Source organism: Zingiber officinale, chromosome 7A, assembly GCF_018446385.1.
Source record: "Zingiber officinale cultivar Zhangliang chromosome 7A, Zo_v1.1, whole genome shotgun sequence".
Classification (NCBI taxonomy): Eukaryota; Viridiplantae; Streptophyta; class Magnoliopsida; order Zingiberales; family Zingiberaceae; genus Zingiber; species Zingiber officinale.
In genome coordinates, this window is record NC_055998.1 from 128803835 (window position 1) to 128875923 (window position 72089).

General features: G+C 39.8%; 4 protein-coding genes across 4 annotated transcripts; 3 read left to right on the top strand and 1 right to left on the bottom strand.

Annotated features, from left to right (window-relative positions):
* Positions 1 to 12474: 12474 nt before the first annotated feature.
* LOC122002506 (laccase-7-like) lies at positions 12475 to 14795 on the top strand. The gene is made up of 5 exons (XM_042557703.1): positions 12475 to 12649; positions 12744 to 12895; positions 12990 to 13366; positions 13437 to 14387; positions 14478 to 14795. The coding sequence occupies exons 1-5, from the start codon at positions 12560 to 12562 to the stop codon at positions 14615 to 14617; spliced, it is 1710 nt and encodes a 569-aa protein (XP_042413637.1). The 5' UTR covers positions 12475 to 12559; the 3' UTR covers positions 14618 to 14795.
* Positions 14796 to 14893: 98 nt separating this feature from the next.
* LOC122002507 (18.1 kDa class I heat shock protein-like) lies at positions 14894 to 15639 on the top strand. Its single transcript, XM_042557704.1, has one exon. It carries the CDS (start codon positions 14978 to 14980, stop codon positions 15443 to 15445), a length of 468 nt encoding a protein of 155 aa, XP_042413638.1. The 5' UTR covers positions 14894 to 14977; the 3' UTR covers positions 15446 to 15639.
* Positions 15640 to 19028: 3389 nt separating this feature from the next.
* Positions 19029 to 20288, bottom strand: LOC121999718. Its single transcript, XM_042554361.1, has 4 exons — positions 19919 to 20288; positions 19567 to 19792; positions 19210 to 19487; positions 19029 to 19126 (listed from the first exon to the last, which is right to left on the bottom strand). Exons 1-4 carry the CDS (start codon positions 20286 to 20288, stop codon positions 19029 to 19031), a joined length of 972 nt encoding a protein of 323 aa, XP_042410295.1.
* An 11148-nt stretch (positions 20289 to 31436) lies between these two features.
* LOC122002508 (18.1 kDa class I heat shock protein-like) lies at positions 31437 to 32211 on the top strand. Its single transcript, XM_042557705.1, has one exon. The coding sequence runs from the start codon at positions 31508 to 31510 to the stop codon at positions 31988 to 31990; it is 483 nt and encodes a 160-aa protein (XP_042413639.1). The 5' UTR covers positions 31437 to 31507; the 3' UTR covers positions 31991 to 32211.
* The last annotated feature ends 39878 nt before the right edge of the window (positions 32212 to 72089 follow it).

The window sequence follows — 72089 nt, forward strand, 5'->3', positions numbered from 1 at the left end:
GGCTCTCCGAGGGCAAGCTATGAGGTGCCGCCGTCCAGCCCTTCAAGAACTCTGCGCCGTATCAGGCTTCCCTCCTCGTCCACCGATGGGCCATCCGGTAAGGCCGATGCTTCTCAGAGCGAGCCGAGCGGCCAAAATTTAATTAAAACCGTCTTGCGCCTCCCCTCAGAGGAATACATGGCTACTGCTGATCGGCCAGTGGTCCCCGAGCAGCAGATCACCTTGACGGGCCCTCTTGCAAAAGCTTGGGAGGACGCTCGGCGCCGAATAAAAGCGATGACTCCCGGGCAGCTCGGCGACAGCAACCTTCAACAGGCCACCGGGGTATGCTCTTTTTCTTTGTTCGTGTATTTGAATTAAGTTTTTAACCTGTTCACTTTTGCTCGTAGAACTGGGTGGAGCAGATTGCTGTTAGCAATCGGTTGGCCGAGCTGGAGGATGAATTGAAAAAACTTAAAGCCGCAGGGGACAACCGATAGTCGACGGCCGCTCTGGAGAAGGCCAAAAAATTACTGGAAGCCGAACGGAAACGAGCTTCCGATCTGGCGAGCGAGGTCGCTCGGCTTGAAGCGGTGGTCAAACAACGAGATAAGGAGATCAAGACAGCGACCACCCGGAAGCGCCAGGCCATCGAGGACATGGACCGAATGAAGGTGGAGATCAGAGGGCTAGAGCAACGCATCAAGGATCTGGATGCCCTTCTGGCCACCGAGAAGGAGGGCCGCTCGGCCGATTTACTCAAATTTGAAGGGGATTTAAAGGATCTCCAGGCCGCCAACGATGCTTCCCAAGCCGCGCTTAAAGAGTATCAGGATGGGGAGTCGGCTCGTTCTGACGAAGTGAGGCAGGCGTTTGTCCGCTCGGACGACTTCTGGGAGAAGTTCACCGACAAGATTTCCCTCACCTTCGAAGAAGTGATTAAGGCGGCGGTAGATTATTTGAAGACTAAAGGCCACCTTCCCGCCGAGCTGACCATCCCCCCAGAGGATCTGGCTAATGTGATGGGCGCCATTCCTGATGCCCTTTTTTATTTTGACGCATGAGGAGTGTATTTTATCCACTTTTTTGTATCTTCGCCGTTCGGCAAGACTGATTTTCGCTGTAACCTCTTTTGTTTGCCTAGTATTTGGCGTAAATAGACCATCTTTCTGTTCTTGTCACCTTTGTTTTGGGAAGAAAATTTTCTTTCGTCATGTGTGAAGTGTTCTTTAAAACTCCTCCGCTCAGCTGGACGCTCTAACATGGACCCAAGCCGGCTGCCTTCAATAACGTCTTTCGCCACGCAATTAAGCAGCCGCTCGGCGCGCGAACATCACTCGTTCACTTGCTCGCATTTTTAATTCCGATTAACCATCTTTTGCTTCGCGCCTTACCTCAAAGGGGTTTTCGCTAGATTTTCGCAATGCGAGCCGCTCGGACGTTTATAGACGTCGGCTCGTCTCTCGATATTTAACGTCGGAGCTCGACGGTCTTCCGCTCGGACGTTTATAGACGCCGGCTCGTCTCTCGATATTTAACGTCGGAGCTCGACGGTCTTCCGCTCGGACGTTTATAGACGCCGGCTCGTCTCTCGATATTTAACGTCGGAGCTCGACGGTCTTCCGCTCGGACGTTTATAGACGTCGGCTCGTCTCTCGATATTTAACGTCGGAGCTCAGCGGTCTTCCGCTCGGACGTTTATAAACGTCGGCCCGTCTCTCGATATTTAACGTCGGAACTCGACGGTCTTCCTCTCGAACGTTTATAGACGCCGGCTCGTCTCTCGATATTTAACGTCGGAGCTCGACGGTCTTCTGCTCGGACGTTTATAGACGCCGGCTCGTCTCTCGATATTTAACGTCGGAGCTCGACGGTCTTCCGCTCGGACGTTTATAGACGCCGGCTCGTCTCTCGATATTTAACGTCGGAGCTCGACGGTCTTCCGCTCGGACGTTTATAGACGCCGGCTCGTCTCTCGATATTTAACGTCGGAGCTCGACGATCTTCCGCTCGGACGTTTATAGACGCCGGCTCGTCTCTCGATATTTAACGTCGGAGCTCGACGGTCTTCCGCTCGGACGTTTATAGACGCCGGCTCGTCTCTCGATATTTAACATCAGAGCTCGACGGTCTTCCGCTCGGACGTTTATAGACGCCGGCTCGTCTCTCGATATTTAACGTCGGAGCTCGACGGTCTTCCGCTCGGACGTTTATAGACGCCGGCTCGTCTCTCGATATTTAACGTCGGAGCTCGACGGTCTTCCGCTCGGACGTTTATAGACGCTGGCTCGTCTCTCGATATTTAACGTCGGAGCTCGACGGTCTTCCGCTCGGACGTTTATAGACGCCGGCTCATCTCTCGATATTTAACGTCAGAACTCGACGGCCTTTACGGCTAACTTCGACACTGTCGATCGGCGGAACCCTTGGCCATCCTTTGAATTAATTTTGCTTCCTGCATTACAAGGACATAGGCGACCGAAATGTATATAAATTTACATTTAGCGCACCTTTCACCCAACTCGGATAACGTACTCCCGGCCGAACGGCTCGGGGTCTTCTTCGTCGAGCGCTTGGCTCGAATATTATACCTCCGGCTGAACGGCTCGGGGCCTTCATCGTCGAGCGCTTGGCTCGAATAACATACTCCCGACCGAACGGCGCGGGATCTTTGACCTCGATCGTGCTTCGAATAATATACACCACGCCCGAACGGTACGGGGTCTTATCGAGCCTTCGACTCGTGTAATTTATATCCCCGGCCGAACGGCACGGGGTCTTTGCCTTCGAGCATTTGGCTCGTATAATTATATGCCCGGCCGATCGGCACGGGGTCTTCACCATTGAGTCGGTGGCTCGGATCTTATATATTATGGAGCTAGGCCGCTCGGCCGATAATGTCAATTGCGTTTTTTAACATTTTGCTTCCTGCATTTCGAATATACAGCCAAACGGAAAATACACAGCATACATTACATTGGCGCACCTTTCACCCTGCCTCGGAAAGGCTGGAGATAATTTGCGCTTCATGGTTATCCAAGTCCCAATCCATCTTTATCCGATCGGCAGCTCGTCCACCCAGCTTCCTCCTACGTGGTCGATCCATCGCCTGACATCAAACTCCCGCTCTTGAGGTTCCAGAAGGAGGGGCTTGCTATAAGTTGAATTCAGGAGATGAAGTATCTGCTTTTGAGGGAAATGGGACTGTGGCAGTCGGTGCTTCCACTCGGCCCCCTAATGCTGTTGTCGCTTGTTGCTCAGCTGCTCGGCTTGCGCATTCTCTCTCTGTTGCTCCATGAGCTTAGTTGCTCTTGCCTTGATTAGAGCGTCGGGCTCCTTCTTCGAGAGCATCACCGTGTGCGGTCGTCCAGCCTCGTCCATTGCTTCCGTTCGGATGCAGGAGCGTTCCCACAGACGGCGCCAATTTGATCCTGTCCGAACGCTGACTCAACGGACGCTGGGCACGTGACGCTCTCCGATTTGCTGATATAGATCTCCGGCTAGTCGTCCGAAGCTCCGGCGAACCTGCACAGAAGTCGGGCCGGGAAGGGGTTCCTGGCGGCGACCCTCCGACGCTCAAGTCAGGCAAGCAAGTGGTGGAAAAAGTAGCTCCAAAGGTTGTATATCGCCTACCTCCGGCGAAGTATGAGGCTCGTTATATAGGATGGTGAAAAGGTCCCTGTGCGTCCACCGAGGCACATACATGTCCGTAGCCCATACTTCGGTATGTGTCTGTCAGAACGCTTACCTGACTCCATACTGCTACAGTCCAATCACGTCTTCGATGAGACAGCAGAACACCTCGTTGTCAGATTTGGAGTATGGCCTAGCCATAGGACTTGACGGCTTCAGAAGATGTTCCTGTTCTCCTTTACCCACCGCCGGTCGGGACGTCTGTCCGTCCGGCTGAACGGGGAGTTCACGCGCCGGCCGGACAGATCTCATCTCATGCGCAGTCCGGGCGGCACTCTCCTCACGTCCGGACTGCCGTTTGCAGCGATATGCTGGGGAGAATTTCGGTAGGGTGCTATGTAAGAACTGTTAGCAGTACACCACCTTCTCTTAGGCCTTCCGCTTGGCTCTTTGCTACTGTTCCATTGAGCGTCGAACCCCAACTTTAGTCGGGGCGCCTATTGCCTCAGCTATTCACTAGTCGGTCTGCCTAGGTCGGTCGGTCTGCCTATCCGGTCGGCCACTTGGCCTTTTGACTCCAGCGTGGCATGGACCCCTCAGAATGGGGGGCCCCCGTTCTAACCGCCGGATCAACTCCCAAGAGCCTTCAAGAACTAGCGGTGAAGATTGGAGAAAGGCGCTGAAGATTTCTGTAAGCTCGCAGGAAAGACATCACAAAGATCTAGAGAAGAAAACGCTCCGCCCAGGCGTTAAACAGTGCTCTCAATCAATCGAATTCATCCCCAATTGATTGCCACGTCATCACCGCTCCATCGCAGCTAGACCCGACCCCGGGCCGGGTCTGGCCCGGACCCGGCCTGGGCCCGTAACTGGGTCAACGGGCCGGTTGCCCGTTGACCCGGTTCACCGGGTCGAACCGGAACCGGCCCGGCAAGTTGCCGGGCCGGTTCCGGTTCATTGGGTGTAAAAATCGGCGAACCGCCGGTTAACTGGCGGGTTGAACCGGCGGTTCAGCCGCAAAATTTTTTTTTTTTTAAACGGCTTGAACCGCCGGTTAACCGGCGGTTCATAGCCGTTGGAACCACCGGTTAACCGGCGGTTCGTAGCCGTTGGGAGGGTTTTTTAGATATTTTTTTTCAACGGTTAGGATCATTTGACCGTTTTTTGATCAATGGCTATGATTTAGTGTCTGTGACTATCAAAACTTTATAAATAGAGAGCTCATTCATCATTTTTCACACACATCTTCTCTACTCTTAATCTCATTTTCGTATTCTCTAATCTCTACGCGCTTTCGTTTTCAATTTTCAATTACAATGAAAGGAGGCCGCGGAGGTGCATCATCTTGAGCTCGGAAGGGAAAGCAAATAATGAATTCGCGGGAGGAGGACCCCAACATTCAATCCACCGATGATGAGATCGAGCATCTTCCGAATCCGACACCCGAAACACAAGGAAGTACCGATGCAATTACTTCTAAGGTTCGGGAACTTCCTCCTCTAAAGTCTTCTATTTTTACTAAACATTTTGAGAAGGTCACTCTTCCGTCGGGAGAAATGCGTGCAAAATGTAAGCACTGCAATGCTTCCTACAAATTCCAAGTCGGCGGCGGCTATGGGTCGTTGAAACGACATGTAGAAACGAAGCACCCGACGGAATATGGACTCGACCGTTCTCAAACACAATTATCAAGATTTTCTTCAACTAGCGATAGTACCGATTCCGGTTTATTTTTATATTCGGATAATAAATTAAGAGAATCATTAGCTAAATTTGTTTCCGTAGAATATCTTTCTTTTAGTTTTGGATCTAAATGCACATTTGAAGATTTTTGTAAAGAATCTCTTAATCCATGTGCTAAACGTGTTCCTAGGACTACACTTACTCGTACAATTAAAAAATTAGTAAAACAAGGAAAAAAGAATTTAATTGATGAATTTAGTAAATTAGATAATAAAGTTTCTTTATGTTCCGATATTTGGAGTGATCATTAGCAAACACATTCCTATATGGGTGTGACTTGCCATTGGATCGATAACTCTTGGAACCTCCAAAAAAGATTATTAGCTTATAGAGTTTTTGATGAATCACATAATGCTCATAATATCGCACAATTATTATGTTTAATTTTAGAAGAATATGGTTTAACTCATAAAATATTTTCAATATCATTAGATAATGCTAGTTCTAATACCGCTTGTATAGATGATCTAAAATTTGTTTGTCAACCTATTATTGGAGGTTTATTTTTTAATATTCGTTGTGTATGCCATGTTTTAAATTTATGTGTTCAAGATGGTTTAAAAATTTTAGAAAGTTATATTAAACCAATTAGAATTGCAATTTCTTATTTATGGTCTCATCCATCTATAATGAAACAATGGGGTAGGTTTTGTAAAATTAATGGAATGAGACCTAAAAAATTTCCACGTGATGTACCAACACGTTGGAATTCAACATACCAATTATTATAAGATTCATTTCAATATAAAGAATTATTATGTTCATTTTTTGCACAAAACACTAATACTAATATATATTTATTTTCACAACAATGGAATATTTGTAGTAGTATTTGTGAAATTTTAAAAGTATTTAATGATGCAACCGAACAACTTTCCGGTGTTTATTATCCCACTGCTCAATTAGTTTTAGAAAATTTTTCTAATATAGTATTAGTTTTAAATGAACATATTAATAATGAATCTTTATCTCCTTGCATCTTAGCTATGAAAACTAAATGGGAAAAATATTTTTATTTAATTCCTGAAATTTATTTAATTGCATTTGCTTTAGATCCTAGATTTAAATTAGAAGTTTTACAAGAAATGTTAACTTTATATTATGATGCTTTAATTCCAATTAAAGATTCTTCTTCCCGATCCAGATAATATTATATATAATGTTAGAATTTATTTATATGATATTTATAATCAATATTATGCAAAATATGGAACACAAATTAATATTTCTGAAATTCAACAAACTACTAGTAGTAATTTAAAACTTACAAAAGCACAACTCTTATTAAAAGAATGGACAAAACGTCCACGGGGATCCTCAAGTTCAACACAGGAACTTGAGAATTATTTTACGACTTCTTTTGATTTTAATGAAGCAGATAGCGAAAACTTTGATATCTTAAAGTGGTGGTCACAGAAGGCTCAAAGCTTTCCCGTTCTCTCCGTGATCGCAAAAGAAATTTTAGCTTGTCCAGTGTCAACTGTTGCTGTGGAGCAGACGTTCAGTGCCGGCGGCAACATATTAGATGAACGACGATCAACTTTGTCTCCCGACTCCTTGGAAGCCCAAGCATTACTGGACGATTGGACCAGAGCGGAGAAAAGAATCCAAGGAATGCAACTTTCAGATGACGAAGTTGAAGATTTTGATACTGAAGGAACAAATACGACAAGAACAGGAAATGGAAGTGAATGAAAATGTAAAAGGATAAAAAATGTAAAAGAACTACGTGGGCTTTGATTCCCCTAAAAGGATATGTAGGCAACTTAAATAAGTGCAAGCCCTTTGTTTAATAAATTTTAATTTCTAATTTTTAATGTTTAATGTTTAATGTTTAATTTTTAATTTTTAATTTTTAATTTTTTTAACATATTAATCTTGAACCGTGACGAACCGTGACGAACCGTGAACCGAACCGTGAACCGGCGGTTCTGAACCGTGAACCGTAACCGTCTTGGGCGGTTAAGATTAAGGGTCGACCTGCCTGGAACCGTCGAACCGGCGGTTCCGAACCGTCGAACCGTCGGTTCCGAATCGTGGTCAGGTCTAATCGCAACCGTCCATGACCTGCATCCTGCGCAACGGTCACTTCCCAATCGATCGACCGATCGATTGGGACTTCTCGAATCGATCGCACGATCGATTCAGAACCTTTTTGTGCTCTCGCATCCGCGTGAGAGCTTCTGCTGCCCAATCGATTGGCAGCTCCCAATCGATCGCCCGATCAATTGAGAAAGTCTCTGTGCTCACGATTTCATATCTCAATCGATCGACCTATCGATTGGGCCTTCCCACAATCACATCACAGTCCAAATCGATCGACCGATCGATTTGGACCCTGTTCAATCGATCCCCCGATCGATTGAATACTCTGAACTTGACTCAAACTCAAGTCTAAAGTCCCAAACCCAACTTCCGGTCAACCGTGGCCTGTTGGGCCTCCATGCCTAGCATTTGGCCACCCCCGACCAACCTCGAACTAGCCTTCTAGTCTCCTCCATCAGCCTTGCGTCCCTCGGATATCACCTCATCCTTCACGCCTTGCCTTCAGGAGCTTCCTTCGGCCTCATCCTAGTTGTCGGGTCTTCCTTGCCAAGTCATACCAGGACTTACCTTGCCAGGACCACATGCTTGGACTTTCCAATTGCCTGGCTCCTCACCAGGACTTTCTCCTTTGCCAAGATCACACTTGGACTTTCCAACTGCCTAGCTCCTCACAAGGACTTTCTCCTGCTTAGCTCCTCACTAGGACTTTCCCGTTGCCTGATTTCTCACCAGGACTTTCTCCTTTGCCAAGATTACATTTGGACTTTCCAATTACCTGGTTCCTCACCAGGACTTTCTCCTGCCTATCTCCTCACTAGGACTTTCCCGTTGTCTGGCTCCTCACCAGGACTTTCTCAAATGTCTAACATCCAGTTAGGGCTTTCCCAGTCAAGTCTCCTATCAACCTTGATCTACTTGACTTGTATTATCATCAACCTGGTCAATCCTTTGACCATCTCCATAACCAGACGATTGCTCCAGCAATCTCCTTATATTGTCAAACATCAGAACTCAAATCCCGACTCAAGCTTGACTCAACTCAAGCTTAGTCAAACTGGTCAACCTTGACCTAGGAAAATTGTCCCAACATTTTTGATACCAAAAAATTAAACTAAAGGAAGGTTAGGAAGATAATTGGCAATCCTAAATTATTAATTTCTAAAATAAGCAAAAACATGATCAACATTAAATGTGAAACATTATTCTCCAGCTTGATATGTTCTTTTAATCCAAGTGAAGCCACCTCAAATAGAGTTAAGATAAAGAAATCTGGATTTAGTTCAACTTCCACCTCGAGCAGTGACTAGACGGACTAGCAGTGACCGGCCATGGCGTGCAGTGAGTCTCTACGACCACCCAAGGAGAATCGTAACTAGTCGTAGCCAGCAGTGACCGGCAAAGGCCAGCCATGGCCATCAGCGGTTAGCAGCGACCAACCAGGCCAGCAGCGGCTGGCCTAGGGTAGTCGCGGTCGGCCAAGGGCCAATAGAAGCCAGCCAAGGGTAGCCACGACTGGGCAAGGCTAGTCGTCGCCGTTGAGTAGGGGAAAATAGAGGGGAGAGTGAGCTTACATTCATCGTCATTGCCATCAACGTCGCCGTTGCCAGAAATGGGGAAGTGAAATTAGGGAAACAGGTGTTTGGGAATTTAGGTTTTTTTTTTGCGACAAAACCCTAAAACCCATTTTTGTCACCAATTTGGCAACGAAAATCCTGTTCGTAGCCAAATTTGATGACGAAAGCTATTTTCACCGTCAAAATTGGCTATGAATATAGTTTTCATCGCCAAATCGGCAACAAATATCCTATTCATCGACAAATTTGGTGACAAACTCATCACATTTGGCTAGGAAACCTAGTTGGATCGCCAAATTTGGTGACAAAACCCGTTTTCGTCGTCAAATTGGCGACAAAAATCCCATTCATCACAAAATTTGGCAAGGAAACCCAGTTGGATCGCCAATTTTGACAATGAAACCCAAGTTCATCACCAAATATGGCTAGGAAACTGGGTTGGATTGCCAAATTTGGATATCATCACCAAATTTGGCTAGGAAACCTTGTTGGATTGCCAAATTTGGAGACTAAAACGGTTTTTGTCGCCAATTTGGTGATCTCATTCCCTAAATTTGGCGACGAATTCATATTTCGTTGTCAATCTGCGACAATTTCATAATTCGTCACAAACTTTACAACAAATTCATTATTCATTGTAAATTAACGACGAATTTAGCGACAAATTATTTTTTAGTGACGAATATAGAAACAAATGTGTTTTTGTTGCTAATATTGTGATTAAAATAATTTTATCATAAATTTTGTCGCTAATTTATGATGAAATTTATTTTTGTCGCAAAATTTATTATAGATTTACAACAACAACAACAACAAAAAATTTTTAGCGCTAACTTCGTCGCTAAAATCATGTCTTTTATAATGAAATATCTTTTTAACAAAAAAAAAAAAACAAAAGGAAGAAAGGAAAAGGCTCCGATCCTGGTTACTCGGGCTTCTTTGAGAAAGCCCGTTCCATCATGGCTGCTGCATCCTCCTCTCTCACCCCGAAGCTCCGGCATGTGCGCAGCTTTCGTCCACACCGAATGTGGTCAAAGGAGTCCGTCGGCACCGACGTCTTCATTCCCCGCGCCACTGCCAACAAGCTCGAAGTAAAGAAAATCACAGGCATATGCACCGTCCACATTGATTCTCGCGAGCCCGAACACTAATAAGCGCGCCATCAAAATGTACTTTGATTTTTTTTTTGTCAATTTATGTTGTCACTCTTGTGCTTAATATTCAATACTTGATTAAAAGTCATGTTCCTAATTCTTAAGCACTACTTAAATTCTTATCTTCTAGTTTTAGTTCCCACGTGTATAAAATGAAAATTAACTTAAAATTTGAACAATTTAAACTTTTGGATGGGCGAGTTCGGCTTTATTGATTCCCTTTTGCGCTAGGTTGAAAAATATCAATCTTCCTTCCCAAGAAAAACAAACTTATTAAATAGAATTTAAATTTTTGACAATGTCAGTTGATGATTTTTTTAAACGCTTTGACTATTAATTATCTCATCTGATAATGAACACCCTCTCATAAAATATTATCGTTCCTAAGAATTTGAATTTACGTGGAAGAAGAAAAGAATTGAAGAAAACCAACTTTACTATTTTTCTAATTAACTAGATCATAATTCCTAATCGCTTGTGTCTCAAGATATACAATGAACAAGTGATCTTTCATTTCTTGTCATCCTCCACAGCATGGCGATCTTGGATTGTCAATTCTGAATTTGTCAACGCCCTTGCCAAGTAAACTCTCATGCATGATCACGCCATTTGCACTCATATTTGTGAAGTTTCATATAAAAAATAATATAACAATAAGCTTCCTCGTAATCAACCAAATATTTAAACAAAGCCACAATTAATCTTACAAATTACACTGCCATTTGGATTAATAATAAATTGATCACTTCTCCCTCTCAATTTATTTAAGTTGGCAAACATATGACGGTCACCACGAGCCCATCAATTTATACATTCTTTAGGTAACTAACTAACTCGTTTTACTTTTTTCTTTGGTGCTTAATTCAGTAAGTCAACAATCTTTTATAATGCACAGCTCGTTTATGGATGTCCTAAAACACTCTAGTTATATCTTTAAATTGATACGACGGACAATTATTTAGTCTATAAACGATATAAATTCAAATGTCAATAATCACTGACTTTTGTTTATTAGCTTTCCTTTTATCGTTTGCTAAGAATTCCAGTTTTTTAATCAATAATTGACTTTTTCTCTAGTCAAACTACACCGCATCGGTTATTATTTTTCAAATAATTCACTTTAAAGAATTAAATATAGTTAGTTAGTTAGTTAATTAATTTTATCTCTTGTTGCTTAACTTTCTTTTTCTTATTTGTTAAAAATCCTTAGTCAATTGAAATTAGTTCTACTCTTAAGGACTAATGAATTATCTTAAAAAACTAATTATCTTGCTTTCTAAATATATTGATGAGAATATATAGTTGTTAATTATGATTATCAGTATCATATAATTAAAATTTTTCCAATTCTAAAATTCTGATCCGACTCAGTCTGTTTGGGAATGTTGACTTCGAAAGCCAAGTCAAGTCAAACGCCATGATTTAAAAAAATTTATTGGTCATTTATTTTTTTAAAATATCAGCTGTCAAATATATATTTAATTTTTATTTTTTAAATAAATATACTGATCATTTATTTAGCCAGTAATTATTTTTTAAAAAAATACCCATCATTATTTTAGTCAGGAATAATTTTACCATGTATGAATTATCGGCCAAGTGCTGATCAAATATTTATGACCAATAATTCCATAGAAAAGAGTGCTGGATTGACTGGACTGCCATTTTTATTGGCCGGTAATCCTATTTTTAATTTCAAATAATGAATTTACCTAGAAACTGCCATATACTCATATCTTTCCTAATATTAGACTATTTACAGATTTCCGTTGCAATTTCCCTCTCGTTATAAGAAAATATTTACTTTATTCGGAAGTCATTGCCGCAGCGGTGCTTTGAGAATGACACTCATTTTTTGAAAAGAAATAAATTATGAAAGACATTTATTTTAATATAACGGTTCTTTATATAAAATTAGACATTCAGTAAAATATCTTATATCCGTTAAATTAACTCCGAAACAATTGATAATATCGGTGCATGGAATTGGCAACGCAAAGAGTGAATTAATTATTATTGCACCCATGCACGTGTTGGAACGAATGCATGCATCGTTTAGACTTTAGCGAGTGTTCAAAAGTTAAACTTCTACGCAAATTATTCATCCGTATATGTAAGCATTATATATCATTAATTAATTAATTAAGTTATTTTGAAAAAACTCCTCTGCCGAAATCAAACTCTACGTTTGAAAATTTCAACATAAACAGGAAAACTCGACCGCCATCTGAAATCACATTTTTCTAAAATCAAGATGATGTCTGATCATTACCTACTGCCTCCACACGTTGAAAAACAATATATATATATATATAAGGGCCCCTTCAAGCTCTTCCATTGCCATCCATCTTCGAAGTAAACACAAAGAGATCAAGTAGTTTTGATATCTTCTTTGTCGATTCGATACTCTCTTCCTCCTCTAATACTATCATGGCTTGGCTTAAGGCCTTGGCGTTGGCTTTAAGCCTTGCTTGGTTAGGGTTCGTGGCAGATGCTGCAATTGTGGAGCACACATTTAACGTAATTTTTATGATTTTTTTATTAAGTTTTTTTTTTACTAGCTAAGGCTTCGATTTAATCTTGTTTTTTTTAAAAAAAAAAATTGAATTTATAGGTGGGCAATTTGAGTGTTCGACGATTGTGCCAGAACACAGTCATAACTGCAGTTAACGGCCAGATGCCCGGGCCGACCATTGAAGTGAATGAAGGTGACACGTTGGTCGTTCACGTCATCAATGACTCCCCTTATAATATGACAATTCACTGGTAATTTATTACGAGATTATATGTTTTTATATTCGATATTATTAATTGTTCGTGATTAGACGATCGCTAAAATACTTAATTTTGAGTCTTGTAGGCATGGTGTTCTTCAAATCTTGAGCAGTTGGGCTGATGGCGCGAACATGATATCGCAATGCCCGATCCGTTCGGGAAAGAAATTCACCTATAAATTCAACGTCACAAAACAAGAAGGCACTCTTTGGTGGCACGCCCACACTTCCTTTCTCCGTGCGACTGTCTATGGAGCTCTCATCATCCGCCCTCGACGTGGCCCTGCGGGCTACCCCTTCCCTAAGCCTGATTACGAAGTTCCCATCATAATCGGAGAATGGTGGAACGCCAATGTGGTGGAGTTGGAGAGAATAGCCATCGACGTCGGCGGCATCCCCACCATCTCGGACGCCTTCACCATCAACGGCCAGCCCGGCGACCAGTACAATTGCTCTAGAAAACGTGAGCTAAATCAATTAACTGTGAGCATGAACTCGGCGATGATCGTTAACTTGATGGTTTGGATGTGCAGACATGTACGAGCTCAAGGTGGTGCCCGGGAAGACCTACTTGCTGCGCCTCATCAACTCTGCACTCGTGAACCAGCACTTCTTCATGATCGCTGGCCACTCCTTCACTGTCGTCGCCGCCGACGCCAGCTACACCGCCCCTTACAAAACCGACGTCCTCGTCCTCGCCTCCGGCCAGACCGTCGACGCCCTCATGGTCGCCGACGCTGCACCCGGTGACTACTACATGGCCGCCCGCCCGTACATCAGCACTGGATTCAACTTCCCCGGACTCCGCTTCGACACCTCCACCACTACGGCAGTCCTTCGCTACCACACCCCGCGTCCGGCGACGCCGCTCATGCCGATGCTCCCGAGCCTGTACTCCCTCGAGACCGCGAACCGGTTTTACACGAACATTACCGGGTTGGTCCGGCCGGGCCACCCGACCGTGCCGCTGCATGTGGATGAGCACATGTTTGTCACGTTTGGGTTCGGTCTGGTTCCCTGCGTGCCGAGTCAAATCCGCTGCAACCGTTCCACCGGGTCCTTCGCCGCGAGCATGAACAACGTGTCGTTCCATTTCCCCACCCGGGTGTCCCTCCTGGAGGCGAGCTATCGGCGGATCGATGGCGTCTACACCGCCGACTTCCCCGACGAGCCGCCGGTCTGGTTCGACTTCACCAACGTGACCGACCCCGGGCTGACGATGACAGTGAAGCAGACCCGGGCGAAGCGGGTCCGGTTCGGGGCGACGGTCGAGATGGTCCTGCAGAACACGGCGATCATCGCGACGGAGAACCACCCGATGCACATCCATGGCTACAACTTCTTCATTCTCGCACAAGGTTTCGGCAACTACAACAAGGCTACCGCCCCCGCCCGGTACAATCTGGTGAACCCGCAGGTGAGGAACACCATCGGTGTGCCGGTCGGAGGCTGGGCTGTCATCCGGTTCGTGGCCAATAACCCAGGTTCGAAGTCAAACTGCTCTCATCTCCGTTTCGAGAAACTGGAACTCTGAATCTAACATTTTTGTGAATATGTTGATCGAATCGAACTAGGGATGTGGTTCATGCACTGCCATTTGGATTCGCACTTGCCGTTGGGGTTGTCGATGGCGTTCGAGGTGGAGAATGGACCGGACGCGGACTCGACGCTGCCGCCGCCGCCGCCGGACTACCCGAGTTGCCATGATTATTAAGTTAAGCCGGCTGGCCGGCCGGAGAAGAAGATGAATAAATATAGCAGCTTAATTTATTACATTTACATGTACTATTGGCAGCACATTGTGCACATTTACATGTGCTAGAAAATTATCATTATCTTATCGATTGTCATAATTCTCACTGTTAATTTTTATTTATTACATGTTACACATTCTATATCTCTAGCCCAGCCCAGAACTCTCTAAAAACCCAACTTGAGCCTAAGCTATAGAACTCTCCAGAAGCCTCATCCTCATGTTTCCGTTCCTATTAAAACCCTCCCATTCCGCAGGCGAAAACTGAACTCGCACTTCTTCTCCTCCTCCTTTTTCACGCAATCCGTCTACAAGATCAAGATGTCGATGACTCCCTTCGACTACTGTAGCCGGCTAGGAGGCCTCCTCGATCTCTGGGACCCCTTCGAGGGCTTCCCCTTCGAGTCTCGCCTCGCCTTCCCTCGCTTCGGCGACGACTCCGCCTTCGCCTCTGCCGCTGGCGCCCGCGTCGACTGGAAGGAAACCCAGGAGGCGCACGTCTTCATGGCCGATCTCCCAGGCCTGCGCAAGGAGGACGTCAGGGTGGAGGTGGAGGACGGCTCGGTCCTCCAGATCAGCGGCCAGCGCAGCCGCGAGCGCGAGGAGAAGACCGACACCTGGCACCGAATCGAGCGCAGCAGCGGTAAATTCCAACGCAGATTCCGCCTGCCGGCTAACGCCAAGGCGGATCAGGTCAAGGCAGCCATGGAGAACGGCGTGCTCACTGTTACCGTGGCCAAGGAAGGGGTGAAGAAGCCCGGCATCAGGTCCATCGAGATTTCCGGTTAGTTTCGAGATTCAGACGTGTTTCTGCCTCGCTACTGCATCAGATGCCTATATGCTTGCTTCCTTATGTGCGTTTGTGCTTTTGCTGCTCTTCCTTTCGGGTGAACCATCCAGATCTATCCACCGTAGTCTTCGACGATGCTTTAAATAAATAGTGTACAAATCTTTCTAATTTTTCTTGGAGTATTTCGTTTTAATATCGCAAGCTCTACGGGAATGCGGAGTGCGTGCGTGCGTGAGCTAGGTAAGCAGTCGGACTGAAAATTAGAATGTCAAGAAAGAGAACTGAATCGGTTCTATTAAACTATATTTTTAAATTATTGAATTTTTATAATAGTGTTAGAAATAGAATGGAGAGATTAGAGAAGGAAAGTGCGATGAAAATTATTAAAATATATTTTTAATAATGTATTTTTAAATTATTGAAAATAATTTAGTAAACTTAAAATAAAATTAGTTCTATTAAAATGATACGTAGGAAGCGGATGAGAGAGAATGGGATGAAAGATAATATGATGGAGATTTAAAAAAAAAATGATGAGAGATGAAGTGTAGAGGTCATAGTTTGTAGAATCGTGTGTGATTCTATATAAGATCAATTTTAGGTCAAGATCGGATTGTAGAAACGTATAATCTTATAAAAAATCTTTAATAATTAGAAGGGGTGAATACAAACATAAAAAATAAAAAGTATAATGTGAAACAATATTAAATCTCCACTAAGAGGGTGTTTGGCTGAGCTTATAAGTTGTTTTAGAGAGCTTATAAGCTCTTCAAATTTGTTTGGTAATTTTTTTTCCAAATAGCTTATAAGTTGTTAAAATAAGTTGTTTTGGAGCTTATAAGTTGTTTTTAAAAAAGTATGGAAGACCTTATTTTTTTTAAAAAAAATCTTATTTTAATAATTTATTTCTCTAAAATACCCTTATATAATTTCATAAATCCTTATTTTATCCTCCATAAATTTTTATAAGTCTAATATTTTTTATCTCCGTCGACTTTTCTTCTAACATTGTGTATCTTCTCTGTCAATGCCTCTTTCTAATTTTCTCTCTCCCGGTGCAGGAATTCGTTCAAAACTCTCTATTAATAAAAATCTCAAAATCCTCTATTAATAGTATTATACTCTTTTTGATAATTTTATTAATAAAAAGATCTTATAATACCAAATACATTAATATCTTTAAGTTGATTGTAATAAGTTCACCCAAAATTTTAACAACTTATTTTTAAAATAAGACCTAACAATTTATAAGCTCCAAAAGTAACTTATAAGCTGTACGAATTTATAAACTGTTTTTAATAAGTTTAGACAAACATCCTCTAAATGTATTAACTTAGAATGTCCAATTCACAATTAAAATATCGTAGTATCATATTATTCATTGCTCTTTGTTACACATAAAAATAGGCATCATGCATTCATTTTCGTTGAGATCTTTCAATCCTCAAAGACAAAAACTTTTGGAGTAGAGTTAAATGTGCAATGATCAATTGCTACAAGCTACATAACAACAAAAGAATAATGCAAAATAACCTAGCAATTGTAATTGAGAAAGGGGTGCTTATTTATTTATTTATTTATTTTAATCAAGAGGATCTGTCATTTATTGGAAAAAGAAATCTCATACTAGAAGGGGGCCAAATCTTACCTTCTCGTAAGATTTATTACAAAGACTTTAACTACTTTAGAATAAACTCCAAAGTAATGCTAATCAACTCTATAAATTTTACAAAAGCCAAAATTTAAAGAACTCCTCCTCACCCATATACAAATTAAAACATATCCACATATGAACCATCATAAGAGATCCTTGAAACCCCAAACTTTTCAAAAATTAAAATCAGACTTGGAAGGCTCCACAAAGTGTGAAGAACAATTCGTGTAAACTCAACCGAAATCTCATATGAATCCTATATACAAAATTAAATCTGCACATATCCTCCCTACACCAATGAGATTGCAGAATATTCCACAGAATCCAAACTCCACCTTCAATAAGCCTCATAACTCATAAGTACTAGAACCAACCAAAATGAATAAAGCACACAAACATCTCACTGCAACCACTCACTGCACTGCACACACTCTGCCGAAATCCCAAAACCAACCAACCACCTCAGAAACCTACAAAACGAGAGCATGCCAAGCCTCCAATGCATCCACACTTTCAACTCTGCTTTCTGCATAATAAGCCCCAACATACACCATAATCCAGAAAAACTCATATCAAAATGCTCCACAATTTGCAATGCTCAGCCACTTAGACAACGATTCCCCAAATGTCATAAAAACAAAACAACAACACACAATCCAAAAAAATCACATTTTTAAGCTCTGGTGACATAGCATCCGAAACCCAGCAAAATAACATAAAAATCACAATGCAATCACGCTATCCATTCAACGCAAAAATAATTCATATAAATACACATTCAATCAATAGATCAACATAAACTCTCTTGTATATTATAGCCAAAATAACCTAACATGCTAGCATCCAAAATAACCTAGCGTACATTTAACATTTTACATCTTAATTCTAAACATATATACAATCAGTTTATATAATTAGAAGTCATTCTCAAATCCATAACAATTATCTCCAAATCCATAATCTTCATTGTGGCCAACAGTTTTAACAGATTCATCCACTTTTGACATTTAAATAGCATCTTCATTGATCACATTTAAATCATTTTCATCCTCTTCTTCATTAACCAAGTTGTGCATTTGATTGACTTGTTTTCTCTTTCCACGAGATTCACTAGGTGTTTCATCAACTACATGAAAACCAAAATGAATGTAACAAATTTAACACTAATATGTAAAAGTTAACACCCAATGGAACTTTTCATAATGATTGATGATAAATAAAAATAACTTACTAATCCTCATTATATGTGATGCAACGACTTCAACCTCATCATTTTCCTCCTCATCTGTAGTGTCATGATTTTGATTTTCATCTAAAATTCTTAACCATTCATTGTCTTTTGGTAATACAGGATCTTCTATCTCTGTTATCCATTCATCATCAGAAGGAAAATTTTCAAATTGATCTTTTTCAACATTCATCATCTTTTGTTTTTCTCTTTCCCTCTCTTTCTTTTAATCTCAAGTTATACATCACAAAAGCCCCCACGGGCGGGATCAGCCGGTTATGACATGGTATTCTTGCATCATGAGTCGGGAGGTCGAGGGTCTGCGGCAGCAATTGCGATAACATCAATATCTGTCCATGCTAAACACCTAAGACCGCCATGTCATAGCTGGGCCCGTATTCACCGTGATTTACTCCCTCTCATACTTGTGGGGCCGGGGTGAGGGGGCCGCTGGGTTGGCGGTTCCAACCTTGCATCAAGTTATACATCACAAAAAACAAATCATTCATCCTTTTTTGGGCTAAACGGTTCCTCCTTTTTGAATGCACCTATTTTCCAATGAAAAAGTATTAAGTATCAAGTTATCAACACACACAGAATTTGTTATAAACAAAGTTTTTGAATAGTTTAGATTGTTTAGCTACTTGAAAAATTAAATAGCATACAAAAGAAGTATTATCATTTCAAATGTACTCCAATTCTATTCACATCCTGAAGAACTATATGTCAAACTTAAAACTCTAATAGCAAATCTTTGCAACTCCGGACAATCATCCTCAAAAGAATGCCACCAATCAGCTAGAGTAAAAACAAAACATAAAAAAAAATCATAAATTTTTTTCAATTGAGTCTAACTTTTTTTTAAAATAATAATAAATAACCTGGTGATTTTGTGTTCCTTGATTGAATAGCATTTTCAATGCCAAATAATCCTTTTGTCATTCTGAATCTGTCCAATTGTTGGTCAATTGTATCTCGATCAGTAACGTTAGGAACAATTATGGTCATACATTCATAAAGTCCATGCTTTACATTCACATCTATTAGAAAAGTTTGACTATAATGATATTGAGGATTCCAATAATAGCCTGTAGCATGTAATGATTGACTAAGCATGTTTTTCCATCTCTTATCAATAATAGTATAGACGGGCTCATATCTACAAAATAGTGAGAAATTCATTAATCATATAATTCAATATCAGAATTAAACATATAATAAATTCAATAATATCTTACCTCTTTTTAGAACTCCTTAAATTTGTCTTAATCTCCTCCTTTACATGTTCTATTGCTTTGTAGAGAAAACCCATAGCATGCTTATCATCAAAATCAACCATTCTCAAAACTTTTATAAGTGGTGATACGATCTTTAAGCACAGTTTAACATTTGGCCAAAAATTTTGAGTGTCAAAAATGATGTTGCAGATTTCTTGTCCTTTTTTCTTCTTAGAATGTGAGCTGCCTCCATTTTTCATATGCCAAAAAAAAAAAAAAAAAACAATTAGCTCACCTTTCAATTCAAGAAGGCGTCTTATAGTCAAATATGATATGGCAAAATGAGTAACGTTGGGTCTAACCAACTCCTTACCTTTTGTGAACTCTTTCATCCAATTAACAACTGTACCCCAAGAGTAAATATAGGAGACCACTAATTTAGCCCTTGCTATTGTTTCCTTTTGCATTGGATCATGCTTGTTAAAATCCTCTAGCATCAAATCCAAGCAGTGGGCAGCACAAGGAGTCCAAAACAAATTTTTCCTTTTCTCCATTAATAATTTCCCAACTGCTTTATAATTAGCAGCATTATCTGAAATAATCTGCACAACATTTTCCTCCCCTACCTTTTCAACATCATCCAACATTTCAAATATCTTATCAGCAATTTTTGAAATATTAGTTGTTTCTACTGAACTTAAGAATACAGTTTTAGATGGACTATTGACAAGAAAATTACACATTATTCCCTTTCTTTGATCAATCCAGTCATCTGACATAATAATACAACTAATTTTTTACCATCTGACATAATAATACAACTAATTTTTTACCATTCTTCCTTGTATTTTTGAATAGCATTCAAGGTTTCAACCACTTCTCTCTTCAAAAAGGTGTCTCTGCAATCCCCTCCCAAATTCTCCTATTTGTGCAACCATTTTAGAAAAGAAAGGATTATTCACTACATTAACAGGAATAACACTGCTATAAAATCATTGAGCTATAGTTTGACAAACTTCATCCCTCTCATGTTTTCTCCACTTCTCATTTAGAGTTGTTTGTTTTCCCTTCAATCCTCTTGTTTTTTTAGTAACCAATTCATCCCTGGAACCAAATTGTTCAACTTCGTCTCCATCTATTGATTCGAATGAAGAATTAAACTTTCTTTTAGTTCTTTTTAAAGAATCTTCACTCTTACATCTTTATCAACTCAAGCATTTCTTTCCTAACCTCATTTGAGACTTGAGGACATAGTTCAACATCTTTACGTGTGCAAGCCAAGTGGTGCTTTAACTGATAAATCCCTCCAGCACGAATGATATTACAATACTTACATTGAACCTTCTTTGTTGTAGCATCAATTTCCTTGTCATGTTTCCATGATGGATTCAAACGGGCACCAAGAGCATTTTTATGGTTTTCTTCACGGGAGGAGCGGACGAAGACATTATGTAAGTTGAAAATTAAGAATTTTGAAATCAAAACACTATACAAGTACAACACAGACAAAGAAAATAGAGTTAGAATACAAATAAATAAATATCTATGCAGTAAAAAAAATCAAAAAAGGAAAAAAAGTTCAAAACTTCAAACTAGCAATGAAGTATTAAACCAAAAAAAAAAGTCAGCAGAAATTGTTTTGCAACAAGCCAACAACCACTTTTAGCAACCTTTCGGGAAGTTTTTTGAAATGAAAAAAGCATTTAAAAGAAATCTAATCAGGAAGAAAGCAGTCGATAATGATAAATTGATGATGATGGATAATGATGATGGTATTGGACCGCTTGGGCCGGCTAGAAGGGGGGTTAAATAGTCTGCAAAAAAATAAAGAAAAATCCTTCTTGAACTTTCAACAGAACACTTACATAAATTATAAAAGCAATAAATTAAAACAGAAAAGAAGAGACACATAGGGATTTACTTGGTTACAACCGGGGAGGTTGTTAATCCAAGGAAGATGTCGCATTAGTGTCTCTTTCAGGCGGAGAATCCTCTTACAGCAATGAAGCGTACAAATAAAGAAGCTAAACTCTAAAGAAGGCATACAAGTGTTGGAAAATGAATTGCTTGAGTTGATTTTAAGCTTCTGGACCAAGGTTATATTTATAGTCTTGGTTGGGACGCCTGAAAGGGTTCCGGGCGCCCTGAGGGGATAAAACGTTATCCCCAACGCACTAATCGTGGTTTGACTATGATCTGGATAAAAGTCAATCCCGAGCGCCCGGAATGGATCGGGGCGCCCAGAATGGATCTGGGCGCCCGAACCACTAAAGTCAACCAAGTTGACTTTTGGTTCGGGCCCTCTGCTCCGGTGCTGCTCGCCTCGGTTCGGGTCTTCTGCTCCAGCTCCATTTGCTTGGGTGATTTCAGCCAACCGAAATAAGGCTCACCCTAACCCAATTTCTGTCTTCTCGAGCAACCTTCCGCTCCAGCTTCTCGTCCCTCGGAAACACTGACGCCTCCTTCTCGTTCGCCCGCGTACTCTTCCACAAGGCCTCGTACCTCAGACACATCAAGCCCGTCGGCTCCCTCCTGTGCCGTCCTTCTCACTAGCTGCGTCTTTTGCTCGACTCTCTATGCTCCTAAGCTCCTGCACACTTAGACACAAGGTCAAAAACACGACATGACCTAACTTAACTTGTTGATCACATCAAAATAACCTTGGGGTTCCAACAGATGGTTGACGAATCTTCATTCGGTCACTTCAAGCAGCGTTGAGCCTTTGGATTTTGAAGGGTTTAGGGTAGAGAAGATGAACTGTTGTTGGGAACTTGAGAGTTGGGACTGTGATACTTTTGGTGGAGCTTGCAGCTAGTGGCCATGGCGAGTAAAGTGACACGAGAGTACAGGATAAGGCATGGAGGCGGTGTGGTCGTCACTCATCGATGTGGTCGTCACTCATCGTCTCGTGGGTGGCGGTGTGGTCATCGCTCGTCACTCGTCGCCTCGTGGGTGGCGGAGGGGAAGTAGAAGTTTAGGCGTTTAACTACTAAAAACCTAATATCTATTGAGCAAAAGGAATCTATTTAATAATATTTCGGCTTGGGCTGGTTTTATGGGCCAAAAAAGAGCCAAAGTAAAAAAATGGACCAAAACATGGCTTAATTCTAAAAAAACAGGGTAGAATCATAGAATCGTAGGATTAGTGCAATTCTACCGATCTTATATGATCCTAACGATTCCGTCGCGATTCTGCCACATAAAACGACCTCAAACGACCCTGGATCGATTTTGGATTTCTGGATCGTAGAATCATACGATCCTACGATCTGGATCGCAATTTTACAAACCATGGTAGAGACTAGAGAAGGAAGAAAATAAGGTGAGAGTATAATGGGAGAGTATGAGGAAAGAGAATCACAATGATAAGAGAAAATGTGGAACTGTTATATCAGTGGTCTTTCTAGAACCGGTCTTACGGATATGGAGAGAGGTAAATGCAGGTACATAGCTAAAAACGCATGAACCATGCGCCCTCAAACAGTGTTACGTCCTGGGGACACGTGTGATGAGAGAATATGATGAAAGAGAATGAGGAGAGAGAGAGAATGAAGAGAAAATGCGATGAGAGAAATTGAGGAGAGAGAAAATATAATGAGAGAAAAAGTATGATGGGAGAGAATGAAGATAGAGAAAGTGTGATGAGAGAAAATAAAGAGAGAGAAAGTATGATAAGAGAAAAAATGTTATAAAAGATAATGAATAGAGAGAAAGTGTGATAAGAGAAAATGAGAAGGGAGAATGTGGAACCGCCACATCAGTGACCCCCCTAGAGCCGATCTTATGGACATGGAGGGAGGTAAATGTAGGTACACAGCTGAAAACGCATGACCGAAGTCATAGATAAATAATCACCGAAGTAGATGAGAACAGAGAATGTGATGGAAGAGATTGAGGAGAGAGAAAGAATGATGAGAGAAAGTTTGATTAAAGAGGATGAGGAGAGAGAGTGATGAGAGAGATTGAAAAGAGAAAAAGGACGATAAGAGACACTAGTAGAATTTTCTTGATTGACTTTGTATATTCACCGAAGTCATAGATAGATAATCACTGAAGTAGATGCACGTGAAATAATAGGGTACTGTTTTAGGAAAAAAGCGAAGTCTTTGATCGATTTAAGGAGGTAAAATTGGTTTAAAGTTGGATTGATGATGAAGTAAAAAACACTTTTTACTTTGTTTGTATTGTAAAATGCCGAAGTAATCAATGATATATAATTTTACAATTTAAATTAATTACTGAAGTAAAAAAATATCTTTTACTTTATTAGTTGTGTAACGTGCTAAAGTAATAGATGATATATAACTTTACGATTTATATTGGTTGGCAAAAATATATTTTGTAACTTCACCATAACTTTTATTTATCGAAATATTTAGTATTATGTTACTTCGTAGTTTAGAATTATTGACAAAGTAATTGATTATCAAGACTTCATTGTTTTGTATAATACTAAAATAATTGATAAGAAACAACTTCGCAATTATTAAACTGTGATGAACTAAATATTATCTTTGACTTTGACACAATTTTAATGTGATGAAGTAAAAACATATTTTTCACTTCATCAAAATTAAAACATATATATACAAAACTTAAAATGCATTAATTAGATCCACAAAATGATAAATACCTTAATAATCCACAAATTTATCCACCAATCTACAAGTATATATTCACAAATTCATAAGTATAGCCAAAATTACATCGACAAACCAAAAGTGTATCCACAAGTATGTATATCCAAAAATCCATAATGTAAAATAAAATATTTATCCTAACGTATACGACCCATTTAGGCATCTATATACGAGTAGATGAATTCGCTCCATTTACTTCTGACTTCATCATATTGAGATTGGTTATAATATTGATTCTTGATTGTTCATGCAAACTTTTATGTAAAAAATATAAAAATACATTAGATTTATAAAATCATTTATCTAAAAAATGATGAATATCTAAAACATAAATTTATCCACCAATTTACAAGTATATATCCAAAAATTCATAAGTGTAACCAAAATTACACCCACAAACCAAAAGTGCATCCACAAGTATGTATATCCAAAAATCTATAATGTAAAATAAAATATTTATCCTAACATACACCATCCATTTAGGCATCTATATACGAGTAGATGAATTCGCTCCATTACTTCTGATTTCATCATATTGAGATTGGTTGTGATATTGATTCTTGATTGTTCATGCAAACTTTTATGTAAAACATATAAAAATACATTAGAGTTATAAAATCATTCATCTAAAAAATGACGAATATCCAAAATAAAATAACAAAACTGAGCATATATCATAAAGAAAAAACTCATCATCTTCTCCAACTATGGATTTTCACATTTAACTATCTCTTTAATGTAGCTTATCACATAATATCCATATTCAACAGAACCATTTTATTTTAGATTACCCTATAATGTTATATAAAAAAGTAATGCAACGATTATAATCCAAATAATAAGAACTATACATTCATGTCTTAATACATATGTATAATATATACTATCAATTACTTAAACCCTGGTGCTTTAGCAGTACCTTTCGAGGCATTGTACATCTTGACCCCTACATTTTAAAAAGTAAAAAAGTTATTTTTTCATATTTATAAGTGAATGCATTCAAAATCAACATAATCTACTATCTATTTGGTCATTATAGCTTTCCATGCATTGTCTATAGTCAAGATCCAATAGTACCTGCAAAAATAAAAATATAACATTGACTACTATGTAGTAAGAATTAATAAATAACTAAAATCTTACCCAGTGTTGTATAGGATGAGGCAGATGTTGTCTCTACACACTGCTTCCAACTGGTTAGCAATATGTTGTGATATGTCACGATCATCTTTGCCAAGTTGGCTTGTAGCTATGTTGTCGGGATCCACAAATGAAACATAATCAGTCATGTCTTTATCTCTCAAATATTTATAGAGGTGACTACACTCAAATATTATATAACTCGGTTAAAAATGTTTCAAAGTGTGGACAAGCTCCAAATAAAATATTAAAAATACAAACAAACAGTGTAAGTTAGGCATAACATACCCCATATAAACCAAAATTTGTCTGACACCTATCTCTCTCATCTCCATAAAGCACAAGATATCTTCTCTTAGCAACCATATACTTTTCTGAGTTCTAAACAGTATCCTTAAACTCTATGTATATACTCTCTAATTCATTCATCAATATAATAACATGTGAGTAGATATATTTATATGTCATGGGTAATATCTTTTTGATATCCTTGAACTTAGTCACGCTAACCAAGAGCATCCGATAGAGAAAATGGTTAAAGTTTTCCCTTCTTCTACAATTTAGAATATTCATACAAGTATTATAAACTAACATGAAAAAGTAATATCACTTTCTAATACTAATAAAAGTAATGATTGAAATGTCTTTAAAGTATTGAAATAGCTTTAAAAATATATATGCACACTAAATTAAGATTCAGACACAAAATCTAAAATACAATGAAGGATAAAGAGAAATAGATTGGAGAAATAAAATATCTTTATTATGGACAGGCCAAATATTTAAGGCCAATATTGCCCAACTTGTTTTCTTCCCATCCATTCTAAACGTAAGTACTTGACCAAAGACAGGAATTAAGATTAAATGCACATCCCTCTACTCCCTAGGTCCTAATAAACAATTCCATCACCACTTAATGTGGTTCGATATAGAGCCACTATCAACACTAACCACAAGTGAGAGCAAAATTTCAAATTAGAAAGATAGCAAAAAAACATAATAAAAATGGAAAACAAACTTAATAGCAATGAGACAAATATATCTACCTCTGGTTCAAAGACACTACCTGGTGTGTTTTAAGCAATTCCCTCGATCAAAAAAGAGCACACAGTAGAAGACATTGATTTAGTACCATCTGGGGGAATTATTTTTATTCCACCAACATATGTCTCCACAACAACCATCTAAGAACAACAAAGCTTAATGCGCCAATAATCCATTGAAAAAAAAAACTTAGGTTCATGGAATATTGAACAACATGGATTATGTCAATCAATGTATGCAGCCATTGTTGAAATGACAGGAAAGGACTAATCTTGATAAAATAAGCAAACTTGATTCAAGGTCAAGTTCAGTCTTGTTGCTACAAATAATTGTTGCTGAACCCATAGTTTCACACGCTAAAAGGCTTCTTACTTGTTAAATAACACCTAAGAATTACTTAAAGCACATGTTCATGAATCACTTTTCAATCAAATGTAAGATGTATATTTACCAAAGCTTTGTCTGTTGATGTGAACATATGTTAAGGAGCTAGGAGGAATTAGGGGAAAATGGGAGGGCATTTTGGTCATTGCACTGTAGCATCCTTTTTAGGACACTGTTCACCTATGGAAAGGGGGGCTTTTTCGTTTTTTGCTTCCGTCGCCGGCTCCTTCTCACGCGACCTCTCCTCTTCCTTCTCCTCTTGACACCATGGCCTCCATCGCTTTCCTCTCCATGCTGACGACACCGATGCCACCTATGAGCATTGCAGCTGCCTCCCTCCCTCGCCAGCTACGACACCATCTCCTCCTTCGGGTTCTCTCGGCCACCGCCAAGGAGGTGGCCTCTCCCTCTCCTCACGCCCGTTGGCCAACTACCGCCCCTTCTCTGCTCTCTTTCTCATGATGAGGAGGTCGACATCCCCTCTCGCCGCCTTCGCCCTAAGTCGGATGCCCTCGCATCCTGTGGCCAAGCGCCCTTTCTCCCTTAGCCTCTTCCTCTCTTGACTTGCTGCCAAGGTCGTTTCTGTCCCTCTTCACGTCATTGCCAAGGCCACCACCACCCTAAGCATGGATGCTGCCTTGGAGGTTTTTCGTCGCATCCCCCCACAAACATCGACGCCTCCTCTTCTCCTTGCTCACGCATGTCTCTGACTCCCCCTTGTCATCACCTCCTCTCCACGCTGACACCGCAAAGAGCACTGACGCCGACAATCTTCCCCTCTCCCGAACAGCGCTGACGTTGGTCAAGGAGGCGTCGCCTCCTCCCCTCACACCAACAACCTCGTCGGCTGCCCCAATGATCGGACCTACCACCTTGCTGCCAGCTTCGCTAGAACCTGCATCTCCTGCAGTCGCCCCCAGCATAGATCCTGTTATTGTTGCCGTAGGCCCTATTATCGTCGATCAGACCACGTTCCGTTTCCATTGTGTTCCGACCCTCGCATTGATTTGACTTGCGTGTTGTGTTCTAGCTTTCAAGCCAACATAGTATCTGACTTGTGTGTCGTTATGGTATTTTGGCCTACCTGTCGTTGTCATAGTACGACCTACGTGCCGTTATCATATTTTGGCTTGCATGCCGATATAATATCCCGACCTGCATGCCGCTGTCACATCCCAGCCTGTGTGCCGATGTCCTATCCTGATTTGTGTGTCAGTGTCCTATCTTGGCCTGCGTGCCGAAGTCATATCTCGACCTGCGGGCTGATGTCATATCTCGACCTGCACGTCGTTGTTAGGTCCGGTCTACGTATCGTCTTCCAACTGGATCCGGGTCGTGCTCGGCTAGGTGCTGTCAGATTAAGCTCTTCATCCAGCTTAAAGTCATCTGCTCTTCCGGGCCGTGACAACTCGAGTAGCATCCTGACCAGCTCACCGATCCACCCGAGGGCACCCCCTAGGTCAGGGTACGCTCTTCGTTCATATTCTATACGCATTTCATTATTTTATGTCTTAGTCTGTTACTTATATACTTGTTGGATCTACCTCGAGCATCAGGGTACCAGGGATCGGGGTGATCCGGTCGCTGGCTACAGGTAGCGTTGACCAGAAGACTTCTGAGACTTGGTCAATATAGAAGCCATCTCAGCATACTCTCCCCCCTCCAGGATGTTGCGATTCGGTCAACATTCCATCCATCTCATCCGATGGATTGTTTGACTCAGATTTCGGACAGAATTATCTGTTATCATCTTTTACATAGAATAAGCCAAGCTGATGTATAGAAAATAGCAAATTTAGACATAAGAAAATACAAATGCTTTAGTTTAGTTTGTAAGAAAGACTATATGCACACTTTAAGATAACAACCAATGGAAGCCCTTCAACCACTGCAACTATTGTTACCTATCAAGATTCATAAAAATATATTATATAGCTTTACACATGAAGAGATGAGGAAAGGAGAATAAATGTGTGCTCTAGATGAAATTTGTCATGTACTGAAAAACCACATATTGCAACTGTCACGACATCTGTCACACAAGCAAAGCAAGCTATATTTGTTAAAGCAAAAAATAAGGATACAACTCATTTGTTTATCCAATTCCACATGGTGCATTGCGATCACATTCTATTGAGATAGGTAGCATAGGAAGAGCAAACATGAACAAAAGAAGAGACAAGTGTTTAATTTGGTGATACCAAAAATACTCATAACACACCCCACATGTTTAGGTTTTAGTGAGGTTTATCCAAGCAAACATTTGTACTTTTAAAAATCAAGAGTTTGATAGATCTAGCCTCCTACCATGTTGTGGTCACATAGTTTGTCTACTGCTAAGGGTCACAGAAGAATCCGGCTAGCATAAATTAGATTCAACATAAAGAGCAACTCCATAAAAGAAGTGAATTGTTTTGGTTATGCAATAGTTCAATCTTCGATTCAAAGAATCATAGATGCCTTGCAAGAAATCTACTAAAAACAAACACAAATATGCATTACCTTATTTGAGAAAGGGGAGAGCTGCATCGACACGGCACACGCTATTGAAAATGGTTGTTGTGTGATAGGTCCCCTGATGCACCACTGGTATGCTCCCAAACGGACCCCACCCTATTGCAGCAAAGAGGGCTTTACCTATCTGGAAGGCGAAGGAGAAGTAGAGAATGTACCAGGCCTTTCTTCAATAGTTACGCCGACTCCCTCACTTGGAATTTGCTACGACAATTCTTCTGGAGGGGCGTCGTCTTTGAGGATGGTGCAACAAAGGCAGTGACTCATGTGGAAGGGCTTCGAGAGGGGAGCAAAGCCACTAGGGATGCGGTGGTGCCCAATTATTAGGGGGTCAGAGGCAATGCAGAGGGAAGCAAGAAAACTGCGCATAGGGGTAAAGAAGAAGAAGATCATCCACTTCTTTGCTACTCATCTCCTCCTCTGGCAAAAAAAAAAAAAAATCAACGAGAAGAAAAGAAAAGCATCCGAAGAAAGCAACAAAAAGACAGCAAAAGTGGCAAAGAAACATTGGAGGAATGCAAAGGAATTCAAAAGAGAACGGGGCAAGAGATGGGTGTCCAAGGGAAGAGGAAGGGGTTAAAAGAACCAAGCCGCTAGGGTTAGAGAAAAGAAGAGCTAAGTATTTTTAGGCGCTAAGTATTTTATTACGCTAGGGTGAATTATCTGTTTCATCTTTTTTACTTCAGCATCTATAAATTATAAATTTAAAATTACCTTTTTACTTTATCAAATACATTATGTCGAAATAATATACTAAAAAAACATGGGCTAAGTTGTTTATTATATACTACTTCGATATTACTTGTTACTGAAGTAACTTGTACCGAAGTAAAAAATAATTTTTCTACTAGTGAGAGAAAACATGGTAAGAGAGGATGAGGAAAGAGAAAGTATGATAAGAGAGAATGTGATAGGAGGGAATGAAAAAAGAGAAAATGTGTTGAGAGAGTGTGTGTGAAGAATGTTGATCAGAAATTGAGAAGAGAGAGTATGATGATAGAAAACAAGGAAAGAGAAATTGATATGAAAGAAAAATTAAACAAATATATTAAAGATATTTTCGTCCAAAATAATTTTGATAATATCCAAGTTTTTAGTTATGATGAAACCTAAGGGAAAAGGTAAATTTCATCAATAACTAAGTTTTGAAGTTTCATTCCAAAATCTAATTCCTATTCTCATCAATTAAATATAAGATTTGAAAATGAATCTAATTTTTCATTCCAATATCCATGTACCTAAAGTCACCTTACTCTTCTTGTTGTTATTTTAGTTGGATAAAGGGAAAAAAGAGTTGATTATAAAATGTTGCTCATAAAAAAATAAAAGGAAGATCGTTGCTTTTGAAAAAAATATAAAAGAAAAGATATAGAGAAACAAATAAAAGAGGAGAGTTTTACTTTCTTCTTTAGCAACCTTAATTAATTTTGATGAGTTTGATAACGATATAAAGAGAGTAAGGTAAGATAAAATAAGACTATTCTTATAGTGCCAATAAAATTTTAGAAAATATTAGAAGAAGAAGAAGATGCGAGGACTGCTCTTATTGCTGGAAAAGGATAACAGTTGATGCTTCTTGCTTGCTAGAGGAAAGAAATGAGAAGAACAAAGAGCTCTCATACTTGATAAGAGGAGAAGGAGAAGAAGAAAATAGGGCGCAAGCAAGATGGGGGGTCGATGCTTCTTGCTTACTTAGGAAAGAAATGAAAAGAAAAAATGAGCTCTCAAACTTGAGAATATGAGAAGGAGAAACGGAGAAGAAGAAAATAGGGGAAAAGAGAAGAGGAGAAGAGAAGGCGTAAGCAAGGTGAGGGCTACAATAAGTGTGTAGGTAGAAAAAGAAAAAAAAATGAAAAGAACAGAAATTTTAAAAATATTTTAATTCGTTTTAAATTGTTCTTTTAAATTTTAAATTTAATTAGATTAAATAATTTTACTTTGAGTCAATATAATCTTTTTTTTGGTCTAAATTTAATTTGAACTCAGTTTTAATTTAGTTTTAATTTTTTATTTTATGATTTAATTTATCCATTTATCACTGCTTAAAAGAAAAATGTTACGCATCATGTATCTCTGGCCCAGCCCAGAACTCTCTAGAAGCCCAACTTGAGGAACTCTCCAGAAGCCGCATCCTCATGTTTCCGTTCCTGTTAAAACCATCCCATTCCGAAAGCGAAAACAGAACTCGCACTTTTTTCTTCTTCTTCCTCTTCTTGTTTTCTTCCGTCTACAAGATCAAGATGTCGATCACTCCCTTCGACTTCGGTAGTCGGTTAGGAGGCCTTCTCGATCCCTTCTCCATCGGTCCCTGGGACCCCTTCGAGGACTTCCCCTTCGAGTCTCGCCTCGTCTTCCCTCGCTTCGGCGAGGACTTCCCCTTCACGTCTGCCGCTGGCGCCCGCGTCGACTGGAAGGAAACCCAGGAGGCGCACGTCTTCAAGGCCGATCTCCCCGGCCTGCGCAAGGAGGACGTCAGGGTGGAGGTGGAGGACGGCTCGGTCCTCCACATCAGCGGCGAGCGCAGCCGCGAGCGCGAGGAGAAGACTGACACCTGGCACCGAATCGAGCGCAGCAGCGGTAAATTCCAACGCAGATTCCGCCTGCCGGCTAACGCCAAGGCGGATCAGGTCAAGGCAGCCATGGAAAACGGCGTGCTTACCGTTACCGTGGCCAAGGAAGGGGTGAAGAAGCCCAGCGTCAAGTCCATCGAGATTTCCGGTTAGTTTCGAGATTCAGACGTGTTTCTGCCTCGCTACTGCATCAGATGCCTATACGCTTGCTTCCTTATGTGCGTTTGTGCTTTTGCTGTTCTTCCTTTTGGGTTATCTATCCAGATCTATCCACGGTAGTCTACGATGATGCTTTAAATAAATAGTGTACAAATCTGTCTAATTTGTGTTCTTGGAGTATTTCGGTTTAATGATGCGAGCTGAGCTCTTGATAAGCCATCGGAGTTTAAGTTGGAATGTCAGGGAACTGAATTGGTGGTACGGGTACCTGGACGCTTCAGAGGCACTGAAACGTACAACCTGCTAAATATGATTTTATATATTGAATTGGTGGTACAGGTACCTGGACGCTTCAAAGGTCTCAGAGTACGAATAAATTGACATTGTCTGCCATACGTGTACCTGAATTGAGACGTTAGGTGAATGATATCGGAAAATTCTCTACAATCATCATGATCTCGTCGGATTTCAATGAATCTATAGTCATCATGCTACAGGAGCAAAAGAGCGAAATTTCTTAGGCATTATTTTTGAACACTACGCTAAAATTCCGTGGGCTATCAGTTCGACGGGATCCTTATTCTACATATCCTCGATCAACACAATGGTCCAAGGTACATCAAATTTTATATGTCAAAGCTTGATTTTCTATTAGATTCTTTCCTAATTCCGCATATACTTGAGAGTCGTGAGACTGAATTTGTCGTTTTCTCTTTCTGATTTCGCAAGTATTAAGGAGGCGGGAGATGAATTTTTCCTTTCTCAACGGAATCAAATTTTATTATATTCTTTTCTTGACTCCATGGATATTCGGGGGAATTAAATTTATTATATTCTCTCCTTTAGTCGGTCGACATTTGACATTTGGGAATTGAATGATCGAGTTATTCTCTCAATAGGATCGAGTCTTATTATTATTCTCTTTACGATTCAACGAACACTTAGTCAAAGGATCTAGTTATTTTCTCAATGCCATCAAGTTATTCTCACTCGATGGGATCAAGTCTTATTCTATTTTCTCCTTGACTCCACAAACATTTAAGAGTCGCATGATCGAGTCTTACTCTATTTTCTCTCTAACTCCGTGGATACTTGGAAGTCGACGGATCAAGTTATTATCTCTTTCAACATGATCGATATTTTTATTCTCCTCGACTTTGTAGGCATTTAGGAGTCGTGGGATCGAGTCTTATTCTATTCTCTCCTTGATTCCGTCGACACTTGACAGTTGAAGAATCGAGTTATTATCTCCCTCAGCGGGATCGATATTATTACTCTCTCCAACTTCGTAGATACTTGAGAGTCAAAGGATTAAGCACGATGCTTATATTATCATTGTCTTGGACCAGCGATCTATATTAGCAATTGTCTTTTTCAAAGTTCAACCTTTCTCGACTCGGACATAATCAGATAGAGCACTTATAGCCCCTAGTCTTGAACCAGTGATGTCAGTCGGCAATTGTCCTTTTCAGAACTCAATCTCTCTCGATTGAGACATAGGTGGGGTCTAAGTACTTATATCCCTTAGTCCCATATCAACCGTGCCCATGAGGAATTGCCCTTTTTAGGGCTCAATTTCTCTTGACTCAAATATAGTTGGGATCGAACACTTATATTCCTTGGTCTCAAACCAGCAACGTACATCAACAATTATTCTTCTTAGAGCTTAATCTCTCCCGAGTGGGTCATAGTTGGGGTTGAACACTTATATCCTTTAGTCTCGGACCAACAGTGCCCATCAACAATTGTTTTTTTTAGAACTCAGTTTCTCTCGACTAGGACATAGTCAGGGTCGAGAACTTATATCCCCTGGTGTTAAATTAGCGATGTTCATTAACAATTGTCCTTTTTAGAGTTCAACCTCTCTTGACTCAGATATAGTCAGAATTTAGCACTTATTGTTGATGTAATTTTACTCCAGGCATTATTTACTTTTGATGTTTGGTTAAATGAATTTAAGTTAGACAATGTTAGTGATTTAACGTAAATGTTGAGTAAGCAAGTAAAAAGGAAAGCTCAAGTATGAAGACTTGGCAATGAAAGTCCAAGAAGATAGTCTTGGCAGATAAAGTCTCGGAGCATGACTTTTGGCAATGAAATTTTGGAGGTGCGGCCTCTTGGCAAAAGAAGACTTAGCATGACGAAACCGAAGGAAACACTTGAAGGCAAGCGCAAGGACGATGAGCCATGAGCACGGAACCATTCTAAGGGTGCAAGACTGATGAAAGATGTTTGAAGGTAGAAGTCTATGATTAAGGAACGATTCAATTATGAAAGGTTAATTGTTGTATTATCATATTATGAAGTATCAATCGACTGGTACTTTTATCAGTCTACTGATGCCCTATTCGAAAACGAAGAGAGAGTTGCGTCCAACTACCAATCGACTGACACACTTACCTGTCAACTGATAAGTGACCGTTACATGATGACGGTAGAAAATCTCTCAAAATCTTAAGTGTCGTTGAACTTCATTAGTCGATTGACATATACACTAGTCGATTGATGTCGGGAAAAATATAAAAGCTATTCTTGAAGTTTGGAGAGTAGTCACTTACTGTTTTAATAAAAAAGGGTTCTCCAAGTGATCTCCAAATTGACAGATTCTCAATCTCTTCCTCCTAAGCACATCTTTCATCTTGTAAGAGGGAGAGATCATCGTGTAAAGGTTTCTCCACCTTCGTTCTTGATTCAAAAAGGAGGAGATCATAGTGAAGCTTGATCGTATGTGCGCGTCTTGGATTAGTCACCTGAAGGAGGTGGAAATTAAGTAAATCGAGGAGTTAGCATTGCTTTTTCATTACTTCATTGTTTCATTTCCATTTTTCTTACTTCCGTTAACAATTTGTAGGAAGAAAACGAAGAGAAGCTTTTCACCCCCTTCTAGCCTGATGCAAAGGTCTCAACAAGCGATATCAGAGCCCGGATCGCCTCAGAAGAACTCACCGTCAATCGAAGCATCAAGATGACATTTCAAGAAGGATATAACACCACTCGACCACCTTTCTTTGATGACAACGACTTCGTATATTGGAAAGGTAGGATGGAGTATTACTTAATGAATGATATTGAAAATTGATTTAGTATTATAGATGGATTCAAAAAACCAAAGGATGAGCAGAGCACCTCTTCCAACCAAGTATTGGACAAAAGAGATGACAAAGAAGGCTCAAGTAAATATGAGCTCTCTAAGGAGCAATTAAGCAAAGTAGGACTATTCAACTCCGTCAAAGAGCTTTGGGAGAAGTTTATTGAGTTAAATGAAGAATCAAGCGAATTAAGAAGAGTCAAGAGAGATCTCTTGGTGGGTCAATTCCAAACCTTCACCATGAAGACCAATGAGATTGTTAGTCAAATGATTGGTAGATTCAAGGAGATAGTAAATGAGCTTCATGTAATAGGTAAGAAAATTGACAACCGAGATCTATTAAAGTATGTTCTTCGATCCTTTCCTAGAACTACCTTATGAGCATCAATAGTTGATGCATATAAGATTTCTAGAGATATCTCCTTAATTGAACTTGATGAATTATTTTACGAATTTAAACTTCATGAACAAGTTAATATCTTCAAAAGAGAAAAATATAGTACTCATTGTAAAGAAGAAGGAGAAGAAGAAGAAAGAAAAGGAGGAATCCTCATAATTGAGTCATCAGATAGCGATGAAGAAATATCAGCTAGTGAAGTGGCTCATTATGTTAGGAAGATGATGGGAAGAATAAGGTGATTCACAAGGGGAAGGATATGAAGATGTTTCAACTCTTAAAAGGTAAAAATAATCAAAGTTCAAGTTTTAATATTAATATCATTTGTTATGGATGTAATAAGAAAGAGCATATCAAGCTAAATTGTCTGGAATTGAAGAAGAAAGAAGAAAAGGAGAAGAAGAAGGAGGCCATGATGGCCCAAGCTACATAGAACACATCAAACATTTACTCATCGGAGGAAGATGAGCTATGCTATGTCATCTGACATATGATATTTATGACCTTTAAAGATGACAAAGAAGTATCAAGCCAAGTGGAAATCTCAAGTGAAGAGAAATTAAGTGATGAATCGACATCAAGTGATGATGAGGTAAAAGAATTTCTTAAAGTAGAACTTCTTTATAAAACTATTGCTCATCTCAAGAATGTCATAGTTAAATCATAATCTAGGGTTAAAATTTTGAAGGGAGAACTTAAGTCTATTAGCATGTCTATCTAATGAGTCAAATATGCTCAAAGAAGAAAATGAAGTGATTTAACTAAGAGCATGTTTATAGAAATTTACAAATGGATCAAAATATCTAGATATGATTATTAGAGATCAAAGGGTCATTTACAACAAAGTTGGAATAAGATATAAGCCTAAAGAAAAGAAAGTTGTATACATGTTTTTAATCAATGGTACTAGAAATGATGTATTTAGAAACAAAGTCAAGAAGAATTTTAAGAGCAAGGTAAAACAAGCTTGGGTGCCTAAGAAATATTTGCATGACACTTTTGAATCAAATGCATAGGTACCAAAGAGTTGTGTTTTATGTTATTTATGTAGAAGATAAGAAGGATGCAAGTATATAGATTGTGGATAGCGGTTGCTCAAGACATATGACCGGTGATGTGAGCAAGTTCTCTACAATCAATTATATAAAGAAAGGAACGGTATTATTTGGGAAGTGGGAATGTAACGACTCGACCCTTCGGCCCCTTGGGCGGCCCAACTGGCGGCCCCTTGGGCGACCCATTTGACGACCCCTTATGTCATCGACCGACGACTCTCGGCTATGTCGTTACTCACTAGGTCTTCCTACCCCTGGCTAGTGGATTTTTGCATTCTCTAGGATTTGAACTCTAGACCTCCAAGCTAAGTACTAGAGTTTATGAATTCTGGTAGCCAAGTGAGCGCCGTCGCCCAAGGGGTCGAGGGGCTGGATCGTTATAATAAAAAACTTTCCCAGGATTCGAACTCTAGACCTCCATGCTAAGTACTAGAGTTTATGAATCCTGGTAGTCAAGTGAGTGCTCACTTGATTACCAAGATTCATAAATTTTAGTACTTAGCGTGGAGGTCTAGAATTCGAATCCTGAGGAAGGCAAAAATCCACTGGCCAGGGGTGGGAAGACCTAGTGAGTAACGGCACGACCGAGGGTCGTCGGTCGACGATATAAGGGGTTGTCAGTTGGGCCACCCAAGGGATCGCCAAGGGGCCTCCAAATGGGCTGCCAGTTGGGCCGCCAAAGGGGCCGAGGGGTCGGGTCGTTATAGGGAAGCTCAAGATTATAGGTAAAGGTACAATTGAGGTATCACCTGTAAGTTCCTTATGATAATTTTGATGTGATTAACTAAGTCAAGTTAAGTCTTGTTATGTTTTGATGTCCTATGTCTGAGTGTGCAAGAACCTAGGAGCATAAGAGGTCGAGTGAAAGACGCAGCTAGTGAGAAGGATGACACTAGAGAGAGCCGACGAGTTCGGTTCTTTCGAGGGATGAGGCGTTGCGGAAGAGTATGCTGGTGGATGAGAAAGAAGCGTGTGGCGGTTCTGAGTGACGAGAAGCTGGAGCGGAATGCTACTCAAGAAGGCTGAAAAATGAGTTCAGGTGAGTCCTATTTCGGATGGTCGAAATCACCCAAGCAAGTAGAGTCGGAGCGGAAGCTGGACGAAAAGTCAACTTGCTGTTAACTGTAGTACGGGAGCCTGGAGCGATTCCAGGCGCCTGGACTCCGAGTGCCTGGAGCTGGTTCGGGCGCCCGAATCACTTCAGGTGCCAAGGGCACCCTCGACTATGAATTAGATTTAGCAAGGTTCGGGTGCTCGAAGTGGGTCCAAGTGCATGTACTAGAAAGTTTATCGAGACACCACCTATTGCGATCTGGTGCGATGTGGATAAAGTTCTATCCACGTTAAGGCCGCTGGAACCCTTCTAGGTGTCCCGATCATAGGTATAAATACAACCCTGATCCCAGTAGTTAAACACAATTACTTATAAATAATTCTTCTTCTGTTTAACTTTGTAATTGAGTGCTTTAACTGCTGTAAAAGATTTTTCTGCATTAAGGAGATTTATAGTGAGATTTTAACGTCTTGGATTAGCAATTCTTTGATTTCAAACCAAGTAAAATCTCTGTGCATCGTTTTCTTGTCAATTTGCTTGTTATTTTTTTTTTTTTGGGTACAAGTGTTGATGTTGATAAAGGTATAAGTTGAGAAAGGTGTTTATTTTTTTTATTTCAGGTTATTTACCCCCCTCTAGCCGATCGCAAGGGACCAACAAATAGTATCAGAGCTCAATCGCTTCAAGAGGACTAATCGCAACCTGAAACACAAGAGATGATCAAACCGAGCATCTATCTATCAAAGTTCGAGGGGGAATTCGCGAACTGGAAAAAGAAGAAGGTAGTTTTTAAAATAGATTTTGAATTATTAATTATTATGAAATAGGGTTTTGCAACACCGAAGGACAAAGAAGAATATCAATGGACAAAGAAGGAGCAAGCCGACTTCGTGACAAACGACAAGGCAGAGTTCCATCTGCTGAGCATTTTATCATTATAAGAAGTCAACCGGATCGGAGTCTACGAGTTAGCCAAGGTGCTCTAAGAGAAATTTCTAGAACTACACGAAGGGATCTCGGAGGTAAAACTCACGAGATGAGACTTGCTCCGGAACTAGATCAACAACCTTCGATTAGAAAAAGGCGAAATCGTTGCGCACTTCCACTCATGGATCAAGGAACTTATTACCGGACTCACGAATCTCGGAGAAAAGGTAACTAACCGAGATTCGCTAAGGTATGCGCTTAACGTATTTCCTAGGACTCATGAATAGTCAACTTTAGTAAATGCATATTACATCTCTAAGGATCTAGAAGTAAATACATTAGAGGAATTATTTTCCACACTTGAAGTGCATGAAACTAGAGGTGTATATCTGAAGGAGTCCAAGCACAACATTGCTTTAAGGGAAAAAATGGACGAATCAGAATCGAAACGTCTTTCGATGATGAAACAGTTTTTATGGTAAGAAGGTTCAAAAATTTTATTAAAACTAATAAGTTTAATCAAGTGCATGATAAAACGAAAGAAAAGAAAGGTAAGATGCTATCATTGCGATGAAGGACACGTCAAAGATAATTACCTAAAATTGAAGAATAAGAAGGACAAAAAACCGATCCAGACAAAGCATAGAAACCTAAAGGCGACATGGGGTAAAACGTCGTCAGAGTCAGAGATCGAAGCACACTCCGGACTTGCATTGATGGCAAGCCATCAAAGAGAAGAAGACAAAGTGAGCTCTTCCGAAATGAGTATCGAAAGTATCGATGAATGGAGAGCAACGTCAAAAGAAAACAGCTATATAGAGGGAGCATTAAAAATTGAGAAGGTAAGTTAGGTACGGTCTTTATCTCTTAACCAGTTATTTAAGTTTATAAAAATATTGTCAAAAAAATTCTTGTAAATTAAAAATTGAAAATTGAAAACTTAAAGAGGAAAATGAGGAGCTAAAATTAACATTAGTAATAATTAGAAGATTTCGACAAACTAAAAATTGAAAATGAAAAATTAAAAATAAAAATAGAAAATTTAAAGCATTCTGCATGTGAACATTGTTATTTCAAATTTTAAAAATTTTCAAGAACTAAATTGATATTTTTGATATTATAAAGGTCAAATTAAAAAATTATTATCAAAATATATCCTTAAGAAATTTTTGATTAATTTTGTTGGAAGAAATTTTTATTGAGTTTCAAAATTGTGTATAAATTAAATTTATTTTACACATGCCTTATTTTTTAATTGAATTAATTTTTTTTTTTTTGACTATTTAATGTTTTCAAATAAATTTCTTTGCATGTTTTTTTTTTAAAATTAATTAGAATTTAAATTTTTTCGAGAAAGAGGATTTAAATTTTTTTACCGTTTTATTTTTCCATTTTTTTAAAATAAATTAAATTTTTTAATTTAAAAATAATTCTCAAAGTAATTTTTGTAAACTTTATTTTTCTATAAACTCTTATCATGTTATCGATCAAATAAAAAAAATTTAATTTTTTTTACCATTGTATTACTTTTTATGATTTTTTTAAAAAAATCATATTTTAAATATTAAAAATATAATTTTCTTTCAATTTTTTAAAAATAATTTTTTTATAAAATACTTATTATATTATATTTTCAGAAAATTCTTCACAATTTACTGAGCTTTGAAACTATTTTTAAATTTTTTTAAATATTACTTTTTTAGAAAATATTTTATGTTTGCTTACATCAATTTCATAATTTAGTGAATTTCTTTTAGCAACTTTGATTATTTTGGTGCTATTGCTATAAAAAATTTCAAAAATTTTTAATAATTAAAAATATTTTTAAATTATTTTTTCTAAAATTGGTTTATAAATTGTAAAAATATGGATTTTTCGTAATTTAAATTTCATGATTTTTTGGATAATAGTCATTGTAGTGTTATCCCTTAGATTCGGTTTTAAACTTATTTCAAATTATTTTAAGAGTACCCTTATTTTTAATATGATCAAATGAAGAGAATTAGTGTCATGTATCATAGGAGTCCCAGTCAGAGGAAAAATTCGACAGCATCTTCCCTGTACACGTGACAATTTGAATCATTACATACATACAAAAGTATACATCTACAACACACGGTTGGAAAATATAGAAAACCACGCAGTTATATACTCAACCCACTTAGTTGGATCAAAATATCACAACCACGCTGTTATATATATATTAAACAACTCACTCGGTTGTACTAAAAATAAAAAACATAGCGGAAAACGATAGAAAATCATTACAACCCAAAATAAGACTACTAGCCGGCTAGGCTTACACCACACAATAAAACAATACAAGACACCATATCACAATAATCCAGAAACAAATCCGGAATATACAAAGTTAAGTACATTAAATACATAAACCAAATAAAGCACTAAAGAAATTAGAAAACATATCTTCGGATGTGACGTAGGACCGGTAGATAGGATATTCCAAGCGACTCCACAAATATCTACCTGAAGCCTGAAATAACAATATATCAACGGTGTAAGTTCAACAACTCAGTGGATACCAGATAGACAGGTATAATAAGTTATAACTAACAGTAATAATCATGCGGTACAGTTTCCTAAACAAAAGTAGGAAATGCAGACTAGAAAGGGCTGAAGAAAACTGTACTCATCAGACCTCCTATCCGGAACATAAGGGTCGTCAGACTAGATACAAAATGTCACCTGTATGCATGTCAAACATATGCAACCACCAAAATGCAACAACCAATATGCAGCAATCACAAGCAATAAATGCAATCACACACGCAAAATGGTGCAAAATGACATGTGTCACCCCTGACGCCAGTCAGCCATCTCACACGCGATGGTGAGACTGAATGAGTATACCTATGACAACTGTGTACTCTGTCATCACTGCTCCTGAATGACCGAGTGGACAGGATGCTATCGGAGTACATCTATCCTCCTACACTAAACAGAGTAGGGGAGTACAATGCTCTCATCTCCTTGAGACAGTTCAGAGGAGGGATCTCTATCGTGCTACCACGCTGCGTCACACTACCCATGAGTGGATCAGCTGAGCACTAACAAAGTAAACTGCACACATCCTACCTGATATACTACTAACCCATGAGTGGTTGTGTATGCAGATCATGTAACTGACGATGTGCTCAACAATAATGGAGCTGACAATCGCTCAGCATGCAATTATACAAGATGGTGCATGCCACTAAACATGTAGATACTGACAGTATACACCTCCATATAAAATGTATCAAAAAGGAAATAGATCATACAATGATCTAGGAATCGTAAATCTAAGTACACAAATCAGATATGATAAATAACGAGTCTACTACACAGTAGGTCAATTTATACCACTATTTCTAAGAACAGTAGTACACCTGGCAACAATCAAGATGGTATAAACATGAATGTATAACAGATAAAGATATAGACATACTACAAGAAACCAAATAGTGACATATCAAAGCAGATGCAAACATAAAAATTACTACTAGATATAAAGTATTATGCGTATCTAAAATAACTATATCAAAGAGATGAGTCAGAAGTACCCGCCTCAAAAGGAAGATCGTATCAGACAATCCACATCGAGACGCTCATCTCAAATCTAAGTCCTGCATCAATATGTTTACGGTTTCAGCAAATTCAAAATTTAAAATACAACAATTAGCTAAATCCAATCCCCAACCTAATGAGAGAAAACTCTAATCAATAGAGCATTAATTATCCTAATTAATGTTTAGTTTCAATTGATCCAAAACTATCACCATATCACAAACTTACCCAATTTAGTATCAAGGTGGCACTAAAGGTGGCTTACAGCCAACAACGACAACCTTTAACTATCCTCCACCTCCTTCTCTTGTAAACCTAACAACTTAATCTACGAATCCATTAATTAGCCTTCTAATCCCAAATCAAGCCTGAATTCAACAATCTTACCTCTAATTCCAAATACCCCCAAATGATGATATGATGCTGGAGAAAGTTATTGTCGGAAAAGATAACCTGGTGGAGCTTCAAGGATTGATCCAACAACTTGATTCTGTTGGAGACTCGCCATTGATGCATCATGTTGGATCCAAGAAAGAGGTCTAGCAGAACTCCACAAATAAAGGAATGGTCAGAGCAGAGGGTCTGGTGGCTGTGGCTACTGGTGTTAGGTCAAGATGGTGACAGCTAGGGCATGAGACGGACCGGCAGCGACTGATTGTAGAGGTGGCAATCAGCAGAAGGAAGAAGAACGCCAAACCTTTACTTGCAGATGAAGAGGGCCAACAGTAGCTCCCACCACCTCCGGCAGCATGCATCAACAGCGGCGTCGACCAATAGGTGCTACGCGACAAGGCTGACGACAATCGGGTGGCACCGTACGATCCAGAGAGGGGCAGATTCAGGAGAGGGACAGAGGATCCAAGCTAGGCACGACTCGGATGCTCGATCTTCCGGCGATGGCCGCGACAACATCGAGATGAAGAACCAGACAGGGAAGGTCGACAACTCGAAATTGTGAGGAAGGGTTCGCTGATGGCCATCACCCACCCAGTCGGCGGTTGGATCAAGAGGTGCTCGATGTCGGTGGGATTAGAGGAGGAAAAGGGGGAAGCGGCGACGCTCATCGAGTGGCACGACATCGGCGGTGGTTGCCGGGCAGCGCAACATTTGGGTGGTGTCTGCCGGCAGCGCGACTGGTTTCCATGGATGACAGCAGTGAGATCGCAAGGGAGGAGCGTCGGATGGATCGGGATGGAGGAAGAAGAGAATCGACGCGAGAGGGAGGGGAAGAGGAAGGGAAAGAAAAGGAATTCGACGAAGGGAAGAAATAGGGCACGAGAAAGAAATAAGAAAAAGGAAAAAAATATTTAAGGAAATTAAACATTTCCTCGTTTAAATAAGGTAGCTTAAACAGACTTTCCCCTAGTCCAATAGTTTATCCTCTTAACATACGTCATACGAGTTTCGAAAAATTTTCAGAAAATTTTTAAAAATTCCTAAAAATTTCGTTAAGGCTATTTTCCTATTAAACCTTATTATTTAATTATTATTTGATATGGTATTTTACAATTAGAGGTTAAGTGTTAGGGGGAAAAAATTAGAGGTTAAGTATATGGGGAAGGTACAGTTTTGATTTTTGCATATTTTTTCTTAAATATAAAATATGTAGTTGTCATTTTTACTCTTATTTGTTTTTAGTTTACTCTAACTTAATTTGGGTTACTCACATCAAAAAGGGGGAGATTGTAAGTCTCCTGTGATAGTTTTGATGTGAATAACCAAGCCAAGTTAGGTCCTGTTATGTTTTGATGCTGCTGTGTCTGAGTGTGCAGGAACTTAGGAGCACAGGAGGTCGAGCAAAAGACGCAACTAGCGAGAATGATGGAACGGGAGGGAGTTTATGAGTTTGATGCGTCCGAGGGACGAGGCGCTGCGGAAGCGTACGCTAGTGGACGAGAAGGAAGCACGCGATGATTCCGAGGGACGAGAAGCCGGAGCAGAAGGTTGCTCGAGAAGGTCGGAAAATGAATTCGGGTGAGCCATATTCCAGATGATCGAAATCACCCAAGTGAGCGGAGCCAGACGAAAAGTCAACTTACTGTTGACTGTGGTGTGGGCGCTTGGAGTGATTTCAAGCGCTCAGAGTTGGTTCGGGCGCCCGAACCACTTCAGGTGCCAAGGGCGCCCTCGACTGTGGATCAGATTTAACAGGGCCCGGGCGCTCGGAGCGAAACTTGAACCAGAAAGTTTATCGAGACGCCACCTGTTATGATCCAATGGGACGCGGATAAAGTTCTATCCACATTCTGGCCCCTGGAACTCTTCCAAGTACCCCGATCAGGGCTATAAATACAGCTCTGATCCTAGTAGCTAAACACAACACTTGTAAACGATTCTTCTTCTGTTTAGCTTTGTAATTGAGTGTTTTAACTATTGTAAGAGGCTTCTCCACTTGAAGGAGATTTATAGTGACTTTTCAATGTCTTAGATTAGTAATCCTCTTATTAGAAACTAAATAAAATCTCTGTGCCTCTTTCTCTTATTAATTTGTTTGCTAATTCTTTTTTCTACAAGTGTTTATGTTGCTAAAGCTATAAGTCGAGAAAGGTGTTCATTTTTTTATTTCAAGCTATTCATCCCCTCTAGCCGGCCGCAAGGGACCAACATCACCTACAATCATTATTCATAAAGTCTTATTGGTTAAGAACATGGAGTTTAATTTACTTAGTGTTAGTCAACTATGTGATACTTGATATAATGTAGAGTTTCACTCCAATAAGTGCTTAGTTAAGCACAAGAGCTTTGAAAATATTGTGCTAGAAGGATATAGAAAAATAAATTTCTATTGTTGATCTTTTATATGCTTCTAACCTCTTTATTAAGTGTTTAATATCAAGAAGACGAGGGATGACTATGATATAGAAGACTTGAACATATCAACATGAAGAACATAGCTAAGGTAGCTAAGATGGAGCTAGTACAAGGACTACAAAAAATCAAGTACATCAAGGACAAGTTGTGTGACATATGTCAAGAGGGTAAGCAATTTAGGTCATCACACAAAGGTAAAACCCTAACTAATACTTCATTACCATTAGAATTATTGCATTTGGATCTTTTTTATTGTCATAGAACTTCTTTGGTAAGTAACAAATATTGTTTAGTGATAGTGGATGATTTCTCTAAATATGTTTGGGTTTATTTCATAAAGCATAAGGATGAAACTCTAGAAACAATCATAGGATTTAGTAAAAGATAGAAAACGAAAAGAACCTCAAAATCAATAGAATTCGGAGTGATCATGGTGGAGAGTTTGAGAATTTTAATTTCTCTAAGTTTTGTCTAGAAAATGATTATAAGCATGAATTTTCTTGCCCAAGAACACTTCAACAAAATAGTGTAGTGGAAAGGAAAAATCGTGCTTTACAAGAGGTGGCTAGGACTATGTTTAATACATACTCTTTACCTAGCTACTTGTGGGCCGAAACGATTAACACCGCTTGTTATATTCAAAATCATATTTTGATCCATAAGTTTTTAGGAAAAATATCTTTTGAATTATGGAATGGTACAATTCCTACAATTCACTATTTCAAAGTCTTTGTTTGTAAGGTCTATATTCTAAATATCAAAACGACTTTGGAAAATTTGAGTCCAAGTCGACTGAGGGAATCCTAGTTGGATACTCATCTACTAGTAGAAGATATAGAGTATATAACAAAAGGACTCAAACGATTAAAGAATCATCTAATGTTGAATTTGATAAGTCTACTAGTATTTACCCTAGGAAATCATCTATTGATAAAGATATAATTGAAAGAAATCAAAACATTACCCAAGAAATTCAAAACTTACATTTAGGGGGTATTGATCAAAGGAGTGGGAGAAATGCTTCGAATGATGAAAGAAACAATGCAAACAATGATCATCATTAATGTGATGATCCCATAATTTTCAGAACCTCAAGGCAATATCAAGATCATCCTATTGATCAAGTAGTTAGAGATGTTGCACAAGGAGTAAAGACTAAATCCTACTTTAAAGATCATACTAGTCAAATTCCTCTCATATCCCAATTTGAACCAAAATCAATTGATGAAGCCTTAATTAATACGGATTGGACCCTAGCAATGTAAGAAGAGTTGATCCAATTTGAGAGACATAAAGTATGAGAATTAGTTCCAAGACCCAATGATAGTACAGTTGTTACAATAAAATGAGTTTTTAGAAACAAATTGGATGATCAACAAAGAGCCACTAGAAATAAGGCCAGGTTAGTAGTTAGGGGTTTCAATCAAATTGAATGACTTGATTATGATGAAACTTATGCTCCGTTAGCTCGGTTAGAGTCCATCTGGATCCTATTAGGATATGCCGCTCACATGAGTTTTAAAGTTCATCAAATAGATGTGAAATCGACATTTCTTAATTAGTTTATTAAGGAAGAAGTTTATGTAGAGTAATCATCCGGATTTGAAAATATAGATTATTCAAATTATGTTTATAAACTTAATAAAGCCTCATACGAGTTAAAATAAGCTCTCCGGGCTTGGTTTGAAAGACTCTCATCCTTCTTAATCTCTAGGGGATTTAGAAGAGGAACAATTGACCCAACTTTATTTCTAAAGTCTAAGGATGAAAACGTTTTTGTTACCCAATTTTATGTTGATGACATCATTTTTGGTTCAACAAATAATGAGTTTCTTTATGAATTCATCAAACACGTGGAAAGTGAGTTTGAAATGAGTCTAGTTAGGGAATTGAGCTTCTTTTTAAGATTGCAAATCAAACAAACTAGTAAAGGGACTCATGTCTACCAAACAAAATTTCCTAAAGAAATTATCAAGAAATTTGGTTTAGAAAATACTAAAGTAGTGTCTACTCCTATGGGAACTAATACCAAGATAGATAGTAATCAAGAAAGAAAATTAGTAGACTCGAAATAATATAGGAGTATGATTGATAGTTTGTTATATCTAACTGCTAGTAGACCGGATATATTATTTGCAGTAGGAATGTATGTAAGATACCAATCATGTGCCAAAGAGTTTCACTTAGTAGCAGTAAAGAGAATCCTAAGATACATCAAGAGCACTCTTAATGTAGGTCTTTGGTACTCTAGGACTGGAAATTTTGACTTGATTGGATACACCGATTCTAATTATGCGGGTTATAAATTAGATAAGAAGAGTACTAGTGGTGGATGTTAATTTTTTAGATCTTCCCTAGTAAATTGGAGTAGTATAAAGTAACCTTGTGTTGCATTGTCTACCATCGCGGCCAAATATGTGGCTATGGGTGGTTGTGTGATTCAATTGCATTGGATGATACATACCTTAGAAGATTATGAGCTTCATTACTCCAAAGTCAAAGTTTTGTGTAATAGTGTAAGCACCATCAATTTGACCAAAAATTTGGTGCATTATTCTAGGATAAAGTACATTGAACTGAAGCATCACTTCATTAGAGATCATGTGACAAGGTGAGATATTGTACTAAGTTATATTTGTTGGGATCTTTCGTACTCAGCTAGAGAGGGGGGGTGTGAATAGCCGACCCCAAATTCGCTTTCTTTCTACAAATCGAGTTAGCACAGCGGAAAACACAAAGAAACGAAAGAGAAGAAAACCAAACCTTAACACAAGGATGTAACGAGGTTCGGAGATTAGGGCTCCTACTCCTTGGCGTGTCCGTAAGGTGGACGAGTCCAGTCAATCCGTCGGTGGATGAGCCCCCGGAAAACCGGCTAATAGATACTCCTTGTGGGTGGAGAAACCTCGCCACAATAACTCGCAACAGCAAGATAGAATACAAGGAATACAAGAAGTAAATACAATGAATGTAACAATACAAGCTTGCCTTCTTGTCGTCGACTGAAGTCCTGGAAGCAACAACTTCACGGACGAATGCCAACAAGCAGCTCAGCCGAAAGAAGCTCACGCGGGGCTTTGGAAGTGAGCTCAACAAAGCTCGATCGAAGCTCAACTTCAAAGAATGCGAAGTTCTAAGAAGGAAAAGAAAGAGAGTTCTCACGAAGATGCCTCGCCTCCTTATACTGCGAAGAAGAAATGAAGAAACTAGCCGCGTCACTAGAACCTGATCGGTCGTGGACCGATCAGTAACATCTGATCGGTGCGGACCGATCGAAGAAGCCTCGCTTCGGTCGATCGGTCCATGGACCGATCGACCGATCAGGGACGGAACAGAAGCCTTCTGTTCCGTCCCGATCGGTCCATGGACCGATCGAACTCTGATCGGTCCACGCCGATCGAGGAACTCCTGATCGGCGGGGACCGATCGGGCTTTCTGATCGGTCCCGGACCGATCAGCCCTCTGCGCCCGCTCTGTCGGCCGATCGACTCGATCGGTCACCGATCGATCGTTATCACATGAGCTATCGATATTGCGATCGGTCACCAGACCGATCAGAATATTCGAGGTATCACTGGATCGATCACCAGATCGATCTAGTTCATGGTTTTCGCCCAAACCAAGTCCAAACCAACATCCGGTCAATCTTGACTTGTTGGTACTTCATTCCTAGCATCTGGTCACTCCCTTGACCTGCTAGAATTCTCCGCCAAGTGTCCGGTCAATCCCTTTGACCTACTTGGACTTTCCTCAACACCAGATGTCTGATCATCCCTGATCCATCATGATTTTCCCTTGCCTGGCTTCACTCACCCGGACTTTCACCTGGCTTCACTCACCAGGATTTCCACACTGCCTAACATCCCAGTTAGGACTTTTTCACTGCCTGGCTTCACTCACCAGGACTTTCCAACTGCCTAACGTCCCAGTTAGGACTTTCCCACTGCCTGGCTTCACTCACCAGGACTTTCCACACTGCCTAGCATCCCAGTTAGGACTTTCCCACTGCCTGGCTTCACTCACCAGGACTTTCCACACTGCCTAACATCCCAGTTAGGACTTTCCCTCGTGCCAAGCTCCCTACTTGGACTTTCCACACTGCCTAACGTCCCAGTTAGGACTTTCCCACTGCCTGGCTTCACTCACCAGGACTTTCCACACTGCCTAGCATCCCAGTTAGGACTTTCCCACTGCCTGGCTTCACTCACCAGGACTTTCCACACTGCCTAACATCCCAGTTAGGACTTTCCCTCGTGCCAAGCTCCCTGCTTGGACTTTCCGCGTGCCAAGCTTCCTGCTTGGACTTTTCCCGAATCACGGTCAACCAGGTCAACTTTGACCTAAGGTTGCACCTACAATCTCCCAAACACCTATTCTTGTCAAACATCAAGAATACAACTCTCTTCTCGTCAAACATCGTCAAACATCAAAACACAACTCGAGTCAGGTCAACCTTGACCTAAGATTGCACCTACAATCTCCCCCTTTTTGATGTTTGACAAAATCCAAAATCAAGTTAGGTTAACCCGATAACCTAACTTAGGTTTTCCAATATTCTTCCTTGAACATTCTTCCAAAAACCTACACTCTCCCCCTTGGGACATCTCTCCCCCTTTTTGACACACATCAAAAAGAGGGAATCAAGGTCAAGAGTTTCTTCCTAATGAAAGTCCCATACCTTTCATTGAAACCCTTAATTTCCCCCTTGAAACTAAACTCAACACTCAATTTAGTGATAATCCCATATCACTAATCCTCGAAAGTCTTAAGGAGTAAAAACTCCCCCTAAAAGTCAACTCCCCCTTGACAATTAGGTAAAACTCCCCCTAAAGGTCAACTCCCCCTTGACCATTGCACCAACAATGTCTTGGAGAGTTTCAAACCTTTAGAAACCCGAAACTCACTCCCAAAAACTGAAATTTCAGACACCTGCTGAAAATCAGAAACTGGCACGCGCTGATCGGTCCTCAGACCGATCAGAAGCCCCATGGATCGGTCCCCAGACCGATCCACGCTTCATCGATCGCCTGGATCGTCACGATCGGTCCGCGACCGATCAGGCCTTCCCTGGATCGGTCCCGTGACCGATCCACCTCTGAAATCAGAATTTCTGATTTTCCTTCCGGAGAAGTTCAGAAACTCTCGAAAAATTACAGAAAATTTCAAAAATTACGAAACTTTGAGGATACATTCCTCATATCATACACTATCAAGGAAAAATAGTTTTCTATGAAAATAGTTTCCATTTTTCAATCTTGATACAAAGTTCAAAAACTTTGAAATAGTTCAAGTTTAACTCAACTTTGTATCACAATGTTCAATGATGAATGCTATCACTAGGAAAGCTTCATCAAGGTTTTTCAAATCAATTTTAAAATGCTTTTAAACCCTTTAATTTGGGACCATAATCTTAGGGCTAAATGTACATGACTTGTACACAAGCTTTCCCTATGATCCCCCATTTAGAATTAGGCTCATCTAGGTACAAGAACCATGCACCTTGATCTTAACTCATCATCCTAATATCTCACACACATCTAAGGTGTATCAAACACATTCAAGTCAATTTTGATGTGAGATATGGGTTTAGGTTAGCTTAATCTAAGTTCTCATGCATTTTTCTAAAACAACAACTTGATCTCCATATCAAATTGTGTTGTTTATCCTTAGATCAATTTCATTGATTATAAATACAAGAAATGATGACATGGCATAAAATGATATCATACATAATAACATGTGCCAATGTCATGATGTCATGGCATAAAGTATGAAACTTTAACTAAGACATGACATATAACTAACCTAAGCATTATCATGACATTTTAAATGATCATAAAATAAATATGATGTCATGACATGACATATGGCAAACAATACATGGCAAATAGCATATAAAGGTATAGAAAATACCTAATTCTAGTCTTAGTTGCAATTTTTGATAATTTTGATCATTTTGCCATAAATTCTATATTCCTAAGTGTAATGGATCTAAAATCAAATACAAAAGATTTTTAGATCACTATGTGCCAATTAGATTGACTCTAGAAAACTCCTTAATTGAGATTGGCACATCCTAATCACCTTAGGAATAATTTTCCATTTCATTTTCAAGGCTTGATTACACCTTGAAAATTCCTCAAATGCCACCTTTTGCTATGAATAGATTAACTATCTATCCAAATAAGGTTGGCACACTCTAATCCATCTAGCGTGATGAAATCACGCTCCTAGGAACCCAATACCTATTTGATCTCATTGGGTTCACTAAATATTCACTAGGGATGACTTCCCTAGCAACCCTCCTAATGATCCTCCTAGGCTTTAAAGCCTTGGTCATTTGGGACTCATCAAGATCAACTCTAGGGGTGACTCCCCTTGTGACCTTGGTGATGGTCTTCCTAGCCCTAGATTTTGTTCCATAATCGAATGGAACATTATGATAAGTGGGCTTGACCACTTGGGACTTAGGTTTGTGACCCAAACCTTTCTTGTCCTTGGATATTGGTTTTTGACCCTTAAACCCTAGAGATGACTTCTCCAAGTTCTTAAGAGCCTTTTCCAAAGTATCAAGTCTTGACCTCAAGACTTGATTCTCCTTCTCTAATACCTCAAACTTTAATTTATCATTTTTCTTTGAGGTATTCCTAGGCATATGTCTAGATGATTTGGGATTTCTACCTAGGTTATCCTTAACCTTAGATGAGTTGATCCTAGGGTTGGCTTTCCTAGTGTTATCCTTATCTAGGCTCACATGTTTGGCACCTAAGCATGTGTATCGATTTTTATAATTATCATGCTTATCATTATTGTCAATTGCAATCAAACTACTAGCATGCATCTTACTAGTATTGCAATAATGAGCCTTAAAGGTTACCTTAGGGTTTGCCTTAGCTCCCCCTATCGATGTGCTCGTCTTCTTGTCCTTGTGAGGTTGCCTCCCCCTCGGACATTGACTCCGATAATGTCTCATTCGCTTGCATTGGAAGCACACCACGTGCTCCTTGCCCTTGCGTGTTGGGACTCCGACTTCCTTGACCTTTGGCGCCGGTGGAGTCTTCCTAACCCTCCTTGGACACTTACTCTTGTAATGTCCATACTCCCTACACTCAAAGCACATTATACGTAATTTACAAGAAATTAAATTGCTTGAGTTACCTAGGGTTGAGGATGGTTGAACGCTCTCTCCTTCATCCCTTCCGGAGGTAGAAGCTTCTTCTTCTTGCTCCAAACTTGAAGAAGAACTCTCCTTCTCTTCATCCTTAGATGTTGAGTGACCCTCAACCTCTAAATCCATGCCTCCATGATGTGAGCGACTTGACTCACTTGACTTCTCTTCATGGCTTGAAGTGGAGTTCTCCTCATGGAACTTAGCCAAGTTGTTCTACAACTCCTTGGCATTGTTGTATCCACCTATCCTACACAAAACATCATTAGGTAAAGAAAATTCAAAAATTTTCAATACCTCATCGTTGACGGTTGATTGGTGGACTTGCTCCTTTGTCCACTTCTTTTTCTCCAAAAGTTCTCCTTCTTTATCCAATGGAGGAGTAAAACCTAATTGAACACAACTCCAATTCTCAAGGTTAGTCATAAGAAAATATCTCATTCTTACCTTCCAAAACGCGAAGTCGTCGCGATCGTAGAAGGGTGGAATCGTGATGTCTTCTCCGAGTTGATCCATCTCTAGCTTGTGCTCCCTCGGATGTTAATCCGGCGAAGAGCGACCTCGCTCTGATACCACTTGTTGGGATCTTTCGTACTCGGCTAGAGAGGGGGGTGTGAATAGCCGACCCCAAATTCGCTTTCTTTCTACAAATCGAGTTAGCACAGCGGAAAACACAAAGAAACGAAAGAGAAGAAAACCAAACCTTAACACAAGGATGTAACGAGGTTCGGAGATTAGGGCTCCTACTCCTCGGCGTGTCCGTAAGGTGGACGAGTCCAGTCAATCCGTCGGTGGATGAGCCCCCGGAAAACCGGCTAATAGATACTCCTTGTGGGTGGAGAAACCTCGCCACAATAACTCGCAACAGCAAGATAGAATACAAGGAATACAAGAAGTAAATACAATGAATGTAACAATACAAGCTTGCCTTCTTGTCGTCGACTGAAGTCCTGGAAGCAACAACTTCACGGACGAATGCCAACAAGCAGCTCAGCCGAAAGAAGCTCACGCGGGGCTTCGGAAGTGAGCTCAACAAAGCTCAGTCGAAGCTCAAACTTCAGCAAGAGAAGTTCTAAGAAGGAAAAAGAAAGAGAGTTCTCACAGAAGATGCCCTCGTCTCCTTATACCTGCGAAGAAGAAACAGTGAAGAAACTAGCCGTTGCGTCTGGCGGCTAGAACCTGATCGATGCGTGGACCGATCAGTAACATCTGATCGGTCCGCGGACCGATCGAAGAAGCTCGCTTACCGTCCCTGATCGGTCCATGGACCGATCGAGAATCTCTGATCGGTCCACGGACGATCGAGAACTCTGATCGATGCGGGCCGATCGTGAAGAAGCCTTAACGTCACGATCGGTCCATGGACCGATCGACCGATCAGGGACGGATCAGAAGCGAAATCGATCTGGGGACCGATCAGGGCTTCGATCGCGACACCTGATCCATCGCCTCGCTCCGCCTTTTAGCACTCCCGATCGGTCACCGGACCGATCGGTTATCCTGATGAGCTCGATGTATTGCGATCGGTCACCGACCGATCGAATATTCGAGTATCACGGATCGATCACCGGATCGATCTAGTTCATGGTTTCGCCCAAACCAAGTCCAAACCAACATCCGGTCAATCTTGACTTGTTGGTACTTCATTCCTAGCATCCGGTCACTCCCTTGACTGCTAGAATTCTCCGCCAAGTGTCCGGTCAATCCTTTGACCTACTTGGACTTTCCTCAACACCGGATGTCCGATCATCCCGATCCATCATGATTTTCCCTTGCCTCACTCACTCGGACTTTCACCGGCTTCACTCACCAGATTTCCAACGCCTAACATCCCACTAGGACTTTTCACTGCTGGCTTCACTCACGGGACTTTCCAACTGCCTAACGTCCAGTTAGGACTTTCCCACCGCCTCTCACCCGGACTTTCCACACTGCCTAGCATCCCAGTTAGGACTTTCCCACTGCCTGGCTTCACTCACCAGGACTTTCCACACTGCCTAACATCCCAGTTAGGACTTTCCCTCGTGTCAAACTCCCTGCTTGGACTTTCCACACTGCCTAACGTCCCAGTTAGGACTTTCCCACTGCCTGGCTTCACTCACCAGGACTTTCCACACTGCCTAGCATCCCAGTTAGGACTTTCCCACTGCCTGGCTTCACTCACCAGGACTTTCCACACTGCCTAACATCCCAGTTAGGACTTTCCCTCGTGCCAAGCTCCCTGCTTGGACTTTCCGCGTGCCAAGCTTCCTGCTTGGACTTTTCCCGAATCACGGTCAACCAGGTCAACTTTGACCTAAGGTTGCACCTACAATCTCCCAAACACCTATTCTTGTCAAACATCAAGAATACAACTCTCTTCTCGTCAAACATCGTCAAACATCAAAACACAACTCGAGTCAGGTCAACTCGAGTCAGGTCAACCAGGTCAACCTTGACCTAAGATTGCACCTACAATATTGAATCTAAGTTAAATCTTGTCGACGTATTTACCAAGCCACTACCTGAAGTGGAGTTCACCTCACTTAGAAGAGAACTTGATATGTGCTTCGTAAAATAATGGCTATAGTCTTGCATGATCCCATAGACTAAAATTTAAAATTATACCTCAATGCAATTCACAAAAGTCCTAGGAAACTTGCTTGTGTATTTCTTCACTTAGACATCATGTGAGATATTAGGAAGATGCGTTTGGTTCATCATATTAGTTATGACACATTACTTTGAGATAAAATGATATCTAAAGACATTAATCTTTTATTGGGTAAATCATTGAGAAGACTTATGCAAAATTAATATGCATATAGCTCCTTGAACATGATTGAAAATTTAAATAAGTGAAACAAGCTTCATGCATAAAAAAATATGAATTATGTCACATTGCATGCGAATTGGGTTGAGATGTATAAATACCATGTAAACAAATGCAAGGAATGTATTATAGTTTAGTATAAGTAAATACATCAAAAGAAAGCCAAAACTAGAACATTAGATCAATATTAAATTGAACCACTTAGCTAGTTTTGATTTTTGTGTCAATCTTGGAATCTAAGACATATATATTTTTAAATATATTTTTTTCAAGTAGATACTGATCAAACAAACATCTCCACAAAATTTAGAAACTTTTAGAGGTTTATGGAATTATTAGTACATTTCTGAAATTGGTTCAGAATGCAGAATTGGGTTGATATAGGGTACCATTCGATTGATACAGATACTAGTCGACAGGTAACATTGATTTTCACAAACAGAATGGTTCTGTGTATTTTTTTTATTGCAACAGTCGGCTGATGTATCCATCAGTCGACTGATAATCGCATTTTTATAAAAGCCCCGCGACAGGCGGACTGACTGAAACCCTAGTTTCAATCGCCGCCTGTCGTCGTTAGCCCTCCGGAGCCTCTCCTCAACACCTCCGGCCACCTCAAACCTTTCCAACTACTCAGATCTACTTCCCATTGTCTTCTTTGTCAGATTTTTCTTCCCAAAATCATTGGCAGAGGAGGCATTCTGAAATTAGGGATTTTGGTCATAATCACATCACCTTCTTCCTTAACATTCCAATATGTGGAAAATGGAATGAAGGTAACAATTTCTCAACTCCATCTCTCATTCTTTCTATGATTTATGACTAACTTTCACTTTTGTGCATGTCTACGTTGCTATTTCTCTTGATTGGGTTCATTTTGGGTACATGTGCATTGCATTTGCATGACGAGGGTTCGACAAAAATATAGGGTTGGAGAGGGAACCTCCTGGCAATCCATTCCAGTGCCTTTGGCGGACCAGTTCCTTTTCAAGGAAGCATGATAATGATTTACGAATATCGATTTTTCCATGATGAATTGTCGGTATCTCAGCAAATCGTATTTTGTTGAGATAACCTTTGACATAATGAAATCATCATACATTTTGGGTTAGATAAGTTAGTTCATTGCATGCATATAGTTAATTTAGATCTGTGCAAGGAGTTCTATAATAACTTATATCCCAGTAGCAGTGATGGTCGGGCATATGTGACTCGTGTTGGAGGGATCGACATTGAGTTCACTCTTAGAGTTCTTGGGTCATTCTTAGGATGTAGAGGATAAGATAGCACGTTCACGTGCTTTCCTAATATTGTTGAGCCTCTTACTGCGTCATTTTTCTCACTTGTCAGTCGAGATGATACATTAGCATTATTTCAATACTCCTAGGGCTCCATTGAGGCACATCTTTGATGCCACGCGTATGTCAGCCATAGCAACATCCTCTATAAAGTTGTCATTGCATGTATCTTACGTATTATTACTAGAGGGCAAGCTAAGATAAGGCTGCCCTATCTCATCCTGATGTATGCCCTGGAGCAGAGGGTCGATATATTATTGACATAACTCTACATGTCATTATCGATATATTATCCTAATGTATGCCCTGATGTTACTAGAGCCCATTTTGCATTTTTTTAGCCCTATATAGGGGAAGTTATACATGTCATTTTGTCATGTCTCGACCTCATTTTTCGCATCTAAAGGTATAGATGTCACTAGGGGCTAACAACATCAATAATCCAAAGATTATAATCAGATCGGGTCTCGACAACTATCTCTAGCAGAGATTGAGAGACGTCAGGGAGTGATGGTCTAGTGCATTTAGGCTACAACAAACTCTGATAACGAAGAGGAGACGGATGTTCCTGCTCTGGCACCGACACCGACACCTATGACCTTAGAGGATCGGATGACTCGTTTGGAGGAGACGATCTGCCATGGGTTTCAGGAGGTTCAGGGCTTTCGACAGGATTGGGCCTCCTCTCAGCAACATCAGCTAGAGATGTATGAGATGATGTAGTGCTGGGATTTGACATACCAGGCCCCTCCCCCTCCTCATCCTCCTAGTGATGATGTTTAGGCATGGTGCCTAGTTCTTAGTTAGTGTCGAGAGGCTTTTGGCTTAGACATGTTTTCTCTCCATTCATCTTGAACACCATATATGCTCTTGTAGCATTTTGTATTTCATGGTTATGTTTCTTTGTGACTTTGCATAAGCCTAGGCCTATGTATGACTTATATGCTTATTAATGTTTGTGTATGACTTTTATATTTATGGCTATTTCATGGTGTGTGAAATGCCTACAAATCATAAGTTTGTGTATTTGATTAGTGCACTCATGTATGCTTCAATATGCAAACTGCATTACACATCAGTGCTGAAAAACTAGTACCAGTCGATTGGTATACTATATTTTCAACCTTGACATCAGATTCCTTTGAATTATCCCTTCAAATCTTTTTTACTAGGATATAGTTCATTGTGGTATATTCTTCTGCCCCCTCGTGCTTAGAGAGTATTTTGGATTAAAGGGGAGCTTGGTTTCTTAAAATTATCAAAATTCTTACACTTGCCTTAAGGGGGAGTTTTGGATTATGTTTCCTCTATTGTTGATGCATGTCAAAGGGGAAGAAATGGATACGTTAAGTTACAACTTTCACTTTAAAAATTTGAGTTCTATGGTCATGACTTTCATATACATTCATTATGTCTATGCTTTATGATTATTGTATATTTAAAGACCTAACTTAAACAATTTGTCAAACATTAAAAAGGGAGAGATTGTTGGTGCAATATTGCTCCAGACATTATTTATTTTTGATATTTGGTTAAATGAGTTTAAGTTAGGTAATGTTAGTGATCTAACATAAATGTTGAATAAGCAGGCAAAAGGAAAACCCAGATATGAAGACTTGGCAAGGAAAGTCTAAGAAGATAGTTTTAGCAAATGAAATCTCGGAGTGTGGCTCTTGGAGGTGAAGTCCAGGAGGTGCGACTTCTTGGCAAAAGAAGACTTAGCATGACGAAGTCGAAGGAAGCATTTGAAGGCAAGTGCAAGGATGAGGAGTTGTGGGCACGGAAGCATTCTAAGAGCGCAAGGCTGATAGAAGATGCTTGAAGATAGAAGTCTAGGCTAAGGGAATGATTCAAGTATGAAAGGTTAATTGTTGTATTCTCATATTTTGAAGTATCAATTGACTGATACTTTTACCAGTCGACTGATGCCCAATCTAAAAATGAATAGAGAGTTACAGCCAACTACCAGTCGATTGGCGCACTTACCAGTCGACTAGTAAGTGACTGTTACATGGTGATGATAGAAAATCTCACAAAATCTTAAGTAACATTGAAGCCCATCAGTTGACTGATGTATACACTAGTCACCTGATGTTGGGAAAAATATAAAAGCTATTCTTGAAGCTTGGAGAGTAGTCACTTACTGTTCTAATAAAAAAGGGCTCTCTAAGTGATCTCTAAGCTAACATATTCTTAATCTCTTCCTCCTAAGCACATCTTTCATCTTATAAGAGGGAGAGATCATCGTGTAAAGTTTTCTCCACCTTCATTCTTGAATTGAAAAGAAGAAGATCATAGTGAAGCTTCCTCCTAAGCACGCCTTGGATTAGTCACCTCAAGGAGGTGAAGACCAAGTAAATCGAGAAGTTAATATTGCCTTCTCATTACTTCATTGTTTCATTTTCATTTTTCTTACTTCTGCTAACAATTTGTAGGTAGAAATCGAAGAGAAGCTATTCCCCCCTCTAGCCGGACGCAAAGGTCCCAATACTTATATCCCCTGGCCTCAGGCCAGCGACGTCCATCATAAATTGTATTTTTTAAGACTCAGCCTCTCCTGATTGAGACATAGTCGAACCACCTACATTTATCTGCAATTGTCCATTTTCAAGGATTAATCTCTCTCGATTCGAACATAGTCGAGATCGAGCACTTATATTCCCTGGTCTCTAACTGGCGGTGTTTATCAGTAATTGTCATTTTTAAGACTCAACCTCTCTCGAATTGGACATATTCGAGATCAAGAACTTATATCCCTTGGTCTCGGATCAACAATGTCCATCAACAATTATCCTTTTTAGAGCTCAATTGTTGGTCCACTAAGGGCCGACAAGAGGAAGGTGAATTACCTACCAAATAAAATTAACCCATTTTCGTACTTTGGACTTGATTAGTAGCACAATTAAAATGGCAATAATAAAATTGAGCTAAACAACTTAAAAGAAAGATTAAGAGGCCAGAATTTTACTTGGTTATAACCTAAGTGACTATTAATCCAAGATAGTGAAATGCACTAGAAGATATCCTTTGTTGTAGGTGGAGAAACCTCTTATAATCGTTGAAAAATCTCAAGAGAATACTAGAAAAATGTTACAAGAGTTGTAGTTCAAGTTGTATTTAATTTCCTAGCTCCAGGGGTTTTTTTTGTAGCTCCTGGAAAACTTTATCCGATGCTCCAAGAGTCAAACTACACCAACACCACTGACTCTCCTTCTTTTAGTCGGAAGTTCATAAGTTGGTTCCGAAGAAAGTCTCATCTAGCGAGTTTTGCTTCAGACGTTCCTTCATGTAGCTCCAGGAACTTTCCCAAAGTCCCTTTGGTGATTCGTAGGAGCCGATTTTGCTGATTTCTTGAGGTGGCAGCATGCTTAGTAGATAGAATTCGACTCGTTCGTTCGCCACAAAGTCCGCTTGCTCTTTCTTTGTCCAAAGATACTCTTCTTTTAGTTCATATTTTTGATCTTTTGGAGCTATAAAATTCTATTTAATTATTAATAAAACTTTAAATCCATTTTAAAAAATACCTCCATGTATTTTTTTTTCGTGATGCGAATTCTCCCTTGAACTTCGACAGATAGATGCTTAGTCCTACTATCGTCTCGGTGCTTCAGATGGCAATTACTCTTTTTGAGGCATTCTAACTTTGATACCACTTGTTGGTCCAGCAGGAGGGGGGGGGGGGGGGGGGGGGGTTTGCAAGAGGAGGTGAATTGTCTACAAAATAAAACTAACCACTTCTCATACTTTGGACTTGATTAGTAGCACAATTAAAATAGCAATAATGAAACTAAATTAAACGTCTTAGAAGAAAGATTAAGATGCCAGAGTTTTACTTAGTTATAACCTAGGTGATTGTTAATCCAAGACAGTGAAATGCACTAGAAGATCTCTTTCATTGTAGGCGGAGAAGCCTCTTATAATCGTTGAAAAAACTCAAGAGAATACTAAGAAAGTGTTACAAGACTTGTAATTTAAGTTGTATTTAATTTTCTAGCTCCAGAGGTCTTTTTATAGCCATTGGAAAACTCTATCTGAGGTTGTAAGGCACCTCCAAGATTGTCTAAGGTGCCTTCTACAAAGTTCTAAAATTCTCTAGGCGCTAGTCGGGCGTAGACCAGCGCCTAGGCCGCCTAGGCAGGGACTAGGCGCCGCTAGGCGGATTCCTCGTCATCCCTTGTTTTATGTGGACTGTGGACAATGTCATATGCAAACCTGAATGTTGTCTTAAACAATTTCATAGCAATGGAGATGTAACTATGTATGCATAAATGCATACTTTCCAATACCAAAAATTAAAAAATTAGAAAGGAAAACTAACAATTTTGTGCAAAGGAAATATAATAGACTCAGTAGATATGAGCAAAAGAAACAGTTGAACAATAGAACATGCAGTAAGTTATCATAGATTATGTAGTAAACAGTAGAACATATATCCAACTTGAATTTTAAAACCTTATTATAAGCGAAAACAACTTTAGTGGTGAAAAATATTAGAAAATATCAAAGTAGTAGCAAGAGTTCAAATCAAGATTACATCATTGTGAACCACTAAACAAAATATAATTGTTGAATAACATAAATCATGCATTAACAAAATGAGTTCAAAATTACACAACTAATAATATCTCATAGACTCATATTTATTCTACTTCTTCTTCTCCATAATTTTCAATAACTTGTTTTTCATCGGACACAAACTCAGTATCATTATTGTGATCCTCCTCTTCTTCTTCGGATGCAAAATCATCTTCATGAAGTTCTCTCACTCTAGAACTTCTTTAGGGTTATATATTTTCATCTGCTCCACTTGCTTCATCAACCATTTGCCAAGTGAGCCCGGAACCTAGTTCAACTTCATTATCTTCCCCACCATCCACAATCCAACATTGTGCATTTGAAGCATCTTTTGCAAGAAGGACATCGACATTCCTTTCTTTTTCTCTTTTTTGTTTGTTCAACAATCTAGCATTAAATTGGACAAATACTAGATTGTTCAACCTATTGACATCCAACCTATTTCTTTTCTTTGTATGAATCTAAAAAAAAGAGAAAGTAAATATTATAGTTAGTATATGAATATAAATGTTAAAAATTATAGCTAATTTAATTAAAGACCGAAAGTTTAAAACTTACTCCTTCAAATGTACTCCAATTTCTTTCACACCCAGATGAACTTATAGTTAAAGAAAGTATCCTCAATATCACCCTTAGCAAGTTGGGTGTGTGAGCACCATATGTACTCTACCATGCACATGGATCAAATGTATCATCATTTTTTTCACATTCTTTTGCTGCTAATATTTTTCCAAATAACTCAATCTTATCTCTATATTTTACAAATTCCTTGTTAATAATTGTATCTTGTAGATCTAACTCATTGTCATGCAAAATTTCTATGCATTCAAAAATCCCCATTACGACCTCCTCATAAAGAGTAATAGAACTATCTTTATAGTAAAAATAAGGATTCAACAAAAAGACAGTGGTATGCAATGGTGTATCAAGTCTATCTTTCATTTTTGACTCAATAATGATTATGATAGGCTGATAATTTGATTCCACGTTATTTAGAACCACTTTGATATCTTCTTTAACTTGAATAAGCTCCCTATATAGAAACCTCATCGATGACTTTCTATCTCCATCTACCAATCGAAGAACTCTTACCAAAGAAGTAAATATTTTCAAACAAAGTGTCACACCATTCCAAAAACTCATGCTCATCACTATAGAGTAAGCCAATTTTCCTTTGTTTGTTTTTGACCATTTACATTTCTCCCACATATCACTTGTAAACATGACCCTTAAACTAGTTTTTTTTTCAATCAAACTTTGCAATGTGAGGAAATTTGATGCAAACCTGGTATCTCCTAGTCAAACTATATCTCTCTTCTTCGTGAAACTTCTCATCAATGACAAAGTCTTATGGTGAGCATAGATGAAAATGGTAAAAGACTTGGCTTGTTCAATAACCTTTTTATATAGTGAAAGTTTGCCAATACTTTCAAGCATGAGATTAACTGTGTGAGTTGCACATGAGCTCCAAAAAATCTCAGGTCGCTTTTCTCTCATCAATTTAGCTGCAGCTATATTGTTGGTGGCATTGTCTGTTACAATCTGAACAATATTCTGAGCTCCTACTTGTTCAACACACTTGTCAACATACTAAAAAATAAGTTCAGCTGTATACGCCTCGTCTGAAGATTCTTTAGACTCTAAAAATATAGTACCCTCTTTGCAATTAACACACAAATTTAAGATGCTTCTTCTTTTTCTATCACTCCATGCATCTGTCATGATCGAGCACTCATTCTTTGCCCATTCTTCTTCATGTTTCTTCAGTAATTATTTTGTTCTTTCAACTTCGGCTTTCAACAATGGCTCCCTAAGTTGATATTGAGTTGGAGGCTTGAATCCTGGTCCAAATTGACCCACTGCCTCTATTAGTTGCTTGAAGCTATCATTATCAACAACATTGAATGAGATTCCATTTTCATAAACCCATCTCCCAACATATTGTTGAACTTGTTGAGTTCTCTCTTTGAAAAGAGCTTCATTTATATTTTTTTAGCGAAGCACTTTACTCCCACTTGAACTTACATTTTCTGGAGCAATTACTGATACATATCTATCCATGGGGCCAAGTGAAAGAGGCTTTTTAATTCCATCCATCCCTTCAATTTCAAGACATTCTTCTTCATCTAGAGAAATAACCACCTCTGCTCTACAACTTTGTTCTTCTTTCTGTTGCTCCCTTTTAAAATAGCTTGTTTGCACTTATTTTTGTCTTCTTGAGATTCTTTTCAACAATCAGATATATCTCCAAATATATTTTCAATGTGCTCCTTGATTCTATACACTCCCCCTGACATTGTTTTTCCACACAACTTGCATTTAATTTTGTCAAGCTTCTTAGGATCAATCAATATCCCAAACTCTGATTCGATGTCATTTGACTTTCTTCTAAGAATCCCGGATTCAGATTGAGTGACACCATCGAAGATGGATTACTTGTCATTATAATAACAGATAACCTGAAAAAATTATATGTAACATAATATGATAATAAAATAAAATTATACCATACAATACAAAATATAACATTAACAAGTCTAAGAATTTTTTTATATATCTTAATCTAATTAATAAAATTTATTAGATATTTATTAAAAAATATAAAATTTAAATATATTTTTTTATATTTTTAAATCAGTTTTATATAAATTAATAATATTTTTTATAATTTTTTAAATTTTAATATAATTTTAATATTTATAAATCTGATTAATATAAACTAATAATATTTATTAGAATTTTTAAATTTTAATATAATTTTAATATTTATAAATCTGATTAATATAAATTAATAATATATAAAATTTAAAAATCTGATTTATATAAATTAATAATATTAATATGTATTAGATTTTTTAAAAAATTTTAAATACAATTTTTATATTTTTAAATCTGATAAATGATAATATTTATTAGAAATTTTTAAATTTTAAATATAATTTTTAAATCTGTTATCTAAATTAATAATATTTATTAAAAAATTTAATTTTAAATATATTATTTATATATTTAAATCTGATTATATAAATTAATTATGTTTATTATAATTATATATATAATTTTTGTATATTTAAATTTGTTTTATATAAATTAATAATATTTATTAAAAAATTAAAAATTTAAATATATATAATTGGAGCAACTTAATTAGGCTTTATGAATCTTATTATTGAAATTATCCTGGTTAGGAATTGTTTTATTTTATTAAATCTTAAAAAAATATTATTCACAGTAACAAAATGGGAAAACTCGCGGCGACGGTGCGGACGCCACCGGATGCCTCGCGGGAGGCATCCAACGCCGCCGGAAGCGTCTCTGGCGTGTCCGGCGTTGCTTTTTGCGGCGCCAGTAGCGTCGTGGAAAGCTTTCGACGCCATCGGAAGCATCACGATGCTACCAGCGCGCTGGAAGCAACGTCGGACTTCGCCGGACGCGCTGGACACCCTGCGCCACGTTTGGCGCCGCCGAAGAGTTACCGCGATAACGAATCATGAGGAGAAACAAAAAAAATAACAGAAACAAAACAAATTAAGAGAAACAAAAATAAAAACTTACTGGAAGCGACGAAGCCGAAGCCGTGATGAGAGAAGACGAAGAGCCGGTGATGAGAGAAGTCGAAGAGCCTTGTGCAAATTAGCATTTAGTATTAAAAGTTTAAAAATATGTCAAAAATATCGAGGCCCGTCGAACCCGCCTAAGCCCGCGAGGGTTGTCGAAGCCCAGTGAGGGCCGCCGAGGACCACCTAGGCGCCCCAGTCACCTAGGTCACTTGTCTGGCTAGTTTCCGCCATGGTTTGCCATCGCACAGCGCCTAGGCGGTCGCCTAGGGCGATATTTCGAGCACTGGCCTTCTATCATATAAGTTTTATTCATCGAAGATAAAACCCTATCTTCGCTAATGGTCACTGGAAGACGTCTTCTATGGGTTGGAAGATGCCTTCGTATTGTTCATCAAAGGCACCTTCCAAGCAATAGAAGACGCCTTTCATAAGACAGATTAGCTCCTTAGTCAATCTCTTCGTGTGGGTGATGCTCCAGCTAACCGGAGTTGAGCTCATCTGAACCTTACTCCGATCTTCTCCTTGAGCAGATTTTCTCCTCAGCTTCTCATCCCTCTAACGCCGCGCACGTCCTTCTTGTCCACCGGTGTACTCTTCCGCAGCATCTCATCCCTTGGATGCACCAAGCCCGTCGGCTCCTTTTTTCGTGCCATCCTTCTTGCTAGTTACGTCTTCCGCTCAACTTCTTGTGTTTCTAAGTTCTAGCACACTTAGACACAAGGCATCAAAGACAAACATGACTTAATTTAACTTGGTTGATCACATCAAAACCACCATAAGGTACTTACATCAACCTCTCTCGACTATGACATAGTTAGGATTGAGTACTTATATCCTCTGGTCTCGGACCAACGACACCCATTAGCAATTGTCTTTTTCAGGCTCAATCTCTCTCGACTTGGATATAATCAGGATCGAACACTTATATCCTTCGAACTCGGACTAGCGACGTCCATCATTTTCAGGGCTCACCTCTCTCGATTGGTACATAGTTGAGGTCAAGCACTTATATTCCCTAGTCTCGAACTAGCGACGTCTATCAGCAATAGTCCTTTTCATGGCTCATCTCTCTCGATTGGTAATAGTCAAAGGTCGAGCACTTATATCCCCTGGTCTCAGACCAGCGGTGTCCATCAGCAATTGTAATTTACAAGGCTCAACCTCTCCCAAATGGGACATAGTCGGGATCGAACACTTATATCCCCTAGTCTCAAACCAGCGACGCTCATGAGAAATTGCTCTTTTCAAGGTTTTATCTCCCTCGACTAAGACATAGCGTCTTAGTCGAGGTCGAGCGCAATGCTATCTATGTCGGTGAGCCTCCTCTGAGCACGATGCCGATAAGCCTCTCCTTGACTCCGCGCACACTTAGATGTCATGGATTGAGCACAACAAGAAGTCCTACTCTCTCCTGACTCCGCCTTACAACACACTTAGATTGCCTTAAAATAAGCTTGGACCACCGTATGCCAATAGGCTCGAATTAGCCTTACGACAAATGTGGATTAGCCTTACGACAAGCTCAAAGACTCATAGCCCCACGCTAGTGAAATAGCCTTACGATAGGATCAATAACTCCTTCTCCAACTCCTTAATCAAAAGTGATTTCGACTTTGCCTTACAATAGGCTTTGAGCCTCTAGTCCCGCGCTAGTGATTCATCTTATGATATATTGAGAGCCCCCTTTCCCGGCTCCTTAGTTATAAGCATGCTGAGATAAAGTGTATTTTAGAGAGAAATATTTGATGGGTGTCTTTTTTTATTTTGTTTTAAAAAAATATTTATTTAATATTTCTTTTAATTTGGAATGTGCTTTTATATATAGATACCTTGTGTATTTTTTTTTTTTAAAATTTATTTAGCTTTAATATTATAGCCTAAATCTTAAATCCGAAAGATTAAATTCTGAATTCTAAATCCTAAGTTCTAAAAAAAGAAAAAATATATATATTTGATGCTCACAAGGTGAGCATCGATAAATAGAGTAACACTTATATATATATATATATATATATAAGAATATTATATCACACATCTTATGTCGCACATTCGTGAGCACCTAATATAATTTTTTTTATTTGAATTTTTTAGACTTAATACTATATGTATAATTTTTTTAATCCTAAACCCTAAAGTTAAAATTCTAAATGGCTAAACTCTAAGTTTAAAAAAAAATACTGCACGCCACGTAGTCGCCCACCAACATGCAATATATATATATATATATATATATACACCGCATAAACTCCGTGTAAACTTCAAAAAAAATTCAATTCGAAATTTTTTTTGTTCTTAATATTTGATATCCTGTACACTTTCATCTGCATGCAATTCTCTTCTCTCTCTTGCATGCAAACTAGTGTTTGCTCTTCTCTCTTCTGCATGTAAAGTGATGCTGATTTTTACAAAATAACACCAACGTTGTGCTAGTTTGAAAAAAAAACACCACGTTTTAAAAAAAAAGTACTGTTGGAGCAATCTAGGTGCCCTAAGTTTTGATGTTTGGGCAAAGGTTTAAGTTAGGTTTATTGTTGTATTTGATATGCATTATGAGTGTGCAGGATACAGGTACAACAAGGAAAGTCCAAGGGTGAGTCTTGGCGGTGAAAGTCCAAGCATGTAGTCTTGGCAACGTAAGTCCAAGTGTGATCTTGGCAAAGGAGGAAAGTCCAAGGATGAGTCTTGGCGGTGTAAGTCCAAGCATGTAGTCTTGGCAACGTAAATCCAAGTGTGACTTGGCAATGGATGAAGTCCCGGAGGCGCAACCTCTTGGCAAAGGAAGACCTGACAACAATGACAAGGCCGATGGAAGCTCCAGAAGGCAAGACGTGAAGGATGGGGAGGCATCCGAGGGACGCAAGGCTGATGGAGGAGGCTAGAAGGCTAGGTCTAGGTTGGTCGGGTGAGAACGAGTGCTGAGTGAATGTATTCGAGGTAAAATCCTAGAATTAGGGTTTACTATAGCAGTACATCAGTCGACTGATGCACTGTAGCAGAGCCGTTGAGATAGCCGTTGGGCTGGCACCAGTCGACTGGTGCAAGGACCAGTCGACTGGTAACGGGCAAATCAGATTTGGTTAAAGCCTAATTAGTAGTCACTAAGTGCTCAAGGTTTCCCTTGTGTCCAAGAGATCTTGGTTGGAGTTGTGGTGAGGTTTCTCCACCCATAAGGAGGTTGAGCTAGCCAGAGTTTGCCGGGGACTAATCCACCGACGGATTGAGGGATCGTCCACCTTACGGACACGCCGTGGAGTAGGAGCAAGTTATCTCCGAACCACGTAAACACCTTGTGTTAGGGTTTGTGTTTGGTTTATTGTCTTCTTCTTTCTTGTTTTAGGTTAACTTTCGTATTTGTTAGTTTGTTTTTGTATTCCACTGTGCACTAACATTATAGGAAGTAAAGTTTTGGGTGAGACGCTATTCACCCCCCCTCTAGCGGACGTCAAGGTCCTAACAAGTGGTATCAGAGCGAGGTCGCTCTTCTACGGACTAACCGCCAAGAGAGCAAGAAGCTAGAGGAAGAAGAAGATGGAGTCCGAAGGACCGCTCGGATGGGATATCCGAATTCCACCTCCGTATGACAAAGAAGACTTCAATTATTGGAGGAAGCGGTTGGAGACATGGTTCCAAATGGATTGGAATCAATGGGTTGTCTTGAGTGACCCATACGGACAAGAAGGGTAAACGCCTCCGACCTCGGCATTGGACCGAAGAGCAACGAGAGTAATCGGAGGCGGACAAGGAGGTAACGAGAATTTTGCATAATTTACTACCTTCTAATATCATTGTGAGTGTAGGTGAATGCACAAGTGCATGTGATCTTTGGAAAAAGATCATTGCCTATCATGAAGACCCGTCACAATTCCAAGGAGTAGAGGAGTCCAAGGAGAAGGGTTCATTGGTCCAAGAAGAGAATGACCAATCCGATGTTGACATAAGGTCAACATCCGAGGAGGAGAAGGAAGATGAGGAGGTATCATCCACATCTTCAAGGGAGGAAGAAGTAGAATCATCGACATCTTCAAGTGAAGAGGAAGAAGAGCAATCCAAGGAAGAGGAGATCTTAGAAGCTCAACCCTCCACCTCAACTACCAAGAAGAGCACAAAGGACCACATCAAATGCTTTGAGTGTGGTAAGATGGGGCACTACAAGAGTAGGTGTCCTTCACTTAAGAAGGTAAAGGAGGCAAACCCTAAACTCACTAAAGTTAATTTAGAAACTAATGTGAGTTGTAGGAAGAAGAAGAAGGAGGAGAAGAAGCACATTAGGTGCTTTACATGTGGTGAGTGAGGTCACTACCACACAAAGTGCCCAAGGAGAGGAGAGCTCAAGAAATTGGTGCACTTGAAAAAGTGGGAGAAGAAGAGAGCTTCAAGGGTAAGGGAGGTAAACCCTAACTTGAATGCTAGTTCAAATTTAAATCGTTATAATGCTATTTATCATGAAAATAGAATGCATGATAAATCTAAGGATAAATATATCCCTCTTCATGCTAGATTTATCACACCTAAGGCTAGGAAGGTAAATAATAATTTAGGCAATAACTCTAAGGATTATAGATATATGCCTAGATATATAAATACTCATAGGGGTCAAGAAAAATCCAAGTCTATGGATTCAATGACGGAAAACCAAGTCTTGAGGTCAAGACTTGATAATTTAGAAAGAACCCTAGTAAGAATGGAAAATATTGTTAGGGGTCAAAATGAGCATAACCTAGGAAAAGCTAGACAAGAGCCATCCAATGGCTATATAGGTTTGGGATACAAACCTAAAGCCAAGAAGGATGTGACTTCCTTTCATAGGGTTCCATATAGTTATGGGACCAACCCTAGGTTTAGTGGTCAAACTAAAAGTACAAGGGAAGTTGTCCCTAAGAGTACTTTTGCAAAGACCAATGTGACTTAGACTTCTAAGAAGTCTAATAATGTCACAAAGAAGGTCACAAGGGAGGTCATCCCTAGAGTTGACTTAGTAAAGGTGACTAAGGCTCCAAAAAAGCTAAACAAAGTCACAAATAAGGTTACAAGGGGAGTTAGCCCTAGAAGTGACCTAGTGGAAGTGACCAAGGTTTCTAAGAAGCCTAGAAAGGTCCTTAGTGTTGGTGCAACCTTAGGTCAAGGTTGACCCGACTCGAGTTGACTTGACTCGAGTTGTATTTTGATGTTTGACTTGGGAAGATTGTTGATGCAACTTTAGGTCAAGATTGACCTAGTTGAGTTGCATGTTGATGTTTGACTCTTGTGAGAGAGTTCTATTCTTGTTATGGGACAAGAATAGATGTTTGGGGAGATTGTTGGTGCAACCTTAGGTCAAGGTTGACCCGACTCGAGTTGACTTGACTCGAGTTGTATTTTGATGTTTGACTTGGGAAGATTGTTGATGCAACTTTAGGTCAAGATTGACCTAGTTGAGTTGCATGTTGATGTTTGACTCTTGTGAGAGAGTTCTATTCTTGTTATGGGACAAGAATAGATGTTTGGGAGATTATTGGTGCAACCGTAGGACAAGGTTGACCTGGTTGATCTGATTCGGGAAAAGTCCAAGTATGAAGACTTGGCACGGAAAAGTCCAAGCAGGAGCTTAAGAAAAGTCCAAGTATGGAGACTTGGCATGGAAAAGTCCAAGCAGGAGCTTGGCACGTGAAAAGTCCAAGTATGGAGACTTGGCACGGGAAAGTCAAACAGGGAGTGGAAAAGTCCCGTGAGTGAAGCTAGGCGGAAAGGTGAGTGAATTCGGTGAAAATCCTAGTGAGTGAAGCTAGGTGAAGGTGAAAGTCCCGTGAGTGAAGCCGCATTGGGAAAATCCTAGTGAGTGAAGCTAGGTGAATGGGAAAGTCCTGAGTGAAGCCAGGCGGTGGGAAAGTCCTGGTGAGTGAAGCAGTGAGAAAGTCCTAACTGGGATGTTAGGCAGGTGGAAAGTCCCGGTGAGTGAAGCCAGAAGGAGAAAGTCCTAACTGGATGTTAGGCTTGGAAAGTCCGGTGAGTGAAGCCGAGCAGTGAAAGTCCTAGGGATGTTAGGCGTTGGAAGTCCCGTGAGTGAAGCTAGGCAGGAAAGTCCCGTGAGTGAAGCCAGGAAAAAGTCCAGTGAGTGAAGCAGATTGGAAATCTGGTGAGTGAAGCCGGTGAAAATCCTAGTGAGTGAAGCTAGGTGAATGAGAAAGTCCTAAGCGGGATGTTAGGCAGTGTGGAAAGTCCTGGTGGAAAGTCCTGGTGAGTGAAGCCGGGCAAGGGAAAGTCCAGATCGGTGAAGGGAGATCGGCCATCTAGTGTTGAGAAGTCCAAGTGAGTGAAGCTTGGCATATGGAGACGGAGAGGGCTCGATAGCTCGTTCTCCGAACTAGGTTAGAGAGGCACTCTAAACCAGGAGTTGGATCGGCGTGACCGATCCAGGATATCTGCGTTGCCTCGATCGGTGCGGTGACCGATCGAATCGATCGATGGCTCATCGATTGCAATCCGATCGGTCCGGAAACCGATCGGGAACCTCGCGAAGAAACCGTGGATCGGTCCGGCCGATCCATTTGATGGCCCGATCGGGCGGACCGATCGGGAATAGATCGATGGCGTGAGGAGTCGATCGGTCCATGGACCGATCAGAGGTTCCTGATCGGTCCGCACCGATCGGGCTTGATCGCGACACCGATCGGTCCGGGACCGATCGGTGACAAACAGAATGCCTCTGTGGCTGATCGGTCTGCAGACCGATCAGGGTTCTAGCCGTCGCGACGCAACGGCTAGTTTCTTCGCCGTCTTCTTCGCAGTATAAAGGGGTCGAGGGCTGCTGCGCGAGGACTCTTCTTCCTTCTTGCTGGTTCTGGTGCTTGAGCTTTGTTGAGCTCCTCCAAAGCTTCGCGTGAGCTTCCTATACTTTGTCGCGTGAAGTTGCTGCTTCACCTCCAATCGACAAGAAAGCAAGCAATTGGTAGAGTGCGATTGTGTTCATATTGTATTGCTTTTCTTACTGCTCTTGTACTCTTTGTTTGCTGTTGATTGGGGCGAGGTTTCTCCACCCACAAGGAGTATATTGTATTAGCCGGTTCTCCGGGGACTCATCCACCGACGGATTGACCGGACTCGTCCACCTTACGGACACGCCGAGGAGTAGGAGCCCTAATCTCCGAACCTCGTTACATCCTCGTGTTAAGGTTTGGTTTTCTTCTCTTTCGTTTCTTTGTATTTTCCGCTGCGACTAACCTAATTGTAGGAAGAAACGAGAGCGATTTGGGGCGGCTATTCACACCCCCCCTCTCTAGCCGTACAAAGGATCCTAACAAGTGGTATCAGAGCGAGGCCGCTCTTCATCGGATTCACACCCGTGGGAGCACAAGCTAGAGATGGATCAATTTGGAGAAGACATCACCATTCCACCCTTCTACAACGACAACTTCGCATATTGGAAGGTAAGGATGATGTATTTTCTTAGGACTAATATGTGGAACTGGTTTTGTGTACAAGAAGGGTTTACTCCTCCAATGGATAAAGAAGGAGAGCCTCTAGAGAAGAACAAGTGGACGAAGGAACAAGTCCACCAATTCACGATCAACAATGAGGTAACTAAAACAATTGAATTTTCATTACCTACTAGTGTTTTGTGTAAGATAGGTAAATACAACAATGCCAAGGAGTTGTGGAACAACTTGGCAAAGTTCCATGAGGATAGCTCAAGTTCAAGCCATGAAGAGGAGCTAAGTGAGCCAAGTAGCTCACATCATGGAGGGAGCGAATTGGGAGTTGAGGGCTACTCAACATCCAAGGAAGAAGAGGAGGAGAGTTCCTCT

What these genes read in the sequence shown, in the direction of transcription:
- LOC122002506 (XM_042557703.1), top strand. Translation starts at nt 12,560, where the DNA reads ATGGCTTGGCTTAAGGCCTTGGCGTTGGCTTTAAGCCTTGCTTGGTTA. An exon ending in GTACAATTGCTCTAGAAAAC is followed by an intron (nt 13,367 to 13,436) that starts GTGAGCTAAATC and finishes TTGGATGTGCAG; the next exon opens with ACATGTACGAGCTCAAGGTG. An exon ending in GTTCGTGGCCAATAACCCAG is followed by an intron (nt 14,388 to 14,477) that starts GTTCGAAGTCAA and finishes GAATCGAACTAG; the next exon opens with GGATGTGGTTCATGCACTGC.
- LOC122002507 (XM_042557704.1), top strand. Translation starts at nt 14,978, where the DNA reads ATGTCGATGACTCCCTTCGACTACTGTAGCCGGCTAGGAGGCCTCCTC.
- LOC121999718 (XM_042554361.1), bottom strand. Translation starts at nt 20,288, where the DNA reads ATGTGTAATTTTCTTGTCAATAGTCCATCTAAAACTGTATTCTTAAGT. An exon ending in GATGAAAGAGTTCACAAAAG is followed by an intron (nt 19,793 to 19,918) that starts GTAAGGAGTTGG and finishes TGAAAAATGGAG; the next exon opens with GCAGCTCACATTCTAAGAAG. An exon ending in AAGGAACACAAAATCACCAG is followed by an intron (nt 19,127 to 19,209) that starts GTTATTTATTAT and finishes TTTTTACTCTAG; the next exon opens with CTGATTGGTGGCATTCTTTT.
- LOC122002508 (XM_042557705.1), top strand. Translation starts at nt 31,508, where the DNA reads ATGTCGATCACTCCCTTCGACTTCGGTAGTCGGTTAGGAGGCCTTCTC.